General features: G+C 38.1%; 3 protein-coding genes across 5 annotated transcripts in view; 1 reads left to right on the forward strand and 2 right to left on the reverse strand.

The window, feature by feature from the left end:
* Positions 1-5,405: 5,405 nt before the first annotated feature.
* LOC120514861 (nmrA-like family domain-containing protein 1) lies at positions 5,406-22,047 on the reverse strand. The gene is made up of 6 exons (XM_039735473.1): positions 21,986-22,047; positions 16,995-17,119; positions 14,118-14,381; positions 10,334-10,583; positions 7,522-7,715; positions 5,406-6,107 (listed from the first exon to the last, which is right to left on the reverse strand). The coding sequence occupies exons 3-6, from the start codon at positions 14,376-14,378 to the stop codon at positions 5,898-5,900; spliced, it is 915 nt and encodes a 304-aa protein (XP_039591407.1). The 5' UTR covers positions 14,379-14,381; positions 16,995-17,119; positions 21,986-22,047; the 3' UTR covers positions 5,406-5,897.
* Positions 20,563-55,325, forward strand: ncf2 (neutrophil cytosolic factor 2). 2 transcript variants are annotated; one of them, XM_039735472.1, is made up of 15 exons: positions 20,563-21,237; positions 25,537-25,619; positions 26,797-26,905; positions 29,978-30,112; positions 32,706-32,813; positions 35,956-36,015; positions 38,791-38,834; positions 42,276-42,417; positions 43,584-43,649; positions 43,987-44,050; positions 47,159-47,196; positions 48,096-48,244; positions 48,833-48,944; positions 49,531-49,645; positions 54,742-55,325. In XM_039735472.1, exons 1-15 carry the CDS (start codon positions 21,064-21,066, stop codon positions 54,852-54,854), a joined length of 1,512 nt encoding a protein of 503 aa, XP_039591406.1. In that variant the 5' UTR covers positions 20,563-21,063; the 3' UTR covers positions 54,855-55,325. The 2 variants fall into 2 exon arrangements, with proteins under 2 accessions (XP_039591406.1, XP_039591405.1); XM_039735471.1 differs by having other exon boundaries at positions 20,564-21,237; positions 48,093-48,244.
* Positions 55,326-60,917: 5,592 nt separating this feature from the next.
* smg7 (SMG7 nonsense mediated mRNA decay factor) overlaps positions 60,918-72,089 on the reverse strand; it is a 112,837-nt gene continuing 101,665 nt past the window's right edge. For both annotated transcript variants that reach the window (XM_039735853.1, XM_039735854.1), the window contains 5 exons: positions 66,142-66,228; positions 65,095-65,254; positions 64,393-64,563; positions 63,938-64,086; positions 60,918-63,385 (listed from right to left, as the gene is read on the reverse strand). In XM_039735853.1, coding sequence (XP_039591787.1) covers positions 63,272-63,385; positions 63,938-64,086; positions 64,393-64,563; positions 65,095-65,254; positions 66,142-66,228 — 681 coding nt within the window. In that variant the 3' untranslated portion in view covers positions 60,918-63,271. The remainder of the gene's footprint in view (positions 63,386-63,937; positions 64,087-64,392; positions 64,564-65,094; positions 65,255-66,141; positions 66,229-72,089) is intronic.

Here is a 72,089-nt window from a genome sequence, read left to right on the forward strand (position 1 = left end):
TAAGGGTTCCGGCCACCTGCCACAATATATAGCAGTTTTAAAGATGTTAAGAGGCTGCCTGAAGATTTGTTAATTTTATTATGGGATGCCAGAAACACACCCAGCCTTGACCCAGTATGCACACATTCACACAAAGAGACATCTACTTTATAAAGAGGCTCAATGAACTGATAATAGTATATATTAAACAAAAAATGAAGGCAAAAAAACTAAATATTATTATACAAACAACATGTATACAAAAGTCCCCTCCAATTCCTGATGGTGGTAATAATTTACAAACACTGCACAAATGAACACTATGAACTATAATAAACAGTCAACACTTACGTCACAGTCCAATACAACAGGTGAGTATGATGGAGAGAATGAAATGAGATACCAAGTGAACAGTTTCTTGAATGTTATGAAAGTTTTGCCCTACTGTGTTCCAAGGGTTGGGAGAAGAATCATAGAAGTTGGGAGTGCTCGCCGAACACAGACGTTTACCAACCCTGATGAAATCTCATAAATGTACAGGCACATAAATCCAGAATGAAACTGAATTCCAATGGTGGTTGTATTCCGCAGGCAGGGTGAGAAGCATAGAAACAAATGAACACAAATGATTGTCATCCTCTTGGCAGCTTTATGGCTCCATTTTTAAAGAGAATGCCTAATTATCTTTCTTCCCAGCAACTCCCAAACCATTCTGAAGCAGCTCAATGGTGTAGTACTACCAGGACTGCTGGGAATTGTAGGCCATATAAGTACCACTAATAAATAAATAAATATAAATATATTTATAATATATATATACAGTATATATATATATATATATAAATATATACATTGGGACACATACTATCTAAACATTATTTAATAATATAACTTAATGTTTCGGTTTATGCATATTGTAAGAGCACTGACAGTGTTCTGACTTTTAGAAATCTGCTTCTGTGAAGTTGCTCACATGTTTCTAGATCTATGGATGGCTTAACAGTAATTTTAATTCCAAAACAACCCAATTTTCCAGAATGCCTTTTCTCTTTTGTAAGTCTAAATCTAGCAATGGCAAAAGGAGCATTATGATTTTTTGTGATGTTCATTAATATGTGAAAATAATAAGTGGTAGAAAGAATGTAATGAATTTATACATTACACCTGTAAATTGCCCTACTCATTAAGAGCTGATCAAATCTGTCAGTTTACAGTAGACATTAATTACTGTTTTACTCTTTTACTATAATGCTAAACTCATTGGGGATGACTTCATACAGAACCAACCACCTTCATACCTTCGACTCAAGTAGATCTCTGATGACAGCCACCAAGCTTATCCCATTTTTACTTCTTTCTTCTGGAAAGCGCTACCAGGTCCTCACCACTTGCTCTACCTGTTTCAAGGACAGATTCTTTCCCCAGGCCATGAGGTCACTTAACTCCCCGTAACCTGATCCTACCTGCCCTGCACTGTGTACAGTACTGTAACCACCTGCTGCTTTACATTTAATTGCACTTAATGTTACTTTTTCCACTCTTGTTTACTGTATTTATTTATACTTTGCTCGCCTACACGTTCAGGACTTCGCTACGTGCCAGCCACTTCGCGTCTCTGCAACTCGGGTTGTGAAGAGGGGGGCTGAACGCACCCCTTGGTGATGCAGTTGCTCCTCTAAAACCCCTCTTAAATGGTAATACATTGGGAAATAAATACAGTTTGCTTTTTTTTATCTCCTCTTTGCTCGATCAGCTGCTGTATTGCTGCTGCTTCCGCTGCCGCTGCCATGCCACGTGATCTGCATGTTACGTGGCGTAAGTCTGTACAGCAGCTGTCCTTTTTGCCTCACTGCCTTGTGTCTCTTCTCCCCCAGACATCCTCTGCTCCATTTGGGGGACCCACTACCGAGGCGTGCCCCAGTAAAGAGGAAGATTTTCTATTTTTTTTAATTGAGAGATGGAACTGTCCCCTCCGACTACACACAGAGCTCGATTCACTCCTGAAAGAGACTTATGTTTGTTTGAAGTGTCTGAATAACGTTTCTTTCTCTAAAATCTCCTGTGTATCTGTGCAACTCTGTGATGCAAGCGTGACAGCGTATGTGGATTTCACTTTCACCAAAGAACAAATCCTTTAATTCTTGCGGATACGCTTCTTCATTGGGAAGAAACACTACTTTCCCTGATAGCAACATGAATTAGATGATCTACAAGTCTCCAACTTAAAGTTTAAATCCGAACAATATATTCAATCTCTTTTCACTGTTCTGTTATTTCACCGAGTAATAATTTCTGTTTGTTTGCACTAATGTGATTTTTACTATCATTTTTTGGAGACTTTTGAATTTTCGTATTTCCATTATATCTAACCTGCTCTACATGTGTATCATGCCAACGTTTTTGAATTCTTTACGATGTTCTACTTTGTCATCTACTCTTTGTCTCGCGGGATGTGAAAGTGTCTCTCTGAGAAAGTCTCATCTCATCCCAAGATTTTTTTATATAATAGATAGATATTTATCTCCTGCTACTCTTATGTATTTACTGTATTTATTTATACATCGCCAGAACAGTGGCACTAGAATTTCACTATGCTCATGTAGCTTAAATGACAATAATGATAATCAATCTATAATCTAATCTCTAAATTGGTGTCTTATTTTCACTGCTTTTTTTATTGATTATACTGAAAGAGATATGATACTATCTACTTCACAGACCCTTTGTTTTTTAAAATAAATTTACTTATTTATTTAAATATATGCATTCAGGGATTCTCACACAGGCCTGTTGAGCCCAAGTCCAGAGGTCCAAAGGTTATGATTATCTGTCATGAAAATTAAACAAACTAAAATTGAAAGTAACTATATATATTTGAAGTTATTCTCTGTAATGGCCATAGACGGGTAACTGATGAATAACTTGAGCTTTGATTGCATTGTTAATGAATTTGAGAGTCAAAAATGAAGGCAGAAGCTTCCTTGGGGTAGGCCAACTGATCAATGAATTGTCATTCTACATTTCTTGTTTTCTACTGTAGTTAGAGCTGGTGATAGGAGTTGGCTTATAGTTGTAGGATGAGTTAGGATATTAAATGAAGATGAAGGTTATAACATTATTGTTTAACAGCCGTCCCCCGCGGCTCCACCCACGTAGTAGTGAAAAAGAACAGCAAGGAGGGCCCTGCCCGGCTCCCCACTCCTGACGTCATGCTTGCCCCTCTCTTTGGCCTGCAACCTTTGTCTCAAATTAGCACGAATATATCGCTCCTGGAAGCAAACTATGATTCTTAGCATGATAAAAAGACTCGCAAAATCAACTGGAATGCTCAAACAAATTATGGAAAAAAAAACAGATCTAAATCCTTGAAGAAGTTCTCTCATGAAAAGCAGACATACAGGCAGACAGGCAGATGTTGCATTTTATATATAAAGATAGCTCAACAGAATCACTCAGGTACACCTCACTAGATGTTTAGAGCACAGCTTATGAGCGTCAGAAAAGTCCAATGCTTCTCCATTTATTTAACTTTATCAATTCCTGTCTCAGTCCAAGTGAACTATTGACTGTGGTTTTACTGACCACTTGTGGGGAAGGAAGGCACCAAACAACAATCACGTTATTCCCCAATAGGTGCTGTCACTGGATTTTACCATATTTGGGGTTTATTACTAAATGTAAAGTATGTAGAAGTTATTGTGTTATTCACCAGTTTCCAGCTCTTTATGTTAAATACGTTAATCTCAACACAAATTATTGCTGTGTAAATTATGCAATATGTGCTATCTACTCAGCAAATACAGTAATCCCTCCTCGATCGCGGGGGTTGTGTTCCAGAACCCCCTGCGATAGATGAAAATCCACGAAGTAGAAACCATATGTTTGTATGGTTATTTTTATATATTTTAAGCCCTTATAAACTCTCCCTCACTGTTAACATTATTAGAGCCCTCTAGACATGAAATAACACCCTTTAGTCAAAAGTTTAAACTGTGATCCACGACAAGACAGAGATGACAGTTCCTTCTCACAATTAAAAGAATGCAAACATATCTTCTCTTCAAAGGAATGTGTGTCAGGAGCAGAGAATGTCAGAGAGAGAGAGAGCGAGAAAAGCAAACAATCAAAAAAACAATACGTGCTGTTGGGCTTTTAAGTATGGGATAAAGCGGCGCAAAGAAGGGAGCAATGTGAAGGTAGTCTTTCAGCATTTTTTACAGGAGCATCCATATCCTCTAGGCAAACAGCCTCTGTGCAAACAGCCCCTCTGCTCACACCCCCTCCGTCAGGTGCAGAGAATGTCAGAGAGGGTGAGATAGAGGCAGAGACAAGAAAACAATCAAGCACCGAGCGGGAAACATATCTTATATCATTGAGGAGTTTTAGTTAATATGTAATACGTGCTCTGATTGGGTAGCTTCTAAGCCATCCGCCAATAGCGTCCCTTGTATGAAATCAACTGGGCAAACCAACTGAGGAAGCATGTACCATAAATTAAAAGACCCATTGTCCGCAGAAATCCACGAACCAGCGAAAAATCTGTGATATATATTTAGATATGCTTACATTTAAAATCCGCGATAGAGTGAATCCGCGAAAGTCGAAACGCGATATAGCGAGGGATCACTGTACAGTAATTAGACTGAGTACAGTGAGTTTGATTCCCTATAAATACAAAATAAACATCGACATTTGTTTGAATAGTGGAAAAAAATTAACAAACAGAATAAAGTCTGGGTGACATTGTGGCGTAGTGGGTAGCACTGCTGCCTTGCAGTAAGGCAACCTGGTTTCGCTTCCTGGGTACTCCCTGTGTGGAGTTTGCATGTTCTCCCCGTGTCTGTACTCTGGTTTCCTCCCACAGTCCAAAGACATGCAGGTTAGGTGCATTGGTGATCCTAAATTGTCCCTAGTGTGTGTGTGCGTGCCCCATGGTGGGCTGGCACCCTGCCCAGGGTTTGTTTCCTGCTTTGTGCCCTGTGTTGGCTGAGATTGGCTCCAAAAGACCCCTGTGACCCTGTAGTTAGGATATAGCAGGTTGGATAATGGATGGATGGAGAATAAAGTCTGAAACAATTCAAATGAAAACATAATGTGTTACAATTATTTTCTTCATTATTTCTTACATTTATATTTCTCAATAGAGTCTTTCCTTTAAAACAAATGCAGTTGTTCAGGTGCATTTTAGTTACAAAATATTTGAATGGCAATTTTCTGTAACATGAACCATTGAGTAATTTTAGAATTTACCTGCAAGTCTATTAAAAGATGAGTGCAACAAACAGTATATCAAAAGAAAGAAGGCAAGATAAAATGATGTAAAAATAATATAAAACAATGAACTGACAATAAGTTACATTTATAACCCTAATACACAATACAAAATGAAGACTTGAGTGTTTATTTGTAGTATTTTCTTACTCAAGTGTGACAAATATAAGTTGTTTTTGGTGTTTAATGTTGAATAATTAACATTAACGTCGCCAATACACTGTAACGCACATCTTAGTCTGAATACAACAGAGAAATGACAGACGCCCACCTTTTCTGGCTCAGTTAACTCTACTGAGCTGCTGACATTCATGTAAACATTATTTCTTATTTTTATAGTTTTTCAAAAGAGATGGCTCAGAGTGTATATGCTGTATTTTTTACTGTTTGATTTATTAAAATTATCTTAAAGACGACTTTAGTTTTAGTGCAGAAAGCAATTGTGCAAAAGAAAGGCAAACAGTTTCAAAGTCTTCAGCCTCAAGTTAGAGACCCCTTTATAACCAGATGGTTTCTTAAGTGGACTTAAATTGGGAAAAATAAAATCCTGTCCTTCTGAGTATAAATCTATAATTTTAGTGAAAAACGGGAGGTTCCTCACCCACCAACAAGGATACATGTTAAAGTCAACACAAAATGCTGGATTTCTACCACATAGTGGACTTTGTTTCCAAGGATGAAATGATTGATTCTTTGTTTTCTGAGACCCATTGATTAAACGTTTTTATCTCTGGGCAGAGGGTTGCTGTCATTGCTATATTCATTTTTTGAGATCCCTTTTTCCAGAACTGAAACATATTTCCAAGGTCCTGACTCCCGGGAATTGTAGAAGAATCCACAAAGGTTTTTACGGAAATCTGTAGGCAGAATAGAGGAGTACAGTTGAAAGAGGATGACGCCTCTTGTCTGTTCACCTTTACATTTAGTTGACTAATATATGCTAACTATATCTGTAAATTTGAAAGGAACAGCATTAGTAATTATATAAATGTAATTATTATGAAAAACAATTCATACATGCAATAACCAACTTTGATTCAGTTGAGGAGACTGCACATACTGTATCTAGCTATCTGAATGACTGACTTAGTAAGATTATTATAAGAACATAATAATAAAATGCAGCTTTAACCCAGGATACCCCAATGCCAAATTTGAATGTCACTGAATATCTGCATAGTCCTGCAGAGTGGTCTTCTCAAGGAGTGTGGTCAGCACACAACACAATAGTTTCTAGCTTAAGGGAAAGGAAAAATCTTGCTAGACTGCAGACTGAGAAAACTAAGGAAAAGGATGGGAAGTCCTTGTGAATTATGCTGAGCAGCAGGATGCCACCATTTAGAATTTATGTGCAAATCAATTAAAAGATGAGTGCAACATGCCATATCAAAAGTGTCAATTCACCTCAGGGTAGTGAAAGCATCCTCAATATGTGGCCTCACATGCCTACCATCAGGGGTTGGGAGTCTAATCTGTGCTCTTGACTTCATTGCTTCAGACTTGATGAGCATGTTGCCAGCTTTCAGATAGATCCAATGCAGACTGACAGGTAATAAGGATGAAATTACAGTAAAGGAGGAAGCTACTTAGGCTCTAGTGTGTTTTGGCAAAGGCAGCTTGTCCATTTATCAGACCTGGACACCTGGCCCTTTCAGAAAATATCTGGGTCGTGATTTCTGTAAAAGAAGATGCTTCCAGAGAACACTGACTGTAACCTTGTGGTCCTATAAGTCTGAAAAGCTGCCCATCACCCGGAGATGACTGTATAAAGAACAAGTGCAGCTCATATTTTATAGGAAGAGGATGACAGAACTATATACAAAGGAAAAAAGGGCATAAGGGAAAAGCACAAGGAAGTTAGGAGACAAAGAGCACAGCAGAGCAATTGAACCAGCTGCCTCTCACTTTAAGCAGGATTAACTCAAGTTTAGGTAGGTCCATGTTGAATCCCTGTTGCTGTGCTTTCTCCAGTTTAAAAAATAAACTTATACCTCGCATTCTTACATTTACCAATGTCTCTTAATCCATATGGGATTCTCTTGATAAGGCTAGGCCAGCCCCTGTTATAACAGAATGAAATCCCTAAGTAAACCAGAGAAATATACTCTTAGATTTCGAAAACTCATATTTTATATTGTTGATTGCATACTATCCAAAGTCATATATTACCCTACAAACAATGAGAAAGAACTTATACTTTATAACACATATTAACTAGGCTCACAGTATATGTTTTATTTTGAAAAAAATGTTATCTTTATATTTCTTTACCCTGGCATCCTTGAATTGTTTGGGATAGAGAAACTGTGTTAAGATGCAGGCATATTCTTCAATTGTCAGTCTCTCTGCGGAGACAGGACAGCTCTTTCCAATCCAGGTTTGGGAATTCTGAAACAAGGACGCCACAATGGATCCAACTTGTTTGACACTCATACTGTCCATGGATGTTTCTCCCATTGGAATTGCTGCAAGAAAGATGTAAAAACTTTAAAAGAAATATTCAGTTTTTAGTGTAACTTCAGTTTGACTGCAGTATGAGGACTGTTCCAGTGAAACATGCTAGCGAGCTACTTTAGAGCTCTACATAGTGAACCATGGAGAAAGCAGTTGAGCTGAAGGGAAACAGCAAAAGCTGAACAATTGGCTGTTCGGGTTGATGAAAACTTGAACATTATATATTATTCAATATTCCAAAATTGGTGATACTTGGAGGAAGTGAATATAGTAATGTACTGTTACTGTACAAGTCAGAAATTAAATTCCTAGTGGATTTTAAGAGTATGCTACTTTACAGACCATCATTTGAGAAGCACTTAACCATTTCTCAGTTGTTCTTTATTGACTGTACAATACCTTTGTCATATATTCTGTTTTCACTGTACAATTCCATCCATCCATCCCGCTATATCCTAACTACAGGGTCACGGAGGTCTGCTGGAGCCAGTCCCAGCCAACACAGGGCGCAAGGCAAGAAACAAACCCTGGGCAGGGTGCCAGCCCACCACAGGGCACATGCACACACACACACGGGACAATTTAGAATCACCAATCCACCTAACCTGCATGTCTTTGGACTGTGGGAGGAAACCCACGCAGACACGAGGAGAACATGGAAACTCCAGACAGGAAGCGAACCTGTGTCTCCTAAGTGCGAGGCAGCAGCGCTACCACTGCGCCACCGTGCTGCCCTCTGTACAATTCATATAACACAATTTCTCAGTTTTAACAATATATGATATGTTGTGTTTGTACTATTTATACATGATTTGTAAATCATTGCATTCTGTTTTTAATTACATTTTACACAGCATCCCAAATTTTTTGGAAACAGGGTTGTACATTATAGAGCAGGGTACCGATATATGAAGGAAAGAACAAAAGTAAAGAATCAAGGAAATTATAACTATAGTCAAACCAATTATTTTGAGAAACTAATATCTTTTCTAATATAAAGAATCAAATGAAGGAAATACATTTCACAAGACAAAAAGTATACAACACAAACATTTTTTGAACAATTGTATTGTCCATCCATCCATTTTCCAACCTGTCATACCTGAACACAGGGGTCTGCTGGAGCCAATCCAGGGCAGGAACCAACCCACTACAGGACAATTTAGGATTGCCAATGCACCTAAACTGCATGTCTTTGGACTGTGGGAGGAAACCCACGCAGGCACGGGGAGAACATGCAAACTCCAGACAGGAAGCGAACCTGTGTCTCCTAACTGCGAGGCAGCAGCGCTACCACTGCACCACCGTGCCGCCCCAATTGCATTGTAATGGAAGTAAAATATAAAATGAAAGAAGACAATGAAGAGAAGATAACTTTATAGATGATTCTAGAACATTTTTTAGATTTTGGTATTTGATAAATCTATCTTCACTTTCTTATTTCACCTTTACAATTCATTCAAAATGATTTTTGTGTTGTAAAATGTATTTCCTTGATATGATTCTTTACATTAGAAAAGATAATGGTAATTTTTCAAAATAATTTCTTTGACTATAGTCATAACCTCTTCAGTTATTTTCTTTTTTTTTTCCTTTCCTTCACATATCAGCAAACCCTTCTAGAATATAAATAATAAACATAAGGCCTTATTTAATTTCTGTTTAGATTTTTACCTTTAAACTTTGGACAGTGGTGTAGCATAGCATAGCAGCATTTTAAAAAAATTAAGATCTCAGATATCCCCATTTCACACACAATATGTGCTTGTGGCTCAGCTTGACTGTGAACAAGTCAGATTGTGCTGAAAGGCCATGAATGTTTCTGTTTGTCAGTGCGTCAAAGCTCAGCTCTCATTTAAATAAACTTCTTGTGCTCATTCGGCAGCATCACCTGCCATGAGTAAAAACGTCTTCACCACATTTCCAGGAATCCGGGATTCATGCTACTCTGTGAAACAGTTTGGTTCAACCAAACCATGCTATCAAAATACACATCCAACTGATTGCTGCTGCTAAAACCCCAACACTGAAGCCTTTCCCTATATAACTGTCTTGCGCTCTCCTCAGAACTTTTGTGATTGGTGCTCCTGTAAAACTAACTGCACCTCTTGAAATAACAGAGATCATAACGAGAGAGAAAAGCTGTGCAGCCTTAAATGGTGGCAAAGGTATTGAAGACATAACAATGGTTCAATTAACGAGAACGCTCAGAGCTAGTGATGTGCACTGGAATGGGAGGTGTGCTTTGAGAATGGTATGGTGTTGACCACAAACCAGGCCTACATATAACAAATTGCATGGCCGGCTGCATCACTTGTCCTGTCATCCTACCTGTTCATTACATAAAAGACAGAGACACTGCACAAAAGACCTGATGGCTAACAATCGTGTGGTGGACCCAGCTGTGACTCTGAATCTCACTGGTAGGAGCCATTTCAACTTACACATACCGGCTATCAAAGACCGAAGGATCTATGACTCTTGTTGGGCCTTTCCCTTAATTACAAAAAATTTAAGATGCTTTCAGACCTTACATAAGATGGCCAACATGGCATCACATGGTGTGCACCTGTGCCTTAGCATCTCTACTTAAGCAACAGTTCAGCCAGGTCTTGACAGCTTGTCTTACCGATCTTATAGCAGTTTGAGCCAGTTGGCTGAATGGCTGTGAGGAGGTTTTCATAATAGTATGGTGTGATGATCTCTGTTTTGGGTAAGCCCAGCTCGTTCATATAGTCATTAATGCAGGCTTTGGCATCCAAATGTCTGGCTGGTAGTCCGAACCTCCTGTGCACATGGTGACTTCCATGAAATACCACATGCTTTATATTGTTCTCTTTACAAGCATTTGCAATCCGATATCCATACTGGATTTCTTTCTGAAAAGCATACAAAAACAGTCAGTTTTTCTGTACATGCAAAATGACTTGAAAATACATGTACATACAATCTCTTTTTAATTCACACTGGCACTGTTAAGCAATCATATGAGCTGTTAAAAGAATCTTACAGTAATAAAATTACCTTCTTTTAGAAACTGCTAATGATTTTAAAAACATATGATAGCAAATTTACATTCAGTTCCTGACTGACTTTAAGATCATTGGAGTGTCAATAAATCTGTTTGAAACTGAGTCAGTAAGCATGTATGAAAGAATAAGAATGTGTTGATTACATGGCATTATAAAAGTAAGGAGCATAAGGCTGATGCTCATTATGAAAGGCTCTCTACAAATGCTAAACATGCTAATCTCTTATATATATTTCTCTTCTGGTTCGTCCTGCTTCCTCTTCAAACCCAGTCCCCCCACACGCAGCCCACACGGCATTTCTCGATTCCTATTCGTCCTCTTCCAAACCCTTCCCCAGGTAGCCTGTGGCCTCCCATAGAGCCCCACGCCACTTTTCTTGAGTCCTATTCCTCCTTTGGACTACTGCATTCCCCGTTCCTCTCTTATGACCCCATTGGTGTCACATCACCGTCCGATATCTAGCCTGACCGCGTGAACTTTCACTTTGGCCATGTCTGTACCTGGGAGTCTTTTCCGTAGCCTGCTACAGGAAGGTACTCTCTCAACCATTGCCATTGGTTTCACTCCTTGCTATTTTTGTTATACTGCCATGTTTGTTTCCAAAGCCTTTGTTATAAAAAGAACACTAGTATCTTTTCCGTCGACGGGTTTTTGTACAACGTCATCCGTATTCCGGGATCCGGCAACTGCCTGTTCCTATCAATGGGTTATTTCTTGACACAAATAGTTGACGAAGGCAATGCATTCTCACTATGACATAGGACAGTAGATTTTGTTGCTTCACATTGGGACAGATTTGGAGACGTTCTTCCTATTATTCTTTCCAACGCACGTCGAGTTATCACAACAAGTCAAGAGTACTATCAATACATGGCAACTTCTATTTTCCGAGATTAGATCTTTCAACTCATTATCTAGGGCGGCACGGTGGCGCAGTGGTAGCACTGCTGCCTTGCAGTTAGGAGACCCGGGTTCGCTTCCCGGGTCCTCCCTGTGTGCAGTTTGCCTGTTCTCCCCATGTCTGCGTGGGTTTCCTCTGGGTGTTCTGGTTTCCTCCCAAAGACATGCAGGTTAGGTGGATTGGCGATTCTAAATTGGCCTTGGGGTGTGTGTCCTGCCCTGTGTTGGCTGAGATTGGCTCCTGTGACCCTGTGTTTGGATTCAGCGGGTTGGAAAATGGATGGATGGACTATGGATTATCTTTCATCTCCAGCAAAACACCTATTCACAACTACGTCTTTCAAGAATTATTTCTTTCTTCTTGATTTCTGAATTCCTTTCTTACCATTTTACGTTCCTATTCTTATACCGCCGGTGGGTGTCCACTAGTATACCTTAAACTTGCTTTTTTAAAAAAAAACTGTTGTGATGTAGCAGCAAACAAAATTGGCAATGGTGTGAAATCTCTAAAATTGAGCCTCAAAGCAGGCTAGAATCCTAAGTGTCAGTAGATCTGTTTGAAACTGAGTCAGTAAGCGTGAGTGAAAGATAAGAATGTGTCGATAACACTGGATTAGAAAAGTAAGGAGCATAAGGCTGGTGCTCATCATGAAAGGCTTTCTACAAATAAAGACAAGTTAATATACCTTCAACTTTCTTTTCTTAAAAATTGTTGTGATTCAGCAGCAAACAAAAACGTTAATGGTGTAAAATACCTAAAACCGAGCCAAACAGGTGCTTGTTGCTGCCTCTTCTTTTACGCAGAGGCTCTCAGCACCAATAAGTTAGCAATATCTGAAAGTGAAGTGCACTGCAGTGGTCCGTTTATTTTTATTTTTTGTTCCGACTGACTGCCAAAATGGAAGATTAAGACTTCTAAAACTAAAAGAAAATAAGTAGGTCTTTTACAATAAGGTGATGGAGATTTTCATGGTGAAGGACAGGAGCATGGACTTCATTTACAAATAAAGGTAAGACCATAAATGGTTTTCAATTTTATAAAAAAATGGGATCAGACTAAGAAAAAAACAATCCAATACCTGTATTTAAAAACTAAATTTTGACCTCAAATAAACTATTCTTTTGTTTTTCTTGTTATCCTTTTATTGACAAGTCTGTATTAAAATTGATGAAAGCATCAGAATTAAAAACTTTTAAAAACAACTAAATAATCCAATAAAGGTTAAAATCAAAATCCATTTTTTTTTGTATACCACTCTATACTTTCATTTGTATTGAGTCAGTATGAATTGTGGAATTGCAAATGTGCTTTCTGTCTCGCTGCTATAAATGTAACGTTCTTTCTTAGCCAAATATGTACCTTACCAGTCTATGTGTGTGTAAAGAGTGCTGATGAGATATGAAACATAACCAGTAGTCAATGTGCATGCTGCCAGTTGAATAACGATTAAGCTACTCTTTTGTCTCTATGAAAAGTTATGGTTTTTACAAGTCATTCCATTTAAAAATGATGGAGGTCACTGTTCTATTGGGAATGTTTTGTAGCTTTCCTCAGATGTGCCTTGACACAATCTTGTCTCTAAACTCTGCAAGCAATTCCTTCAACCTCATGGCTGGATTGTTGCCCCGATACACGTTGTTAACTGTGGGACAGTCAATAGTCAGCTGTGTGCCTTTCCTAATCCTTTCAAATCAATTCAACTGACCACTGGTGGTCTCCAAACAAGGTGTATTACCATCTCAATGATGACCATAGGAATAGGATGCACCTGAGCTAGACTTGAAAGTGTCACAGCAAAGGGTCTGAATACTTGTGCTAATATTAGATTTTGGTTTTTTTTATATTTAACAAATTTGCAAAAAATGTCTAATATCCTATTTTCACTTTGGTTGTCATTCTGGGGTATTTAGTGCTGTTTTAAAAATGAATGTAATCAATTTTAGCATTAGGCTTATATGTAGAAAAGTGTGAAAGAAGTGAAGGGGTCCGAGTACTTTCTGAAGGCACTTTAAATATACTGTACTCTGCGTGTTAAATAACTTTTTTATACAGACAGGAGATAAGCCAAGTACTTTGGTTATTCGTTTAAAAATAAGCATTTAAATAATTCATTTAAGAATATATATATAAATAGAAAGAAATTGGTAACACAGCTTTCAAATAACTGTTTATAACAAAATCCACTAAGCCTGATTAACATTTCCTAAAATTATTTGAAGATATCTGTATATCAATAAAAATGTATTTAAATCAATTTTCAGAAAATATCTTAATTTGATTTACATATACCTTAATTACTTACAAAGATATCTTTAAACAGATTTAGAGACATCTTTAAAAATGGCAATTTATCTTTTTTTATAATTTGGCTCTCCATAGCCCTATAGAAGTCAGAGTCTTGATTAACTGATATCTTAAAAGTGTCAAAATAGATTGATTACATTAGGGACCTGCAAATTAAGATTCAGGGTAACAAATACCTGTAAGGGGTCCCTCGCTGTGAAGTCAGTAATGGTTCCTGCATAGCATCTGCTAGCTCCTTTCAGTGCCTCCTGGATGCTTGAGGGACTGTCCAAGTCCACGGTTACTATTTCAGTGCCCATTGCTTGTAGCTTTTGTGCTAGGTAGCTGTTAGGGTCTGTCACTAAAGGGCGCACCTTGAAAGTGCCCATCTGGAGAAGCCTCAAGGCAACACTGTGCCCCTCAGGACCATCGGCACCAAACACGGTTACTATCTCCATTGCCTGAAAGGTAAACAACCTAATAAATGTATTTAATTTTTCACACACACACACACAGATATATATATATATAGAGAGAGAGAGTGCCTTGACATAGAGAGAGAGAGAGAGAGGGAGACCAGCTAGAGAATTATAATTACATGAAAGTAGCAGCAGAGTAGCATTTTGGAAACTTCTAATTTTATCTTAACATTTTGCCCATATTAAATCACTAGGAATTGATGAGCTATGATGGACTAAATGGTCGGGACCCAACTAAACCTTAAATATTCTTCTTATGAAAGTAAGCCATACAAAACAGGACGATGATGATGATAAACATTAACGAATACAGTTCATAAAGTTCAACAAGTGAACCAATTGCCAGAAAATGGTAGTGGTGAAGTTTAGCCACTAGGTGGCACCAAACCACCGACTACTTTACTTTAGCACTGTCACACGCTCGAGTTCATTCATTCGGTATCAACAGCAGCCACTTAATCCAATTGCGTGGAGACGAGGAAAAACTTTTAAAAAATCAATAGTTACCTTTTTATCAATTTATTATATTGTTATATCAGGAAAAGCAGTTACTAGAAAGTCAGAAAACATGTTAACAAACAATAAACCTCTACGCAAGGCAAAATATTTTATGAATAATTGTCCGTTGTAATGGGGTAATTAATCTGTGTTACTTAAAAGAATGTTTAAAATGACTACATAATAGATATAGGTCTGACAGATTTAAATGAAATTGAGCTTATAGTCATAATGGATACAGAACTAACTCCTTCAAATAAAATGTATTTTATTGTTACAGTTCCATATATGAAGTAGATTCAACATCTATACACAACATGTACAGTATATAGAACTGTTCAAAAGTCTTACTTTAGCGTTTATTCTAATGTTACAGTATAAGGTGTTCTAATGAGAAATTAAACATATAGAGCCTAGATAAATAACATTTAAAAATATTTTCTTAGGTGGCCTAATATTGTTCCACAGTACTGCAGTATATGTACACTTCTAACCTGCTTAATCCAAGTAGCCATCCAATCTTAGGAGCATCAGATGTGATGTAGAAGACAACCCTTGACAGGACAACAACCCACCACTGGTCACATTTACGCTCACAGTGACCAATTTGAAGATGCCAGTACAATTAACACACATGACTTTGGGATATGGGAGGAAAGCTAGAGTGTGTGTTTATGGTACGTATACACACACACACACACATAGATATACAGTATGTCTGAAATGCTGTGCACTTGTGTTCACAAGTTTCACTGTGGAGTCATTTTCATGATGAATAATTGTAATGTATGTGGTTACACATATTAAAGAGTGTCTGGAACATTTCTAAATAATCATGTTAGGATTTGAGGAGGTTTTTTAACCTGCATGGAACCACCTGCTTTTATTTTCCGGGCAAACATATTTTAATCTTAATATTATTCTAAACTTGTACTCAGTTCTGATATTCAAATGCGCATTGATTGACCGATTTAAAGGTTAAAATTAAACATTTAGATTCCAGACATAGGGATGTGTGCTTGACGAATGATGCTTTTTCAAAATTTTTATTACTCATTCAAACATCCTCTTTAAAATTCACTAAATCCAGTCCAGGCAAGGAGCCGGAGGCTGTCCTGTTAATTGTGTCAATCTAGGCTAATCAGCATTAGCCTTATAAAATATATGTATATTATCCATCCATCCATTTTCCAACCCGTTGAATCTGAACACAGGGTCACAGGGGTCTGCTGGAGCCAATCCCAGCCATCACAGGGCGCAAGGCAGGAACCAATCCCGGGCAGGGCGCCAACCCACCGCAGGACACACACACACACACTACGGAAAATTTAGAATCGCCAATCCACCTAACCTGCATGTCTTTGGACTGTGGGAGGAAACCGGAGTACCCGGAGGAAACCCACGCAGACACGGAGAACATGCAAACTTCACGCAGGGAGGACCTGGGAAGCGAACCCGGGTCTCCTAACTGCGAGGCAGCAGTGCTACCACTGCGCCACCGTGCCGCCCTATGTATATTATATATTAACTTATATATATATACATACATACACAGGTGATGTGAAAATGTGACGTGTTTTATGCTTCCGCCTCACACCTTCTGAAGAGTCAGTTCAAATCAAGACCTGCTCACCGTGGGCAGTGAGCATGCATGGGATTTTTCTCTGAGTCCTCCATTGCTCGTCACACATTAGGTTATTTGGTGAGTCTAATTAGGTCCAGTACGATGTGTGTAAAAGTGGTTGTTTCCTGCCTTACATTAAGTACTCACCACCCTGAGGCTGTAGTTGCATTAAGTGTGATAGAAAATAGATGTCTTTTTTTTTTTTTAAATGACTAAAATATTACCAGGAAAACAAATAAAATCCAGGCTTTCATTTCCTTAACTTGCCAGCAGCATCTTACATTAGTAATTTACTCACAACTTGACTCACTGCCAGTTACATTAATGAGCTGGCAAAGAACCAAAAAGTTCTCCTTTCCATTACCAAAAATGGAAAAATAGTAAACGGCTTAAAAACATTTTATCATTAGCTTTTGTTGTCACTAAATACTTCATAAGTCATTTGATTAGTTTCTCTTCAGATAGTTACTTACTGTTCTGATAAAGGTAGCCGGCTTCCTGTAGCATGCAGTTGTGTTTGCTGGCCTCTCAAAAGTAAAATGCTGCCTCTTCTGTTTTCACTCTGCTTCTATGGTAACTTGTATGGCAGGGCTACCTCCTGTTGACAATTGAAACAAAAGTAGTCTAACATCTCAAACAATAGGCTTAGGGAGTTCCTGTCCAAGATCTACTCAAGTCAGTGATGGGTCTGCCCTCATGGGTGTGCCTGGTCAGCCTGACTCCCTGGAGGCACCACAAGGACAGCAGGTGCCTAACCAGATCTCCACTGAGCACACAGACAGAGGCACAGAATTGTACTTATTTTGTTCAACTGAAGAAGTTGAGGATTCAACACATTATATACAGAACTTTTTTTTTGGTTTAGTTTACTTTTAAAAGAAATTCCTAATATTTGAAGTGAATTTTACCAAATGAAAAACATCATTTCAAATTAACTAAGCAGCTAACTGTGAACTCAAATTCTACTATTGCCTCACTGTTGTGAATCTGATCAAGATGGACATACAGTAGTTTAACACATGCATTCTTTATTATATTTATGGTGCAGGTGGTACTGGCACACCTGGAGGGTATAGATATTGTCACACACATGCGATTAGGAGAGGGCTCAGTGGACCAAGTAGAGGTAATTACCCACCAGGCCAGAGGGTGGCGGGGTGCTCTAAACCTATTTCTGTTATCTCTGCAGACCAAATACGGGGAAACCTACCTGATTTAACGTCACTTCCGGCGCCCAGAAAGATGGCACTTATGGTTCCAGCACCCAGGAAGACGTCACTTCTGGGCTCCGGATCCCAATATGATGTCACTTCCGGTTCCGGCCAGATGACATCACTTCTGGTTGCCAACCTATAAAGTCTCCACATGCTAAAACCTGATCAGTTCAGTCTTGGAACTCAAACCAACCACATTTCTCTTTTGTTTTCAATATCCTTTTGCTGCCAGGGACAATATACGGGTGGCTGCCCCAAACCTTTTTTTGTGCGTTGAGACTACTTCTTTTACAATATGTATGTGCAGATGCTATTCTTAGACTTAAGCTCTAGATTTAATACAATTATCCCTCATCACCTCATAGAGAAGTTTGCTCTAATTGACCTGGAAAACCCCTCTGCAGTTTGATACTAGTCTTACACACAGACAGACAGACAGACCCCATTGGAAACGATACATGAAATACAATCTCTCTGAGCACTGGTGTCCCCCAAGGCTGCATCCTGAGTCCTCTACTTTGATGGCCATTGACTGTTTCACCAGGTACAGCACAAGCCATATCATTAAGTTCACATATAGACCTCATCAGCGGTGATAACAAGATGGCTTACAGAGACGAGGTCTATTGGTGTGAGAACAATAACATGACCCTGAATGTCGATTAAACAAAGGATACCATTGTTATCTCCAGGAAGAACCATGCCACTCACATTTCTCTCTCTATCAACGGCTCCATTGTGGAGTCAGTCAGGAGCACAATGTTCCAGACAGTGGAGTTAGCAAATGATCTCACCTTTACCCAACACACCTTCTCCCTGGCCAAGAGAGGAAATGAAACAACTGCACTTCCTGTGGCACATAAGAAGAACTTGTCTTCCCCCTACCATAAAGAGTGGACTGACCACCTGCACCTCTGTCTGGTATGATGACTATACAGCCTTAAGACTGGATTTTCCAGCAGAGAGTAACGACAGCTGCTGATGAAATCATTGGGACATCTCTCCCTCCCACACAGAAACTCTACCACAAACGCTGCCAAAACAGGGCCACCGACAATATCAGAGACCACACTCACCGTTTTTGTTTGCCCATCCTTCCTCGAGCCAGTGGTACCAAAACATATGCTGCAGAACTACCAGATTTTATAAATGTTATGTCCCACAAGCCATTAGACTGTTAAATAATGGCCAGTCTGTTAATGCAGCACATTATATAGCTCATCTGTGCAATATGTTGGTGATTCTCTGTTGTTTAACCTTGTTATTCTAGTTGTTACTCTTGTTTACTTTTGTTGTCTATTCTCGTACATAATCGGGTTGGGTGAAATTTGTTCTGCTGCAACGCTAACAAAGTTAACCTTAAAACCTAACCATGAAAATATAGTATATTGATCTTTCTGAATAACTCTATGCCTACGTATTTATGGACTTGTGCTTTTTGCATTAAATTACATTTAGCATTGTGTTTTACAAGCTTGTAAATCTAAGTCTGCTGTTTAAAATCAAATCAAACGCAATATAACTGAGACAGCAGTGACACTTTTCGATCTTTATTCATTCATTTTTTTCACAGGCGCCCTAGTAGCACATAGTGTTATAACAATGTCTTCCCACCTAGATCTATGTTTTTCTGTTTCTGTCTACGTTTATGTTTATGTCTCCTGATTCTATGTTTTTTCATCACAATCACGTATTTCTTATAGCACAATTCTTGAACTACAGTTTTTTACATATATTTATTTTTTCTTACATCTTAACAAAAACTTATCAACTCTGCGTATCTCTACAATGTAATTACCAGTCTGGACATAACCAAATTAACTTGGTGATTGTGATTGGTGCCATGTTCCTTGACGTCACATCCCGCATAGTGCACGTTCCCTAACGCTGATAGTACAAGAGGTCATTAAATACCAACTGCTACACTTGGAAGTCACCAAAATCTGTCATTGAGGACACTGAAGAAGGTCAGTGCCATAAACGATGTTGTGAGAAGCTGAAAAAGTACAAACAGTAAAATTTAAAAGTTAAAGTTGTTGATTTGAATCAGGACGAGTCTTGTTTAATGTTCTGCTCCCAAGCTTGAATTTGACATTTCCTGCTCATCAGGAATATGGTATAGTTTTTTTGACACTTAGATTTGTTTGGCAGACGTTCTGTTATTGTTATTTAATTAGAAAATTCCTTGTATACAGTATTAAACTGTCCTGTTCCACTGACAGACTGAGGAGATCGTTCCTTCCCCACACTATGCGACTCTTCAGTTCCACCCGGGGGTTAAACGTTAATATTATACAAAGTTATTGTCTGTCTGTTATACCTTCATTGTTATCACTCTCTAATTTAATATTGTTCTTAATCAGTAGCTGCTGCTGGAGTATGTGAATTTCCCCTTCGGATTAATAAAGTATCTATCTATCTATCTATCTATCTATCTATCTATCTATCTATCTATCTAAACATGTCCATGTTTTTCTGTGTTTATTTGATTACACGGTCTGATTTTTTTTTTTTTTTTTAAAGTTAGAGTGGCAACACCGGTGGCATATTTTCAATTTACTGTGTGAGGTGTGTACACCATAGCACCGCTCCGGACACGGCTAACGCTCTAACCCAGCACTAACCTGCTCAGGGTTCTAACGTGCAGGCAGTTGCCTAAGCCATTGCGCCATCATGTCAGGCCACTTATGACATAAGAGGGTGCCATGTGGTTACTCTTACGCAGCCGTGCAGTTTCAATACTAAAATCAACCTGTCAAGCCACTTTTGGAATTTTGACCGCTAATTGCTGAAAGCGGAAGGCCGCCAACTTCGCGTTGCGGATGCTGACAGCTGATCAGTAAAAATAGGAGGCACAGATGTTTAGCTAGACTCAAGCGTCTTGGCGGAAATGAAACCGTTTGAAGGATATAAATTCTACAGCAATTTCATTGTGATATGCATCGGCATACAGTTCGTGGTGTTTTCGTTTGTTTAGAGAGCTACAGTATTAAACTAGAGTTCTGGAAAAACGGAATTGTGGCACAGCTCCATCAGTGGGGTCGAACTCCAAGACGGGTAAAGAGTTCAACGCAGACGTTCCCGTATGAGGAATTGAGGAACAAGCAGCAGTCCTCGTGGTGTTTACCGTTAATAGTCGTTCTTCGCTCTTGTCTCACTTCCTGAATGTGACAGCGTCACCCGAGCCAAGCTACTTTGTCAAAGGGTTACTTCATAACACCTGGGCTTCGGAAAGTGCTACTTAAACGAGGTTCCCATTGAGTCGTCTCAGCGCTTTGCTAGCACAACCTCTGAAGAGCACCTAAGCTTCTCACAGTTAACCTTTGCCATGGCACTGGTGGAGATTATCAGGCTCTGGGATGAAGCAGTGGCCGTAGCTGAGAAAGAAGACTGGATGGGAGCCCTTCGGCTGCTTGGTGATGTTCAGGAGCCAAACTCCAAAATTCACTTTAATATCGGCTGCCTTTGCCTGAGTAATGGGAACTTTCAAGCTGCTGAGACGGTGAGGACGCGTTTATTTTCAACAAGTGCGTGATGTTCGCGTCAAAGATGCGTAGAAAGTGAGCCCCATGCTGAGATTTAACGCTTGTAGCTTACTAATGCACTCGGGCAGTCAGCCGCACCAGACAAGGCAAGTGCTTGCGAACTAAATGAGAAGAGGCTGGCATTGCCATTTCAACGCGGCGTATACACAGCTCGTGACAGTACTCACGTTGGAAATCTACAAAGACCGTTTTATTAAAATAGTACGCTTTGCAGTTTTAATACGGATGTCTAGCACGCTGTCAAAATAAAAGTTAAATTAACAAGAAAAAGGTCATAAGTAAGATAAAGCATTTAAAATAAAGGGTTATGACGAGTATGTATGCCATTTATTTGAAGTATATGCTAGATAACATACAGATTGATGAACTAAATGGCATTTGTTAAATGTGTGTAGACCAAATAAGGACTAGTTAAAATTGTATTGCATTAAAATGTGGCAATACTTTAGAAATGCAACTTACGGTTTGCTGTGCTGCTGTAATAATCTATGAGTGAATTCTTGTGTAACACTAATGTTTTTGTACTGCAGTAACTGACTAGAATACACACAGTTACCGTACTTCACGTGTCTATAGCCTCTAAAGTGTCAACGAAAAATGACTTCAGAATTTTATGATACCATCAACCTCAGACTTCTCAGCTTTTCTACAACACAGCCATCTGCAAAAACATCAGTTAGTAAATTTATATAAAATCGTACTTACGAATAAGAGCAGCTAAGCACTAATGTCTCACAGCTCCTGCAGACTGGGATTGAACCCTGGCCTGTCACTGCCTATGTGGAGTTTGCATAGTCTTCTTGTGTCTGCGTTGGTTTCCTCTCACTTAATAATAATAATAATAATAATGGTGATGATGATGATAACGTACACTTTAGGTTAAGTGGCATCAATAAGATGACCCATGTGAGTGAGTACAAATTTCTTCCTAAAATGTGACGGTCTGACATTCAGGTCAAGGTTTGCTCCTTCGTTCTGCCTGATGCTATGAGAGTATAGGCACTAGCTTCCATCAGCCTGAAATTGTTCAATGGTGTATAGATTAAGATATGATCAAAATGAGATTATACTCTTTATTAATGTAAAACTTTAAATGGGGAATTGGATGGAATAAAGATATTTAGTTCAACTGCACATGTAAATCATTACAGATTATTTAAAAATTTCACCTACTATCATTTAGAGATTTTAACAGTATGAAAGGACCAGAACAGATTAAAGACTGATTCTAGAAAATGATATACTGATATATATATATATATATATATATATATATATATATATATATATATATATATATATATATGTTTGTGTGAGTGTAGTTTATTCTTCAATGTCATTTAAATTTAAATAATTACCAAGTCACTAAAGAGGCACAGATAAATGTTGCAATATTCAGGATGCTTTTTTGTGTTCTATGAATTTAAAATGGTGACATTACAGAAAAAGGAAGTTAAATCACTCACAGCCTCTTGCATGTCTTTTGAAATCTCTGCCACAAGTATAGTTTTTTGGTTTGATAGGACGTTAAGCTATTGAAATATAGTAGAAAATAAGCAGCTATGGATCTTTTTCATTTCAGTTCCGGTGTCAGTGGTGCAACATGTAGATCTGGTTGAAGTTTTTCGACTTTTTCCCAGCCTGACAGGCTCAATACGATTCACTAAGTTGCATGTTTTTTACTTTAATACTACTAGTGCATGGATGTGGTCTTCTGTCAGATCCCATCTGAGTGGTCAGACAGAGTGTGGCTTTATCCAGACCTCTCTCAGAAGATGGAGGACAAGCCATATATTATTTTGGCTGCAGCAACACAAGATCGGCATTGACTGGAGGTCTCCGAACTCAATGGTGGTCGAGATGACTTCACCACAGTTTCTGCGACAGGCTCAATCCATATTAGATGGCATAGGCTCCAGCTCCCCCCACAAAGCTGCTCAGGATGAAGCAGGGTCGAAGATGGGTGGATAATGTTTAGTACATGTACAGTTTTATAGAGTCCTTTATGGTATTACAACAAGCCGAAACTATTGTATCAAAATTGGTGTGGTTAATATTATGACTGGAACATGTACTTGCATTATTCTGATTAGAATAACACTCAGGTGATTGGAATAAATAAGATAAAAAGACAAGGCAATATTATGGACTGTAAGAGGAACTGACGTTTCAAGTACAGTGTGTTTCATTTATTTTATTTTGATACTTTGTTTTACATTGTGTAGGGCTGATATCTCCCAACTCCAGGGGCCTAGGTTTGATTGCCAAGCCCATTTATAAAATGTTTATTTGTATTTTGTGGCCATGTGGATATTTGTCAGGTTTCCATCTGCACCTTAAAGACACAAGTGAAACAGTAGATTATCTAAAAGCAGAAAAAGAGAATGTGTTCTGTGTTGTTTGCATGTGAGCATGCCCTGTGATTGTCATGTATCCTCTCCATTGTTGGTTCCTGCCTTGTGGTTCAGTTCCACCGTGATAATTAAATGAAACTGACCTGGTGTACGTGACTAATGTTGTGTTTGTGTGTGCCATCCCATGGATTTCTGTCCAGTTCAATGGTCTTGTCCTTCTTTGCACCTGATCCGGCCTGAACAGGCTGCACCTCCCTCAAGTCCAGTGAGGGAAAAAACAAGTGAAGAAAACGAATGAGTGTTTCGTAGTCATTTAACAAGTGATGTACATTAAATGAGAAACTGCTTTAATATCTTATCTGCCACGTTTTACATTTGGCACACGGAAAATATTACAAAGCAGCAGGCTATCTGGATAACAGACAAGATAACAAAAATACCAATATAGAGAAAAGCCAAGCAAAATGACACCTTTTATTGGCTAACTAAAAAGATTACAGTATGCAAGCTTTCGAGGCAACTCAGGCCCCTTCTTCAGGCAAGATGTAATCAACCCCTGAAGAAGGGGCCCGAGTTGCCTCGAAAGCTTGCATACTGTAATCTTTTTAGTTAGCCAATAAAAGGTGTCATTTTGCTTGGCTTTTCTCTACATTCATAATTGCTAACACGGTACAACAACCTAGTACTACAAAAATACCAATACAAATGGACAGAGGATGTAAAAAGAGAGAAGCAAGACATTCTGTGAAGAAATGAACACAAGTGAATTCCCCCACTATGTTTTGAAGGAAGATGAGTCAGTCTGTGATTTTTATGTTAAAACTAGAAAATAGTGTGAAATAGTATCTTAAAAATAATTTTAAAATGTTTATTATTAGAGACATGTTAGTGTGAAGCCAGTCATTGTTTGTGATTTTCTTGTATAATAATGTATAGTCCATGCTCAATGGCCACTGTAAAACAAAAAAGAGCAGGTTCAGAAAACAGATGGACGTTCGATGTCCATCGAGACAGTGGGTGATTTCACCTTCAAAGACTAGTGAAGAATATATTAAACCAAGCTGATCAGAGGGCCAGCATGGTGGTTAAGGCATCATCAGTATGGACTTTACGTGTTCTTCCTGAACTTTTAAAAATATCAGTTCTTTAATGGCATTTTACTGGGATGTGTCATTCCTTGCAGAACCATTGCTGACAAAGACGTATTTCATTCTATAAATGGTTCTTTACACATGAAATCTGTAAAGTATAGTAGGCTGACTGTACATGATACTACCAGATCAAGAAAACCTGAACCTAGCCTGTCTTACAGTATGCTGTGAGAGTCCTGTTAAAATCAGTAATCCACTGGTATTTCACAAATCTCTTATTATCTGTTCAGTGCTATCTATGGAGCATGTTATGAATCTTGATAAAGTTTTTTTCTGGAACCTTCATGTGAATGGTTGCCCTAAGACATTGTTCAAACGAACACTTTAGCTCCTCTGTTCTTAAGAATGTATGTCTTTTTCTTTTTCTCCAGTACTCTAGTGTTCCCTCCATATCCCAAAGATATGTGAATTTAATGAATTACTGGCACTAAACTGGCCTGGTAAGAGTGAGCTCGCCTAGTGCTGTGTCTGTCTGGGTGCCTGGTAGTGTATGGAGATGGTGGCTCCCACATGACAGGGCATTGGAATAAGCAGACTGAATAAATGGATTAAAAGATAGGTGGGTGTAACTGATTAAAGGCATCAGTGTGTGTTGTGTCTAACAAAAGCTTGTCTTGTTAGAGATCATTGTGGAGTAAATATGCTACATTACACAAAAACAATACTTTACACATAAACGTTTGGTGAAATTGTTATTTTTTCAATTTTTCTACCAAGACTAACTTATTATGTCTTACTTGTCCTTTCATAGGCATTTGACAGCAGTATTGCCAAGGATGAACATTTGGCTGTAGCCTTTTTCCAAAGAGGTGTAACATTTTATAAAAATGAAAAGTAAGTGTGATATCAAACTAATACTTGCATATTATTATATATATTATATATAGTTATATATTAGTTAGTCAATATACACAGCATATTTTCCTTCATCTGTTCTTTAAATTCATGTTTCTCCGATCATGGTCACAAGGAGCTAGAGTATATTTATGCAGAAGTAGTCATATGAAATGATGCCAGGCATGTTCTGTGCAGAGCACATGGCAGGATTAAAACATGTCCACGTTTGACAGTTACTGCAGACTACTGTATGTGCCCATGTTTAACAGCTCGTGGTGTGATTCCTCTATGTGCCTGTGCTCCAACTGTACAAAATAAATGCTACCAGATGTACAAAACGTTTTGTTTTATGTGATATTTATAAAGTTTCTTCCCTCTGTGTAAAGACATTTAGGTTAGATGAATTGCTGTTGCTATATTAACCCTAATGTCTGGGTGTGTGTGTTTGTGTGTGCTCTTCCTGTGATGCACGGGCACCCTGTCCAGATGTTGTTCTGCCTTGTGCCCGACGATTACTGGCATAGGCTCCAGCTGTCCCACTTCCTGGCTCTGGACAAGCAAGTTAGGAAAGTGGATAGATGGATATTTATAAATTACTGAATCAAATGACATATGGCAAAAAAGTAACGCATCTCATTTCACAACTTAAAAACTTAAAAGCATTCTAACGTGCGGGTCATCAAGGGAGTGGTTCATTTGTTTTATATTTGCTTCATGCTCCTTGGGATAATATCTGGACTGCGATAAAGAAATAAAATGGCTGAAATAATGCTAGATCTATGGGTGGCTGGAAATATATAAAATAAAAGCAAACTCCACCAATCATATATTTGTTAATTTGTTTTTTTTCAATTTTCAATACATTGTTGTATTAAAAACACACAATGAATTAGTTACCGATTGCCAATGAAAACTAATCACAATGAAAATGTTTGTCACTAAAGGAATTTGAGGAATGCTTTATTTTGTGGTAGTAGTGAAATATTCCTGTAATCTTTTTTAATATGCTGTTCTTTTCTATCCATTCATATTTAGTTTCTTTATCAAAGCCCACTTAATCAAAATTCTGAGATTCTTTTCCTCCACACAGTTTCTCATTTTTATATGTTTATTTAGTCATATGTGGGGCTTCTTGAATACAGAATTATTGATCCATTTTTCCAACTTATTACAGATATGAAGAAGCATTATGGGATTTTCAAAAAGCTTTCTTCGAATTACGTGGAAACCAGCTGATTGATTACAAATTACTTGGCCTGAGGTACAAACTGTATGCTTGTGAGGTAGGTGAAAAAGAGAGACTAAATGCTTAATTTCAGGTTGAAGAAGTGCTGTGTTCCTCACAAAGTATTTTGCGGCTGGCCTTAGTGTTTTGCAACACTTCTGATTCATTGCACACTCGCCTATTTAGTAGCTTTTAAAGTTCTGTGTAAATCCCAGCTTGAGAAAGTCGGACAAGAGTACACATTGATAGTATCCCACATATTTATCAACTGTTGAATCAGGATGGATAGAGAGATAGTTAATATTTCTGAAATAATATTTCAAACATAGGATTTGTGTAGCCCATACTGCTTTAGTGGATATTTACATCCACACATGTTCCCTTTTCACAACTTTTAATGTATCATTCTCAAAGCTCTCTATGGGACCATGAGATGATGATGATGCCTTTTTAATGGCTTAAGAAGCATGTGATTAACTATTTCAAACTAAACAGTCATTATTTATTTATTTACAGTATTCTTAGTCTTGCGTCAAGCTGATCATAAGTGTAACACAAATATCCCCTGGCTGGATTGAGTAAATCTTTTTATTTCTTATATCAGGCGACACGGCCTACTCAGTTCAGGATTTCAACTGTCTACAGTGAGGCTGCAGTTTCAGTCCTCACCATTTCTCGAGTATGTGACCGAGTCACTTGAACAGCTTAAATATGTCTGTTGTAAAAATCTTGTTGAAGTGTTTTAGATAAGGCTTACTATGAAAGATACTTTTTTACTATGTCTTGGAGATCATTTAATATGTAGGAGATAATGTAGCAGCCAGTTCACATAAAAGCATTTGCAGAAGTATTTGAAAAACCCTCCACTCCAGAATATTTCAGACATGGTCTTTTGCTGTTGTTGTCGTCATTAACACAGATTTCCATCACTGAACCCACTTAATTCCAGAACAGTGTCACAGGGACCAAAGTCTATGGCAGATGCAGTGAGACCATGGCAGGAACCAAGCCTGGATGGAATGGAGTTCAAAACATACTCGATCACAAGCACTGGTCCGTTTTAGAATTGGCATTTAACCAATCTTTGGGATAGAAACCAGAGAAAACCATCTACAGTGAGAAGGTCCAAATTACACATAGACAGTTACTAGCTAGGATTCAAACCCAGTCTATAGGAACTGCAAGGTAGCAACTCTAAGCTCCTTGTCCACTCCTTTTACTATCCAAAAGATCTGTGGGCTTTCTGAATATAAAATGAGTAATGGTGAAGGCACACTGCAATTTTAGACTGTCCCAGTGTTCAGAAAATAGAATGTTGAGAAATGTACAGGAAGGGCAAAAAGAGGTACTGAAACTAACATGTAAGTGAGTATTGTTTACCAGTTAATTAGTCTGGGCAAAGTACCACCATAGAAGCAGAATGATAAAGCGATAAAAAAAGAAAAAGGTGGAAAATATGATTTTCTAGCAGCTGGAAAGTGTGATTTTTGTAGGCATTTGTATCTATTGTCGGAGCACAGAGATCTGAAACAGGCCGCAGTCTGTCAGATGAATGTTGACTCAGTCACAGCTGTTAGGAGTAAGTAGAATCATACATTTATTATTATGAACTTAAAAATAGGAAAACCCCTGCAAGCCTTTTGTTCACTTCACGTTTGACATCATACCTGACAATAAAATAAGAAGTTATTAGTGGTAACATGTAGCAGTGACACTGCATATGCCTTATATCGCAACACAATGCAGCAGACTAAACTAAGCAGGACCAATAAAGTAATCAATAAATATGAAAAAGTATTAAGAAACCTTTCAATACCAGGGTTAGCAGGATAGACGGATGGATTACATGCCAGGTACAGGTTTACACAATATGTACTAAAGAGTTCCAGTAGCTGTTATTGTGCCTGTGATCTGATTGACTTCATGTTGCTTTATTGGATTTTAAATTTGGACAAACATTGCCAGGTGGTCCTCCCTGCATGGAGTTTGCATATTCTCCCCATGTCTGAGTGAGTTTCCTCCCACTGTTCAAAGACATGCGGGTTAGGTAAGTTGTCAGCGCTTAATTGGCCCTAGTGTGTGTTTGGTGTATGGGTTTGTGTGTGTGGGTTAGTCTGCGATAGACTGGCACCCTGTCTAGGGTTCATTCCAGCCTTGTGCCCTATGCTAGATGACATAGGCTTCAGCTCCTAACCCTGTGACCCAGGCATGGATTAAGCGGGTAAGAAAATGACATGACATATACATTGGAAAATGAGTTGAACAATTTCAGAATAAAATGAGTCCCAGTGGATCTGTGAGTGTAGTGTGTATGGTTAACTTTGGGTACTCTGTTTGTCATCCCAGATATTGAAAGATATACTGTTTAGGTTAGTTATCAATTCTAAATTTGCCCCGTGTGAATATGTGTGTGCATGAGTGCGATGGAATGGTATCCATCCAGGTCTTTTTCCTATCTTGCGCCAATACTGCTGGCTTAGGCTTTGGCTCCTCATTTCCCTGAGTTGTATTAAATGGGCTTGAAGATGTTATTTTATAAATCACAGTGGTTATCAAAACAACAAGCCTGTCTTTGATAAAAACTCAGGTGTGGAAAGAAAAAATGTCTGTCTTAGAGTTGTTGACACTTTTTTGGCAGAAAGCTCATTATAAAGATGTCTTAAAATGAGCAGAGATGGTCACGATGTAGATATTAAGGTGTCACCAGCAGCAGTAATACTCATGGTTTAGTAATGTGTATGTCAGCCATGACTGGAGAACTGAACAACGTGACATGTGCTCTTATGAAGCCCTCATCATGGTGATTAAGCAGCCTATCTGTTTCACTTCATTCATGTTTTATGCCTAATTAAGGTGGTCTGCTTTGCTCAGATGCTTTGATTTTTAATGTTGTGTCAGCACATACCAGTAAGAAAGCCGCAAAGCACTTTATAAGAAAGAAATAATAAAAGTAAAATGAAAAAGAAAACTATGTTATCAGTGAAGCTGGGCAGCGTCTGTCTACTGTAGGCTAGCAATTTGTTAAGTTCTTTATTTAAGAACTAAAAGTAATTCCTTAACCACTTCTGCCTTTGAGAATGCATACTTCATGACAAAGATCTCTATTGTGTATTTCATTTCATGTGACCAGGTTCTTCATAATGTTGCATTGGCTCATGCACAGCTCAGTGAATGGGAGAAGGCTGAGGAGAACCTGTTAAAGGCCTTGAACCTCAAAACAGAGGCAAAACACAAGCATATCGACCGGGCCTTGGAGTCCATCTTGGTAGGTACATTTACATTAAATCAATTTACTATAAAAAAGCTAAAGACTAGAATATGTATGGTAAAATTAGAAGTTTGTAATGACTTATTTGATACCTAATTTAAATATTTGTCCATCAGTAAGAAGAGTTTAGTATTCTGATTACTTTCCTGGACTTCTAGTGAAGATCTGGAATTGTTAGGTTGAAGCCATATGGTGTGTGCAGTTGGAGAGTGTAAGGTGTTAGAATTCAGAGAAAGGACAGATGGTGGGTTAAAACACAGCAGAAAACATGGTTAGCATATTAGTCCTGGCAGTGATTAGGATTATAGGTTATGTGTTCATAAAAATTACTTGAAAATGGTTTGAAATCGCTTCGTTTTTTTTTTTGTCTGGCGACTCCTGATTGACCAGTACGAGAGAACCCCCCCATATGATATACCATTCAATTTGTCTTGATGTCTGGTTATATAAGTCGTTGAGATTTTAGCGATTCCCCTCTATTTTTGGCCCTCTAGAATTCCTGAAAAACACCCATTTTTAGGCCATTTTTGGACTATATTCTGTACATGAAATTGTACCCTTATGATAAAGAGTAAACCAATAGATGTCTTCAGCAAAATGATCAGGACTTGAACTTGTGCATGCCACATCAAACAATCCCAGGGGTTCATCCCTTAATAGGATCATGTGAAGTTACTCCTTTTCACAAAATTTAAAAAAATATAGATCAGTAAAATAGGCATTTTATGATATTTTGAGGCTGTTGACCATAAATGTAATAACACTCTTGATATTTGATTCTTTAGCAGTGGTTTTGGCCCTCAAATAGACACTCCCTGAAGTTCAAATTTCAAACACAAGCATTTGGGGTATCAATTGAGACTATTTCAAGATAAGTGATTACGCATATACGAGTGAGTACCCAAAAATAACCGGAACTGAAAAAAAAAAAAGTTTTAATAATTTTTAGTCTCCTTCAAAATACTCTCCATGTGAATGAATGCACTTGTCCCAACGGTTTTCCCACTGGTGGAAACGTTTTTGGAATTGCTGAAGAGGAACGTTGTCTAATACACGCAGCAATTTTTCTTTGACTTCCTCCAAGGTACAAAAACACTTTCGTTTGAGTTCTTTTTTCATATGCGGGAAAAATAAAAAGTGGCATGATTAGGTGAGTAGGAAAGGTGGCAAGAACTCCAAGACACACAAGTCAATTCAGAAATCTCTTCAACATTCCGATGACGATCTCCGTAAGTTGCATTGCAAACTTTTTCCAAATTTTCGTCATTCCTAATTGTGCAGGGTCGGCCAGATCTTGGTTGGTCTTCAAGTGACATTTCCCATCGTTTGAAAAGCGTCAACCACTCGCTCGTACATCTTTGTTTAACTTAAAGCTTCCTCTTTAAAAATAGTTTCAATCATCTTTATAGTTTCAGCAGCTGTTTTCCCTAAGAGAAAACAAAATTTAACGCGGTCTCGCTGTTCCTTATGATCACCCATCACAAAAATCGCAGAACACGTTTAATAAGCACCAAGAAAAACCGACACGGAATGCCATACGAACAATACAGAACAACGCCACTTGGCAGACTGCCACAGAATACTGTAAGTATGCTACACCTAGCGCCGAAATTCACAGCTAAGTCTAGATTGTGCGCCAGATACAGATTCCGGTTATTTTTGGGTACCCCCTCATAAAGCTATTTTTGATTTTTGATCATTTACTGTCTGTCTAGCTCTCTATGAACCTCTAACAGAGCTTGAAAAATTATAGATTTCTGTTACAGTCGAGAATATTTACACTTTAAATTGAAGTATAAATTTTAGTATTTCAAATATCTGATGCAGCCGTTCTTATTTACAGTATTATGTACTTCTTCCTTATGAAATAAATCATTACATTTCTTATGAACACAACCCGGATTAGGGCAGCTCGTACTAATTGACTTTTTTTTAACTCTGTATAGAAATTTGACGTGTTATATCAAAAGCTATACAGTATATATCAAAAGCAAAAGTTAAATTTTGAAAAAAAATAAGTATGAATAAAGAAATTGGGATATTTTTTTTTAAACCCACACAAACAAATTCACTGTTTGGTGGGTATCGGAGACAAACTCAGCAGTACTTCGGATAGTCTCCATGTAAAAAATATCTGGACAGTCCCCTGCAATGTCCATTCATGCAGACCCCCCAAAACATACACTTAAACAGGGGTCTCTTTGGAATCACTTGTAACTTAACCTGCATTACCTTTGATATGAAGACCCGAGTACCTGAAGGAAAACCAAACAAACACGTGGTTTACTGGTGCTATGGAGAGCAGAAACTACTTTAACCTAAAAAATAGTTGCCATTTGTGAGGAAGTAATAATGAAGTCAGAACTTAGTTAAAGAAGAAGGAGATTTTAAAGAGAAGAAATGTTTCTTCCTTCTACAATTTACAGCAGTAGAGCTGCTAAAGTTGCAGCAGCAGCATTGCTTAATAATAACCCAGGCAGCGTGCCACTCTCATTCCTTTGAAGCCTTTGTTTATAACATTTTTCATTTCCTTTTTACCACTTATATTTACATTTCTTTATAATTACATGTGCCACTGTTTCCCCAACAGAAACAGAAGCTTTTTAATCTTGTTGAACTGCCACCTGGAGTGCTGTTCAAACCAAACAGGCGTTACGTTGCTCAGCTGGAGACAAAGGACTATCTAGGAAAGGCAAAGGTAAGATGCAAGTGCGGTGTATGGGCTGTGATTGTCTTCTCCATACTTTGGATGGATGATCAGCAAGGCAGAATCAATCCATCAGCCTTCATTTTATTGAACTCATTTACAAGTAAAGTGCATCTTAGTTAAATATCCAAACCAGAGTCACAGGAGAACGTAATACACTCGGGTTTTTACAGTGAGCTCGTAAATAACATCCACTTGACCAATATGACGAGAATTAATCCTTTTTGTTCATATGTATGTATGTTTACATAGAGTTTGTGAAAAACTGTGTAAATGGGCAACTTCAAAAGGAAAACAAGTTAGAAATTGTACTCATGGTGCAACATTCTGGTGCATTTGTGGGCATAGTTTTGAAAATGTGAACGTTTTTCATTTTAATTTACGTCATATCACATTTTTGTTTTTTAAATATTTTGCAGCAATAAGTCATATTCAAAAATAACAATGATAATATCATGTAGAAACCTGTTGTAAAGGCCAACCCTGACACAGATAGGCATAAGACACAAGTTCAAGCAGACGTGAGTTTTTATTTTCTTTTTTACCTTGTGGGTAATGCCTTCCCCGTTCCTACAAGCTCAACACAGCCCCAAGCACAACACAATACTCTCTCCTTCTTTTCCTTTTCTCCTCCACTCCTCCCGGCAAGTTTGGCTCCCTCCTCCTCCCGACTCTTGCTTCCAGAGTAACGACTGCTGAGTCCTTTTATAATGCCCCGGGAAGTGCTCCAGGTGCTTATTGACCTACTTCCAGCAGCACTTCTGGATGTGGTGGAAAAACCGTCCAAGAGGGCTCAGCAGCTGTTGCAGCACCCCTGATCCCAACAGGACTGTATCCAACTCCAACTCCTATTTTATACTTTTTTACTGTTAACTTACTCCAAGTAGCAGGAGAAGCGAGTTGGTGTGACAGAAGTTCATGCAAGCCACTTCTATAGCTAATACAGACAGCATCAGGCAGAAACTGTCACTGCCACATGCCCTGGGGATCTGTTTGCCATCAGGAGTGGCTATCGGATAAGTAAAAGAGACAAATATACAAGTTTAGATAACTTCTCTCTAGATACATTTAAAGTTGTAAAGTAATCTGTACAGCAATTGAAACCACACAGAATATTTCTCTGTTTTGATATTACCATTCATGAAAAATTGAAAATGCTTTTCAGTGCTAATTTTTAGTACTAGGATTTTTTTACTGTGTTAGCCATTATGGATGTGGTGAGAAGTTAAGCAAAATGACGCCTATTATTGGGTAACTAGAAAGATTACAATATGGAAGCTTTCGAAGCGACTCAGGCCCCTTCTTCAGGCAAGATGTAATCACAATATGCAAGCTTTCAAGGCATTTGATTCCATCTTGCCTGAAGAAGGGGCCTGTGTTGCCTTGAAAGCTTGCATATTGTAATCTTTTTAGTTAGCCAATAAAAAGTTTCATTCTTAACTTCTCACCACAGTGCTAGTTTTTAAAATTTCAAACATTTGTATAGTGCATCCTGTTTGGGATATCACAATGCAAATTGAAAAAGTTCCACAAAGAATAAACAATTTCAACAAAAAAGTAAACCCGCTGGCAGCCACTTTGTTTCAGCAAAGAAGGTTAGAGACACAACAGTTTGCCTTTATCTATGTCTGCATACAGTTTTTGCCGACAAAAAACATTTTTTTCTTCTGTATATTTGTATATACTCCCAATCTTACTCTCAGATTTTCTGTGTCTCCATAAGACTTTCAGTGCTATGAAGAGCTAGATTCTATCCCAAGAGAACTAGGTGTAGGGTAAGGCATTTCCCCATCAATTTCTAAACTAAAAAGCAAACAATAAATACAGCTTGGACATATTTAGGTTCAGTCGTGAAAACTGGAGTGCCTAGAGAAGGTGCACAAAACACTTTCCGATAGTGACCAGGCCGGGATTCAGACTCATCCTCCTGGAGTTATGAGGCAGAACTTCCTGGTTCATAAAAACCAATAAATAAATATATGCCGTACACCTTACCATAAGCATAGGTTCTTGTGGACACAAATGTGTCAGGATGTTTGCTGCACTGATTATACCAGCTGTGTTAAACTCCGGTCATGCAGAGACAGAGTAGCAGACATATACAAATTCAGCCATCTAAGAAATCTCATGTATTTACACTTCCTCATTTAGTGGTCAACCTCCTGTCTGGTGGAAGCATACACATATTTGAGTCCATAAATTGTCTTCCAAGCGCACATGTGTGACAATGTGCATTTACAAAACATTTTGCATTTTCTTAAATGTTGAGTATTGTTAAAAATATAGCACCCCTTACAACCTGGTTGGATTTATAAGGGACTAAATACTGAAACTTAGCAGAAAGTAAACATTCCATCATAATCTTTATTAGAGAATATGTCTGCGCAACAAGGTGGATATTATTTAGGACGACTTAAGAATTAATGAATAATTAAACTGTAATGTAAAACGGAATGTAATAGAAAAGACATGGGTTCAAAACTATAAAGAGTTGAAGAATCAGGAGACAACCCTGTTTAATGAGGGTATGAAGAAAAAGACCCAAAGTAAATAGCATGTGAGGGTGCAGAAACATGGCCACAACTGTATGAGAAGAAAGATGAGAGGTCCTAGTGCACAGAATGGTCCTCTGTTCCACAATGAACAGCAACTTCTGGTGGTGTGGCTCCCTTTATGATGGAAGGCAGGAAGAGGTGGGGTCTAGAGAAGGAAGAAGCAAAAGTGACGTCAGTGCTCCTCAGGTCTAGAAGCCTCTGGACTGTGGATGAAGAGGGAAAGAGTATTAACAATAGTGCTCTCTGCCTGCTTGCTTGCCTGCCTTATGTTTTTATAGCTCTGAAGATGCTATCCAAGTGCTCTTGCATGATAACGGAAACACATTTTCTGGTTTTCATAGTTTTCAGTGCTTCAGGATCACTCCTTCAAGTCTGAGTTCTTTATACGAGTTTATTCTATTGAATGGAGAACTAACATCAGTAATAGGAGTAATGACATTCTGGCTGCTCTTTCCGTTAATTTGTTTAAGATACTCCATGCATTCTCTAGTAAAGTCCAACATTAAAAATATAAATAAACACATTCAGCCCATTCATGTTCTCAGATTTGTTACTGATATCTTCTTTCTTTCTTCAAGGTAGTAGCCTCAGTTGTTCACCAAGATGAATTTTCTGGATTTGCTCCACTTCAGCCTCAGGTAAAGGGCAATTCTTATTTTTCTTCATTTTCTTGTCTCCTTTATTCAATTTCTGCTTAATAGTCTTGAGACTATTTGATACTTGAGTAGTTGTAAGGTGCTGGTTAGATAGCTGCTATCCTTCATTCCTGTGCTTTTCAAAATGTACTTTATACAGGGTGGTCCAGATCTAATTATGCAGATCCAGATCGTCTGGATGACTTTGATTTATACAGGGGCGATTCCAGTTCAGCTCGAAGACGATTCTTCATGTCGTCAGTTCGCACACTTCTCGATGGTCCGGGATTTTTTGGGTGATTTTCAATGTAATAAACTTAATAAGTTATAGTGTAATGAAAATTGCATAATTAGATCAGGACCACCCTATACACGTGGTATTGCCTCATTGTTCTTGACCACCTATTTTTTTTTTCAGTTGAATGCAGTAATTGGTTATTAGTTAATGATGAAAATGTGCAGGGAAAATAGATTAAGAGGGGACTGTTTGAGACTGCAGAAGTGTTTCTAAATCAAATGTCTCCAAGGGCCTCATGTATAAACAGAGCGTACGCACAAAAATGTTGCATATAAACGTTTCCAAGTTCAAATCGCGATGTATAAAACCTAAACTTGGCGTAAAGCCACGCACATTTTCAAGGTAGCTCCAACCCTGGCTTACGCAAGTTCTCCACTCGGTTTTGCAAACTGGCGGCACCCAGCATCAAAGCAGTGCTACTGTTCCAGTGTGGTTTCCCATTTTTTTTTTAGATCAACATCCCTGATGCGGCTTTATAAGTACACTGAAATTAACTGCATACAGTTTATTAGTTTAATGCATATGATTGTAATTAACCTGTAACAATATAATGGTCCACAGAATGGTCAAATTATTCTAAATATCATAGCTGCTTTAGCGTTGTTACTCTCGCTGCACCTTTTTCTTCTTCTTCCAGCTGCTCCCATTAGGGGTTGCCACAGCAGATCATCTTTTTCCATATTACTCTCACTGCACCACTTAGAGTATTTATATCACTGTATCTGAGTGGGGAATCACAGATCTACATCAGCTGATCGGAAAGAGAATTATCGGTATACAGCATCAAGAACATGCTGCCTCAGCCATGCTGTCTATTGAACTGCTCTCATACGGCAAACGCTTCAGAGCCTTTCCTATATGGACCTCGCGGTTCAGAAGCAGTTTCGTCCCAAGAACTATAAACGCATTCAATCAGTCCATCAATTGCTCCTTGTAGAACACTTTGTCATTATAAATACAATCACCTCACTGTAAACTTGCGATAGTTATAATGTTGCACAACCTGAGCCACTTTATAAAGCGCGTATTTACACATGATGACGATATCACTTTTAAGATGAAATGCAGCAAAATATGTTTATTATATTATACAGATAAAAGTTTAACTTCATTTAAATAATCTATATTGTTAATAATTAAACATGTGAGGACATGGTGCCACAGCGCTAGTGAGGAGCTGGCACTCTGTTCACGGATTGTTCCTGCCTCGCGCTGTATTCTTGCTGGGGCTGGCACGACAAGGGAAGGATAGATGGATAGAATAATTAAACATGTACTATGAAGATATTTCAATGTTCCTTAAAAGTTTTGAAGAATCGGCGTTCTAAACTTACAGATGGCTTAACATCTATTACAGTGCTGATTGTGTGGCGATTGGTTACTTGGAGAAAGAAAAGGAAGGACAGGAATTGGGGGTTAGTACATTTGAAAGAGACAGTACTGCTACAATAAAGTATTTCATCGAAGTATACATCTCAGTATTTTAATTATTCAGAGAGCTGTAATATCACGAATGTAATGGATTCTGTGTCCTGTCGGAGGAAGAGAAAGCCCGTTTAAGAAGCACATAGTGATTCACACACATAGAGCACATAGAAGATCAAATATGATATGATAGAACATATGATACTGTGAGCTTGGATGGTTGTTCGCCATTAGGATTTCACATCCGGGAACAGCTTCTTTATATGAAACATTACAGCACTCACGCTGCATTCATATGGCAGACCCCTAGCATAACACTATTTTCAGTTTTTAAAGGACATTAATATTCACATATCGTAAACCATATATCTTGCTACTATAACTTAATAATTTGTACTGAACTTTCAAATGTGCTCAGTTCTAAAAATTTTGAGGAGTTTGTTATCAAGAACTGTGAAATAAAAATAAAAAATACTACAAGTTTTAAGCATCTAGCATTAATGCTGATGAGCTTAGGAGCACGCACTGATACAATGCATTGCCGCCACATGACAAACTAACTCAGGATCCCAGATTAGGACCCGAGTACAACCTCAGCACTACAGTAGTTCAGACAGAATTGAGGGCCTACATGCAGGACTGGATGCAGATTAATGTCATACCCAGGATGGAGCAATTGCAGGTTAAGGGCAGTGCTCAAGGGCCCAACGAAGTAGAGTCACTTATGGCTTTTACGAGATTCGAACCAGCAACCCTCTAATTGCCTGTGCAGACCACTAGCCTCAGAGCCACCACTCCGCCAATGCTGATGGCTAGGTAATAAGTAAATAAACGGGCCTCAGCCCCTTGCTTGTCTGAACTACAAAGTACATTAAGTGAATGAATAGTGAAAATTAAAAAAAACATAGTCGCCAGCATCTGTGTGTGTATGAAATATGGAGCTTTGATTTTAATTTTTCAAATAGCCAACTCTTGTTCTTAGTCCATTGTATCTGAACAACTCATGTCTGCTGCAATATTGAGATTCAAATAATTATTTTCTTTCTTGAAAACAGGTGCAGGTAGTTCCTTCCAGACCGAAAACTCCTGAAATTCTAAGGTGATTATTTTCAAAGGGACTTGGCATTTCTTAATTTGGGTAACTTCATGTATGATTATTTAATCAATCTTGAGAAGAAAAATACACACAATGTACAGTGTTTATATAACGCTTAATCTTCACAGTCTAACACCAAGTCAATTAAGCTTCAGGGATATCAGTTTGACCAGTTAGGAAGCAAAAGCGATTGTGAATCAACTTCACCTGCTTTGGTGCAAATGAAATTGACAATAGGTACACTGGAGATGCAAGACATCCCCCAAAAAGAGAATGGTTCTGCAGGTGGTGGCCACAGATATTACTCTCTCCTTATCCTTCCTGACTGATTCATCTCTAGTTTTGCATTTTGCTAGTGTCCTTCTCACTACTGATAGCATCAGGTGGTACCTGTAGTAGATTCTGGTTACACAGGTAGTTCAGCTTTTCCAGGATGACACAGTTATATGTGCCGTCACAATTGAGGTCTACATTGATTACTTAGATGTTAAACCACCTCAGACGGGTAGTATAGCTAGTGTGTATATATTGTGGCAGAGGGCCAGGGCCCTTACCTGGACAGGACGCCTTAATAATGGAAGGACCGGGGGAAAAAATCGGCACATGGTATTAGCCTCTCGTGGAGCGATAAGCGGCAGCACCATGGATTCCCACAGTGCATGCTGGGACTTGAGGTTTGTGGGCTCAACCCTGTTGGGCTCCGGAGGGGTGTGTGTGTGTGTGTATATATATATATATATATATACAGAGTTAAAGATATGTGACGAGGATGGATAGGATTAGAAATGAGTACATTAGTCAGCTCAAATTAGATGCTTAGGAGACAAAGTCAGAAAGGCGAGATTGCGTTAGTTTGGACATGTGCAGAGGAGAGATACTGAGTATATTGGGAGAAGGATGCTAAGGATAGAGCTGCCAGGGAAGAGGAATAGAGGAAGGCCTAAACGAAGGCTTATGGATGTGGTGAGAGAAGACATGCAGGTGATGGGTGTAACAAACAAGATGCAGAGGACAAGAAGATATGGAAGAAGATGATCTGCTGTGGCAACCCCTAACGGGAGCAGCTGAAAGAAGAAGTGTTGTTAACAACCCTTTGAGAATGTATGTATTATATATGAGGGCAAGTGAATAGTTATTTAACAAAGTCAAAATTAAGTTAATATTTATAAATGGGAAACATGTGAAATAAACCACGATTCTGACAAAGCAAAAAGGAAAAGTAACCAAGCATCAGTACACCCTTAGCCCATAAAAAGCCGATTACTGCTTTCTGCTCTTCTTTGGAGCAGAGCAGAGTGTCCATGTTTACTCCATAGATACAACAAGAGCAACAGAATAATTTATTGGTGAAACTTCATCACTGTGGCCACAGACACACCATGTTTCCACATGCGCATGGGAAACTATATATACCAAACCGAATCAAAATTATCACAAAAGTGTGGAAAATTTGTAACTTACCCTTCTACGTAGTATAGCACTCTCCATCCTGTTTAAATGAATTTCAGGGTCACAGAGGGCTGGAGCCTACCTCAGTAGGAGAGGGTGCAATTCAGTTAACAGCCCTTTTTGGAGCCAACTTAGAGCTGAGTCACAGATTCCAAATCCACGGTTTGATTCCCACACCTGGTTATTGTTAATGTCACATTTGCATGTACTCCCTGTGTAACTGTGTGTTTTCTTCCAGGTACTTCAGTGAATGTGAGTGTGTGCATGTCTGAGTTGGCTTGGCAATGGACATCCTTCTTGCACAGGACTGTTTTTTTTCCTTGCACTCCACACAGAAGGGAGAGGTTGTTGTCTTCTGTGGCCCTGAATTGGATTACATGGGTTTGAAAATCGGGGCAAAAGAATAAATGATGTATGATATAGATCTATATTTTTATCTTAATTTCAACAAGTCAATTTACACATATAATAAGGTCTTTATAAACCATGTTTGCCTCTTTGCCAAAGCTTAACTACATCAATACTTCTCACAAATTCAAATTGGAAATTTTATAGATTCTTCCCGAAGAGTACTTGCACATGCCTTGTATATGAAGGCACACTAGTGAAGATTGTGGTTGTGAACATTGATAATCAGCCAGTCCATAGGATCGCGATTGCCAGAGTCTATCTGGGTCCAGCAAAGAACTTGGCCAGAACCAGCCCTACATTTAGCGCCAATCCTTTGCCCACACCTATGCTCACTTTGTACTTAAAGTCTTCAGTTATATAGAAGAAACACATTTTAGGCAGTACTAGTAATTAGAAGAAAGTAAATAATAATAACATTTATATAGCGCTTTTCTCACTACCCAAAACACTCTCCATGCACTGAGGACATGGGGCGTGAACCCATCATCTCTTTAGCAGTCATGTATTTAAATTCTTGTTTTTTTTTCTTTCATCTCTCACAGAAAATAAAGTTACTTTAGTTTACCTTTATTGTGCACAAGTGGAAATTAGCTTTGATCTAATCGGCAATATACAAAGCACATTCCTACATATAAGGCATGCAGTAAAATACAAATTAATGACATAAAAATATACATAAAAAACAGAATTTTAGAATAGTTGCTTATTTTAACAAAATTAAATTTTCCCTATTTAATAGTTTTATTACCAACTGTATAAAAAAAACGGTTACTACTTTGATTTGTTGACATTTTGGTAGAACGTATTATCTCCCAGAAGGTAAAATATGGAAACAGCTATTTCAGTAGTGTGTCTGGTCCTTTGCAGTCTTATATGCTTTTCTTTTTGCTCTTTTGTTGTACAATTCTTGAAGCCCTGTTTGCTCTTGTCCACAGAGTGTTGACCCCTATTGGATTATTTTCCTAAATGTATTTTTATTAGTCACAGACAGCCTCCTGAGCCAGTACATTCTCAATATGACATATATATTAGTTATTTGAAATGTTTATTTTCCCCAGCCTTCTTTATAAATAGCTGTGCTGTTGGCATTTTCATAAATATATTTTGTGTCTTCATTACAGTTCAAGCTGTTATCCATTATGGTTCCCAAGTACTGAAAGTAACTGTCTCTCTCAACCTGTTCTCCATTGAGGAGCCATGGTTATACTGGTTCAGCATTCTTCCTAAAATCAACAAGGAGCTCATTTGTCTTCCTCACATTTCGTTGGAGTTTATGCTCCTAACGCCACCTCTGGATCCTCTTGGCCACTTCCTCAAAATGTGCCACATTGCTAGAGATGGCAATCCAAGCTGTGTCATCTGCAAACTTGAAATCTAAACAACTGCGGTCAGATCCTCTCCACCTATTAGAACAGAATACAATGTAACAATTCTTGTTGCTACAATAAGTCCAACTAGGGCTTAAAGGAATTCAGTTGAGAGTTTTTTGAAATTCCAATTTACTGATTAAATGTCAGTTGTTGAGAATTACATGTGATCATTAAGCAAAAAATGAAACTGTAGTCTTTTTGTTTTAAATCTAAGGGCTTTAGAGGGTGAACCTCACCGTGTTCAATATGAATTCCTGTCCGAAACACCAGAAGAATTGTCAGTGTTACCGGGAAACATCGTTTTTGTCTTGGAAAAGGCAGCTGATAACTGGGCAACTGTCATATTCAATGGAAAAGTAAGTCCTCAAGTATCTGGTCTTAGCAAGGACAGCCAATCACTTTCCAAATCCTCTTCTCTAACTTCAACAATCTTAGAGAGACCTATTATTGTTCTCATACCAACCATTGAACCCATATCTTCCTTAACCACCAGCTTGACTTCATCTCCTCTTTAGCCATTTGGACCATTCCTTTTTAAGGTGTTTTAATGTAACGTGGAGATGCCCATTCCTGGTCCAAACTATTCTAGTTGTAATTCAGGGGATTGGCAGTTTTATTTATACCCAAGCTGCTATTGATAAAAGGTAGATTTCTGGTTAACTTGTACCTTAGTGATTGCTATTATTCTGTGTCAAGCTAAACTTTTACTGCTCTGTGTTTTCTTGAACATAAATTGAAGATTTTAGAACAGATAAATGGCCTGTTGTCCACAAACAGTCAGGTCAGGTCAGGTCAGGGGGGCATGCACTGGTACAGTGCGTTGCCACACCCACCACTCGACGAAACAGCTCGGGATCCCGGTTGGCAACCTCCCAGGCAGACACGCGGTCCAGTCCCACCCTTCAGTAAGGACCCTCTATATGCCATAGCCAGGTGTTACGTGAGCGTCTCCTTGGCCTGGTCCAGCCATTCCGGTCCTCAGCAATGAGAATCGTGGGAGCCGGAACGCCATCGGAGAATCACAACACATAGCTGTAGTGCCGTAAGTGATGCTCCCTTACAATGCAGGTAATGTGCCTTATTCAGGATTCCATGAGCAACTGCTCATTCGACACAAAGTCAAACCAGCAGTAAACAATGACTGTCGGAAGACAAAGTACCATACAGTAAGACTATCTTTTATTTTGTGTCACGTTTCAGATTGTCGGCTCTGAAAATGTTATGTTAGAGGAATATGTTAATAGAGGCAGACAAAAAAGACCCCGCAATGTCATAGATCTTCGAACTAGAAGCAAGTAACACACAGCTAGATGGATCCACATCACTTCCCTTATAATATTTAAAGAATTACTACCTGACTATTGCCTTTATTAAAGTCAACTTATAAATACACGAAGATTATCAAATATATCACAATCTGTTTTTTTGCAATCACTGTTTATTATGTCTGCTGAAATGTTCAATCCATATGCTGCAGTAGTAGTTACTCTTCTTCATCCATATTTTTCTTTCTTTTTACTAGAAAGGACTGGTCCCTTATAACTTTCTGGAACCTGTGGAGCTTATTAAAGGTGTCAAGCAGGATGCAGTAAGAAACATTATGTAAAATTCTTGATATAGTCATTATGTGAAGTATTTTATAAAAAATATGTATGGATATAATGGTAAATGTAATTTTATTTCCTGAAAGATCATGTGTTACATGTAATAAACAGGACTTTGGGGGTTTGGGGGGAGAAGTAGTTCTCAAGAACAATCTGCGTTATCCATGAACAGGTCATTAAGTTATTTATTAAAATTGAAATAAAAATTTATGAATCAATAAAATGATAAAAAAAAATACATCAATAACAATGAAAACTCTCCTCATGCCCAGTTTGTGACACTTTCAGCTAACTGAAAGTTTTTTTTGTTCTTTTGCACAGGAAGGCGATACAATCCCAGCACCACCAATATCAGATCCACCAGACGTGCCAAAGAGGAAGTCAGGTGCTGTGCCATAATAGATTTCATGCCAAGCAAATTGTTGGGTGATATGTGCCGTCTATGCCTAGATAGAATCTTTATTTTAATGTGTCTTCACACTCTTATTGGAGGGTTTTTCCTGACAAACGAGACACCATTACTGCCTAATATGCTAAAAAAAACCTGACATCTTACACTAGGATGTGAGGGAAACCAAAAGTAAAGGCAACTTAAAAATTACTCAATAAACACAATGGGCAGAAGTTGACACAATACAACATGTTTGCAATGGCCTGTGGATAAATCAGACACATACATTGTAGCATTCTGTTGTTAGTCTAGTTGAAATCAAGGTGAAAAAAAAAAACATGGATGCTACACTGCAGGATGACACTATTGTTGAATAACGTACTGTAGTGAGATTTTGGACAGAGAGAAATTCACCAAAGGCTGTTGGCTTGTGCTGCAGATCTGTAAGCCATTTGTGTACAAATCTAGTGCAGATGTTACAGTACCCCAAGTCATTGTGCACTATGGCACATGCAGATCCATAGCTGAAATCCAAACTTGCAGCAACAGCAGACAATGTAATGCATCTGTCTTCTCTGATGAAGGCATTTCCCATGTCGATATGGACTTGTGTGCACAATGTTGATGGTCGACCAGATTGAGATTCTTTGGTAACATTTGTTCTTCCCACTTTAAACCTTACTACCCATTCATAAACTTTTCATTCACTTGTATACTGAACCAAAATCGTTCGGTGAATTTCATCTGGTTTCACACAGTCTGCTTAAAGAATTCTCACCATGGTGCATTGTGCAACAATGCTGCAATCCTGCAGCGGAGTGTCCATGTTCATTTGACCTTAACTTCAACTAGACTAAAGGAGCCTTCAAGAGTTTGTATGGTTACCGCTAAAAAAAATAATGTAAGCAAAGGGGACCAATGAAGAGCAATTAAAAAATGTAACTCCCATGGTGACTTAAAATAGATGCAAGCAACCCCAACCCTAAACTGGGATACCATATCTCAACCCTGAAAGCAGGCCTGATAACCTGGAGACCCATGTAGAGTAGTCTGGCACACACCATAAAGCCGCAGGAGCTGCCACGTAGGGTCACCATACACTAGATAAATGTAGAAAGCCATGAACTGGACAGATCCAGCCATGCTGTAGTCTTACAGGACCAGACATACAATATACAGTATATATGGCCGGATGCAACACAGTATCACATTTCTAAAACCATCTTACGCCTCATGAAGGCAGAGTTCAAAGTAGTTGCAGTGATTTTGAATCACAAGGAGCAAAAATGTTCTTGTTAATGTTATCTGATAGTGAGCAGGCATCTGATTATGATAAACTGTCTCCTAAAAGCACCGTCTTTAAACATACTGTATGTTGTGTGTGCAGAGAGGACACTGCATGTGTTACAAATAAACATAACCTTTTGAAAGAGGAAAATCTTTCTGTAAAACCAGATTATATATTAACATTTGAAGACATTGATAGACTAGTAGTAAAAGTGAACAATATGTTTTCACAGGTGCTATGTGCCAGCGTTTCTCAAACTTTAAGTATTTACGACCCAAGTTTTCATAACAGTTTTAATCGCGCCCCCCTAACATTTTTTTGAAAGGAGCCCACTAATGCCAATTTGTTCTTTTTTTAATTAATGATATATCACAGATGCATATTTTATTATACTGTACCTACTTAACTTTTATCGACATTTATCTAACTCTATATTTATTTTTCTAGTATCAGAATGTACTTTAAGTTAATTTGTTTTGGTTTCAATAGATGTATTTTTCATATTTTTGATTCTTGTTTTATTTTTTTCACATCTTCGCGCCCCCCTAGGGGGGTCCGCCCCACAGTTTGAGAACCACTGCTGTGTGCACTCTCTGTTGTTCAGTCACGATGACAGTACAGGAGTCAATGTAAGGTTAAGAGAACTGGCAGCTATGTTTGTGAAAATACAAATTGCAAAATATGTATTCAAGATAACTGGTGTGTCACACTCCGTCAAAAGGAGGTGAAAGTGAGTGTGACTAAGAGAGTAAATAACAAAGGGCCATAGATAATGCAGATTCCGGGAACCAAAAACCAGTTATCAATAAATTTGACTAACGACACGCACATAACTTCATCAAAACTATGAATTATGCTGTACAGCACCCAACATCTCAATGCACATATAAACAAATAACTAAAGTAAGTTAACATTACTGTCTAATTGGAAATGCCAACATCCCAGGCTAGATATGGCCGCAGCATTTTAACACACTGTACATGCATAGACCACGGTGCTTATCTAAACTCTGTTTGCAGTGGTTATGTCATATAGGGATGCATTAATGACAGATATTGTAGTAGACAGAAGCACTTCACAGGTGTGTCAGGCCAAGTACCTGCAGTGGTCTGTGTGTGTATGTTTCTGTCATTACAATGTACAAATGAACAATTAAGCTTCCATTGCTTTGTACTACTCAGCTTCTCAACTGATAACAACAATTTTAGGCACTTAATTTCACTCATTGTTAAATGTTTTGTTCAGTTTCTAAAACCTCACTGGTTTAAAGTGCACAGACTGGAGGAATTGAGGGCGGGCGATTTAGGAAGAAGCCCTGTGGGAGGAGTCTTGGAAACAATTGACTTCTCGGCTATTCACTACAAACTTTTTAACAAGCTGTCCCCAGATGTGTATATTCGAATCATGTCTGGCCCCATGAGAATGGGCATACTGTGCCCTCAACACAGCAGTATGAATTCAGACGTTTGACATTGACAAAAGCCATGCAGATTCAACAGGATTAATTTGTAATATGAATTCATTTTTAACTTCTTGGTTTACAGAGCCTACCTTAAACTTAGGTGTATTAGGGTCTATAGTTTACGTCTGTGAGGTTTAGGATCGCTAGAGATTTATTTAAATTTGTTAAAAATGCATGGTGCTGCCAGTTTTATTTTCTTTACTGTATTAAACAAGAAGTGTATGTGCGGTAGATACAAGACAAGAATGGACATTTGGAAGACATTATCAAACAATTTTGCTTCTTTAGAAAATTTCATATACAGTTCATTATTATTGTATGTATGTATTTATTTATTTATTTTTGTTGCAGTGAGACACCCAGATAAAATGAAGCCTTCAAACATTCAGGTACATAAGATTTTTTATGGGTTGATAAAATTTGGACTAATCCATTAAATACAAAAATAAAGCATAATAATTTTGTAATTTTATTAATTGAAATAGTAATTTTCATTAAATGCCAGCTAAGGGAAATTACTCTTTGAAGACCTATTTCTGACTGTGCCAGTGCATAGTAACGGGAGCCTATTGAATGATGAATAATTATAAAATGTTACATTTGATTTTAGGCAACAGAAAGTGCAATGATGCTGTTTTAATAAAGTGCAGGGCAGCACCGCAGCGGTTTTTGTTGTTGTTTCCTGCTCGATTCCTTGGCTTAGATTCCTTCTCTGTTGGATTTTTTTTTTTTTATGTTTCCCTGTAATTTGGTCAGTTTTTTCTCGAAGACATGCTGCTAGTGTCGTAGATGCTTCTCATTTGGACTAGTATAAATCAGTATGCTGCAAGATGAAATGGCATTTAATCTACAAACCTTGGATGGAATAAGCAGCTTTCAATTACAAATGAAATAAGAACAAACTCGATGAAACATGTGCTACTTGATTGTATGGGAATGGAAAAGCTCACCATTTTAATTATGAAGGATCAGTTAATCATGCATACTTCTATTTTCTGAAACTTCTGATCAAATGAAAGGGTTGTTAGTGTCTTTCCTGGCCTCATCGAGAGCAAGGAAAGAATCAGCTTTGCATGGTGGTCTTGTTGTGCAGGGCACAATCACATAAAAATTCACACTCACCCATACTTGGTCGATTTAGAGTTCCCAGTCAACATATTGATCACTGGAATGAAACCAGAGTATTGTCAGAAAAAGAACACCCAGACAGGGATTGAGCCAAGGTCTCCTAGAGCTGTGCCACAGTGAAAGGCTAACTGTGATGGGATGCTCATCTTTCTTCTAGCAGGATGAAGAGGAAGAAGTGAAACTGTGCACAGTGAAAATACACTTCACGTACACTGTGGCAATTCGAGTGAAGGTGGGTCTCGCTTACAGTGCCCTTCTTGAGAAAGTCAGCAAGAAATTGGAACAACCACCATCAACAATAGTGCTGAGGTACGGAAAAATATCAGTATAATCAGGTAAGGTCATGACAAAGATGAATGTGGAAACAGGGGAACGATTCTGTGTGTGCTTAAGTTATGGTGGTTTTAGCTTTTTTGTTCAAATACGTATTAAATTAATCCACTGTTAAAGACAGTGTATAATTTTTATATTTCATGTTAAGTTATAACATGTTATGATTGGAGAAGGACTGGAGTTGTGTCCAGGGTGGGCTCCTGTCTTACACTTGATGCTGCCAGGATCATGTTCAACTGTTTTACCCGATTACCCATGTATCATATTCTAATATAGTTTCTGCACACATACTATAAAAAAAATTAGCCAATATGCTGTCTATTTGTAAAAGAAAATATTGCTCCCTTTTCTTTATATGTAATTGTGCAAAATATACTAAAATATTCATAATCAAGATTTGTGAAAGCTGTTATACCCAGTAGCTCAAGTTTCATACAGCCATGGGCTGAAACCCTGGTAGGTCATTGAAATGCTAGTAATCCAAACTCATAGTAACCACTCTATAATTTTAAGTATGAGAACCGTCACTCATGAAAGGTGAAATATTTGTACTTTGGTTAACAGGTACAAGAATACTGGTAGTAATGAGAAACTGACCGTGGACCATTCCGAAATGTGCACTTTATGGAACCAAGTGCAGAATGGACGCCTTGTTCTTTGGTGTGAGCGGACAGAGGTATGCTGCGTGATGAGTCTATTAAATAAACATAATGCATTGTGGGCCTGCTGTTCACTGAATTATTCAATAAGTAAATGCACAAATGTAGAGGTTTAGATTTTGGAACTTTTGATCTCTCATATTGAGAAGCATCCAGCGCAAGGTAGTAGAAGAGCAGTTGAATGTCAGCCATGACTAAGCTTACACAGGCCAGAGATCTCAGTACAAGGAGGACCTTTGCCATGCCATCCAGGAAAACAATGGCATGAAGACAGCTACCATACTATCCATAAATGCTACAACTAGCAGAATGGTATAGCAGGTGCTTTGTCATGGAAGAGTGAATTAAAAAAGAAGCCTAAACTCTACTTCAATAAATATATTTTGGTAGCTTATCATCAATTGTTTCTACATGTATTAAAGGGTTGTCATCCCTAAAGTTGTAGGAATGTGGGAACTGATGAATGTGCACAGCTATCAGCTTCTGATTTATCATAAATGTTTTAAACTTGTTTAGCCAGCTATTGAGGGGCAGTACAGAAGATTTGATGCATTATCACTAATTACCACCTTATCGTTCTCCTTCTCCCTTCCTGTTTTTAAGAACAAAGAAAATGAGCTAAAAAATAATCAGTTTGTAGCTCTTTATCGCTATGAAGCAGTACAACCAGAAGATCTAGAATTTCAGGCTGGAGACATCATCAACGTTCTTTCAAAAGGTATGGCTATTGTGAAGGAAATTATTTTTGATGTATTACTATTGTGATTCAGTGTGGGATGACAAACTAGAGAGAATAACACGATTTTCACCATTTAATTCTCGTAAGCCTTTTCTTTTAAACTCAAAATAAACACTTGCGTTATGGTATAGATGCAAAACAAACAAGAAGCAGGTAACCTCTTACAGCTCAAGCGAAGTGTTCCTTTAAATGTAAAAAAAAACAGTTTTATACATATGTATTCTCATATACAGTATATTGCTATTATAGAACAAAGGCTTTCTTCCTGGTTCACCTAAAACGATGGCGTAGGTTTGACCATGTGATAAGTTGTTTACCTTGAGTTTCCTGTTCAATCAATAGGATGATTTACTATTTTTTTGTGCTCTCTCCTTATCCACGTCTATATAAGCCTAGGACTGCCTTTTGTCTAGTCAGAGTGGCTCAAGCAGAATGAGGGTTCACTAGATCTATTGAATTAATATACACTTTATATATGTTTTATCTATCTATCCATCCATCCTGAACCCACAGGTTTTTCCACAGCACTACTGGTATGCAGAATACTGTAAATAATTGTGACAAGTGTGCTGATAAAGACATTCATACACTCATTTCACATTGAATGATTATATATATATATATATATATATATATATATACACACATACAGTGTATCCGGAAAATATTCACAGCACATCACTTTTTCCACATTTTGTTATGTTACAGCCTTATTCCAAAATGGATTAAATTCATTTTTTTCCTCAGAATTCTACACACAACACCCCATAATGACAATGTGAAAAAGGTTTACTTGAGGTTTTTGCAAATTTATTAAAAATAAAAAATTTGAGAAAGCACATGTACATAATTATTCACAGCCTTTACCATGAAGCTCAAAATTGAGCTCAGATGCATCCTGTTTCCCCTGATCATCCTTGAGATGTTTCTGCAGCTTAATTGGAGTCCACCTGTGGTAAATTCAGTTGATTGGACATGATGTGGAAAGGCACACACCTGTGTCTATATAAGGTTCTACAGTTGACAGCTCATGTCAGAGCACAAACCAAGCATGAAGTCAAAGGAATTAATTGTCTGTAGACCTCCGAGACAGGATTGTCTCGAGGCACAAATCTGGGGAAGGTTACAGAAAAAATTCTGCTGCTTTGAAGGTCCCAATGAGCACAGTGGCCTCCATCATCAGTAAGTGGAGGAAGTTCGAAACCACCAGGACTCTTCTTAGAGCTGGCAGAACATCTAAACTGAGTGATCGGGGGAGAAGGGCCTTAGTCAGGGAGGTGACCAAGAACCCAATGGTCACTCTGTCAGAGCTCCAGAGGTCCTCTGTGGAGAGAGTAGAACCTTTCAGGAGGACAGCCATCTCTGTAGCAATCCACCAATCAGGCCTGTATGGTAGAGTGGCCAAACGGAAGCCACTCCTTAATAAAAGGCACATGGCAGCCTGTCTGGAGTTTGCCAAAAGGCACCTGAAGGACTCTCAGACCATGAGAAACAAAATTCTCTGGACTGATGAGACAAAGATTGAACTCTTTGGTGTGAATACCAGGTGTCACGTTTGGAGGAAACCAGGCACCACTCATCACCAGGCCAATACCATCCCTACAGTGAAGCATCGTGGTGGCAGCATCATGCTGTGGGGATGTATTTCAGCGGCAGGGACAGGGAGACTAGTCAGGATAAAGGGAAAGATGACTGCAGCAATGTACAGAGACATCCTGGATGAAAACCTGCTCCAGAGCGCTCTTGACCTCAGAATGGGGCGACGGTTCATCTTTCAGCAGGACAACGACCCTAAGCACACAGCCAAGATATCAAAGGAGTGACTTCAGGACAACTCTGTGAATGTCCTTGAGTGGCCCAGCCAGAGCCCAGACTTGAATCCGATTGAACATCTCTGGAGAGATCTTAAAATGGCTGTGCACCGACACTTCCCATCCAACCTGATGGAGCTTGAGAGGTGCTGCAAAGAGGAATGGGCAAAACTGGCCAAGGATAGGTGTGCCAAGCTTGTGGCATCATATTCAAAAAGATTTGAGGCTGTAATTGCTGCCAAAGGTCCATCGAAAAAGTATTGAGCAAAGGCTGTGAATACTTATGCACATGTGATTTGTCAGTTTTTTTATTTTTAATAAATTTGCAAAAATTTCAAGTAAACTTTTTTCACGTTGTCATTATGGGGTGTTGTGTGTAGAATTCTGAGGAAAAAAATGAATTTAATCCATTTTGGAATAAGGCTGTAACATAACAAAATGTGGAAAAAGTGATGCTCTGTGAATACTTTCCAGATGCACTGTATATACCGTGGGTACAGAAAGTATTCAGACCCCCTTCAATTTTTCACTCTTTGTTATATTGCAGCCATTTGCTAAAATCATTTAAATTAATTTTTTTCGTCATTAATGTACACACAGCACCCCATATTGACAGACAAAAAAAACACCTTTGGGGTGTTTTTCAGCTGCAGGGACAGGACAACTGGTTGCAATCGAGGGAAAGATGAATGCGGCCAAGTACAGGGATATCCTGGACAAAAACCTTCTCCAAGTGCTAAGGACCTCAGACTGGGCCGAAGGTTTACCTTCCAACAAGACAATGACCCTAAGCACACAGCTAAAATAACGAAGAAGTGGCTTCACAACAACTCTGTGACTGTTCATGAATGGCCCAGCCAGAGCCCTGACTTAAACCCAATTGAGCATCTCTGGAGAGACCTAAAAATGGCTGTCCACCAACGTTTATCATCCAACCTGACAGAACTGGAGAGGATCTGCAAGGAGGAATGGCAGAGGATCCCCAAATCCAGGTGTGAAAAACTTGTTGCATCTTTCCCAAGAAGACTCATGGCTGTATTAGCTCAAAAGGGTGCTTCTACTAAATACTGAGCAAAGGGTCTGAATACTTAGGACCATGTGATATTTCAGTTTTTCTTTTTTAATAAATCGGCAAAATTCTGAAAAATTTTTTTTTTGTCTGTCAATATGGGGTGCTGTGTGTACATTAATGAGGAAAAAAAAATAATTTAAATGATTTTAGCAAATGGCTGCAATATAACAAAGAGTGAAAAATTGAAGGGGGTCTGAATACTTTCCGTACCCACTATACACTCACTGGTACACCAATTTACTGTGTCTTAATGAAAATATCTAATCAGCCAATGACACGTCAGCAACTCAATGCAATTAGTTATGTAGATATTGTCAAGATAATCTGCTGAAGTTCAAACAGAGGACCAGAATGGGGAAGAAAGGTGATTTAAGTGACTTTAAACGTGGCATGGTTGTTGGTGCTAGATGGCTACTCTGAGGATTTCAGAAACTGCTGATATACTAGAATTTTCATGCACAACCATCCAAGAGGGGAAAATATTCAGTGAGTGGTAGTTGTCTGGACAAAAATGCCTTGTTGATGCCAGAGGAGAATGGCTAGACTGGTTTGAGCGGATAGAAAGGCAACAGTAACTCAGAAAACCACTCTTTACAACCGAGGTATGCAGAAGAGCATCTCTGAATGCACACAATGTTGAAAGTTGAAACAGATGGGCTACAGCAGCAGGAGACCACACTGTGTGTCATTCCTGTCCGCTAAGAACAGGCAACTGAGGCTGCAATTCGCATGGGCTAAACAAAATTGGATAATATAAGATTGGAAAAACATTACCTGGTCTGATGGGTCTCAATTTCTTCTGCAGTATTTGGATAGTTTGTTTAGAATGTGGCTTCTACAACATTGAAAGCATGGATCCATCTCACCTTGCATAAAAGGTTCAGGCTGGTGGTAGTGGTGTAATGATTTGGGGGATATTTTCTTGGCTTACTTTGGTTCCCTTAGTACCAATTCAGCATCATTTAAATGCCACAGCCTTCCTGAGTATTGTTGCTGACCATGTCCATCACTTTATGACTGCCGTGTTCCCATGTTCTGATGGCTTCTTCCATTAGGATAACACGTCATGTCACAAAGCTCAAATCATCTCAAACTGATCTCTTAAACATGACAATGAGTTCACTATACTTGCATGGCCTCCACAGTCACCAGATCTCAATCCAGTAGAGCACCTTTGGGGTGTGGTGTCATGGGAGATTCATATCATGGATGTACAGCAGACAAATCTGCAGCAACTGTACAAAATCTACCATGTCAATATAGACCTAAATCTCTGAAGAATGTCTCCAGTACCTTGTTGAATCTAGGCCATGAAGAATTACAGCAGTTCTGAAGGCAAAAGTGGGTCCAGCCCGGTACTAGCAAGGTGTACCTAATAAAGTGGCCAGTGAGTGAGGGTGTGTGTACACAGATACATATACACAATGATCTCTAGCTGAAAACCACACAGAATGTACCTGGAAATTCCATTATGTTAAATCGTGAAAATCGAATTACATATACTTGTAATTCATTTTTTAATAGATTTATTTTTCAGTTAGTATAAAGTATAACACACACACACACACTGCTATATTAAAAAAAAAAAACAAATGGCAATCAAAAATACAACCAATGCATTAAATTATAGAAAATGTAAAGATTTCAAAAATCTTAAATGTTGTTTAACAATGACCCAGTGAAGAGCTGATTAATCACAAAAAGCCCCTTATGCTAGAATTCTTAAAACAACAGGAGTTAAGCAGAAAAGTGAAATCAGACATTTTGAAATATAATTTCAAGTTGTCTCTCATTTGCATTCTCACTAATGAATAAAGAACTAAAGGTATCTGAGGCAGGAATTCGAATGATACATGAAATGTTTACCCAGCTTATCACAGAGGGGACCACCTGTTTGTCGATCTTCAAGCCTGCTAAGCTCAATGTGGAGCTGTGGGGTCTGGGACCTCCTCCAGCAGTATCAGGCGCACATCAGCAGCCAACTATGATGTGAAGTGTATTGTGTATATTATTTTTTTATTTATTAATACCATATCTGTTACAACACATTTTTCTACCCTAAAACCGAAGGCTACAGGACTGAGTCTGCAAGAAGGGTGAAATGCAGAGACTCACAGAGTTTAAGTTGGAAAAGGTTCTTCATTTTTGTTCACTTTATTTACACATGTATATTTTTTTTCACCCCCCTACAGTCAACGAAGACTGGTATGAAGGAGAGTGCAACGGAAAAGTGGGAATATTTCCTGCTGGGTTTGTTAAAGAATATTTTGTACACAATCAACATTTTATTCTGAACACAAGTTAGTATTTTAAAAGAATGTTAAATGTTATTCCTACACATGTGGTACCTTCACACGAAGGCGTCGTTTGTTCTCCTAATATCCGATAAAAATATTTATAGAGTCAACTGTATTCTGTAAGTGTGACAATATTACTACTACCATTACATTTTAACAAATTACAATGTACATGTTTCAAAGGATTTTAATTTTGTCAGTCTAAATATTAAAATAAACTACAACTTACTGATTTCATAGACAGGCAGATATTCATATCATTTAATTACAGTTAAGTGAATTCCAGTAGACTTTTCTCTTGTAAATTTGTAATTGGACTGTTGCTTTATATCTATATAATGTATAGAAATTGGTGAGCATATGTGTCATTTATACGGATTAATTTGTTTGTAAATATTTCAGTTGTATCATTAGTTTGAGAACTGAATACTGTATATTCCAAACAAGTGTTCAAATTAAAATGACTTTTTATAGTTGACTAACTGAATGAAGGCAAATTAGTGTTTCTCTAAATAATTAAAAAGCCAAGGCCTTGCATTTGCACATCAAAGAGCCATTCGACTGCTTCTACCCAGCAACCCATCTGTCAGGTTCCTCAAGTTTAAGGTCATATACTGTCTGCTGTTAAAGTATGTCAGTTTTTTAAGGTATTCACTAAAACAAATCCATTACATGATAATCTTTTTGTAATGCATGGAGTTCAATTTAAATTCCAACATAAAATAGTGGTGCAAGATCAAAATGGCCTCTTCCTGTCTGGTGAGGTCTATGCCAAGCAGCTCCTTCAACAGGTCGCCCTGCCCTTCCCACATACTCAAGTGACCAGTGAATGGCAACATCACGTGAGCAGACACCACCACTTAAAACAGGTAGGTAAATGTCAATGGACTCAGAGAGTGTGTGTGTGTGTGTGTGTGTGTGCACTCAACCTGGAGGGAGAACAGGCAAAGGCAAACAGGGTTTGATAGAAAGCACCAGGGTCTGTGGCACAAGTGCATCATGACAACCATGGGTGGTTTCTATGGCATTATTAATAAACATACAGTAGGACACCATATAAAATCATGCAGCTAGCAGTGTCAGAGAATGCTAAGGTCAGGTAGAAGCTCATCCCAGGTATGATGGCCATACAAGTCTCTGAGCTACAAGAGCAATCCAGCTAGCAAGTGGTTAGAAAATGTATGCATGGCATAACATTCAGGTGCACTCTGGGGCTTAGTTAGCTGATGTGACAGTTATTGCATTTTACAGTGTCTAGTTGCTTCAAAAGAGAGTAATTTAATACATTTGCTTTAATGTATTATGCTATGTATGTATGCTTTTTGTAGCATATAATGCATTCAGCTACATGAATTATTAGGCTCCATTAAATACATACTTACTATATCATGTACTTACTAGTGTAGTCCAAATATGCTTGTGGTGGAGTGTAGCTTTCATAGACAGCAGAGTTCAATCCCAGTGACGCAAGAATGGCATCGATTGATAGTCTATTAGGAGTAGTGGAGGGTCTGTTAAAATTTGGTACAACATAGCATTTTTCAAAGACGTTACTCGGTAGAGAGTTAAAATCTCTGTTGAAGTCTCACAGTAAAATTGGTAGCCGTTTCAGACCGTGATGGAGACCAGGGGTCTGTCTTATTTAATAAAATATGGAGTGGATTCCGGTGTGAAAGATTAAAGTTTAGGATTTATAAAAGCTGATGTATGCACATTTCTACACAATTTACCCTTTATAGATGACAATCATCTTGTACATGTGTGTATGTGAATGTGCCTTAAACCCCGCCCAGTTGCCATCTTGAAACAACTTTGCACATATGCAGTCACGATGCTGCAGCTCTTCATAGGCTGGTAACGCATCAAGACACCACCACAGGCCTCAATGGTGCATTTAGCACAGTACTGAAGTGCAGGGTCAGGGAAAGACATGAGGCACCAACGTCTGAACAGGTAGTCGCTATTACCTGGCACACGTTATGACGGCATTGCTGTTACAATGAATAGCACAGGCCATATAAAAACTTGAGGGTTCAGCCAGTTACTTTACCAACAAGCCAGCCATGTACAGCACCATCACTTCTGCTAGAGCAACTTTGGGTTGAACAGACCGCGGGTTGCATGATTTTTTTATATCCACTGTAGCGCCTTGTCATTTGGTTAATGGCCTCCAGCTCAGCAGAGATGACGGAGTGAAGCTTGGCTGAGATATTCGTCACCTGACAGCCGCTTTCCTGAGAAGCAACAACAAGCAGCCAATACAAACCGACGAAAAAACAAAAAAGTTCCCCAGAGCAAATACGCAGAATTGGCCCTCTTAAAAGGAAACTAAAATTTAGGGGCATCATGTTCATCACTTTTGAGGCTTTACACGTTTGTCATATCAATGCATATTATAATAGCGGCTTAGTGATATGAATTATCATACCCACAAATCGTCATTATCTGGATTTCTCTACTTGACCAAGATGATGTCATTTCCCAGAATGTAGCATATGGATGGAGTTGCTGTAAATTCATGAATGTTTCCCCAGTCAAGTTTTCTTTTAGAAATCCTGACATTTGGGTAGAAAGCTGCATTTTTTTATTTTTTTGAGTTTTATGAATTTGAAACTTGGCCCTGGAGCTTTATAGTGTCAGAGTAATCCATCCATCTCCATAAAACCCATTTATCTGGGAGATGGAGCCTATCCCCGCAATCACTGTGCTCAATCTCTGGATGGGGTATCTGTCTATCACAGGGTGAACACACACAGGCCAACTTACCAAAACTAAATAACCTAAGCTGTATGTCTTTGCACTGTGGGAGAATTCCACATGGACACGGAGAGAACATGCAAACTCCATGCCCCGTCATCAGGCCGAGTGGTTCTTTTAAGCCACCTGCCGTTAGCAAAGGAAAAAGTGCAAAGTGTTTGGTTAAGTTTGTGCATGCCTTAGTATGTGAAGGGGAACCCCAAGAAAAGTAACCTGCTTTAATAGAACGTTAACCGGCTCGTTCGACAGGAGCACGTTGGGCTGCACGCGCGGCTGCCAGCCTATTTAAAACAGGTCTATGCTGAATGCGCCTGCGCCTGCCCCTATAGGTTGAGGAGAGCTGCGCATTAGAGGATTGGGTGGAGATTTGTTTGGAGAGTATAAGAGGTACTTCCTGCCTCTTGGAGTTTGTCTTTTGATTCAGTAGTGTACTAGTACAGCTCATTCCTGTGTATACTGAACAGCGGCGTGTGCCTTATTTTGTAAATATTTTCTTGTATATAAATAGATATCACCTAGTTGTAGTATAGTTTTTGGTGGATGTACTTCTGTAGATTTGGGGTTTGTGCTGCACTTTGTTTTTCCTGTATATACCCTGTTTTTTTCCTCAGGAAACTGTTTTGTGTAGCTTCGCCCTGAGCACATTTTTCTTCAACAACAACAGCATTATACAGCACATTTTCATACAACAAAATGTATCTCAAAGTGCTTTACAAAATAAATAGAAAAATAAAAGACCCAGTAAGGAAACAAAATAGGTCAACATTAATTAACATAGAATAAGTAAGGTCTGATGGCCAGGGTGGACAGAAAAAAAAAAAAACTCCAGACGGCTGGAGACTACAATTTTGTGTATATACTTTTGTCTTTATTTTTCATTTTTGGGACGGACAGCTTCAATGCAAGTATAATTCACCGATTGGGACATTTGTGTTTTTTTGAACACCTGTAAATAAAACCTACTTTTGTTTTGAAAGAACACCTTTTTGTGTGCGTGTCCACATGTCTGATTCCAGTCGGTCCCGAACTACAAGATGCCCACCGTGTAAGTCTGGTGCCACACCATACAGGTGCTGGTCATAAAATTAGAATATCATGACAAAGTTGATTTCAGTAATTCCATTCAAAAAGTGAAACTTGTATATTAGATTCATTCATTACACCTAGACTGATGTACTTCAAATGTTTATTTCTTTTAATTTTGATGATTATAACTGACAACTAATGAAAGTCCCAAATTCAGTATCTCGGAAAATTTGAATATTGTGAAAAGGTTCAATATTGAAGACACCTGGTGCCACACTCTAATCAGCTAAATAACTCAAAACACCTGCAAAAGCCTTTAAATGGTCTCTCAGTCTAGTTCTGTAGGCTACACAATCATGGGGAAGACTGCTGACTTGACAGTTGTCCAAAAGATGACCATTGACACCTTGCACAAGGAGGGCAAGACACAAAAGGTCATTGCTAAAGAGGCTGGCTGTTCATAGAGCTCTGTGTCCAAGCACATTAATAGAGAGGCGAAGGGAAGGACAAGATGTGGTAGAAAAAAAGTGTACAAGCAATAGGGATAACTGCACCCTGGAGAGGATTGTGAAACAAAACCCATTCAAAACTGTGGGGGAGATTCACAAAGAGTGGACTGCAGCTGGAGTCAGTGCTTCAAGAACCACCACGCACAGACGTATGCAAGACATGGGTTTCAGCTGTCGCATTCCTTGTGTCAAGCCACTCTTGAACAAGAGACAGCATCAGAAGCGTCTCGCCTAGGCTAAAGACAAAACTGCTGCTGAGTGGTCCAAAGTTATGTTCTCTGATGAAAGTAAATTTTGCATTTCCTTTGGAAATCAAGGTCCCAGAATCTGGAGGAAGAGAGGAGGGGCACAGAATCCATGTTGCTTGAGGTCCCGTGTAAAGTTTCCACAGTCAGTGATGGTTTGGGGTGCCATGTCATCTGCTGGTGTTGGTCCATTGTGTTTTCTGAGGTCCAAGGTCAACGCAGCCGTCTACCAGGAAGTTTTAGAGCACTTCATGCTTCCTGCTGCTGACGAACTTTATGGAGATGCAGATTTCATTTTCCAACAGGACCTGGCACCTGCATACAGTGCTAAAACTACCAGTACCTGGTTTAAGGACCATGGTATCCCTGTTCTTGATTGGCCAGCAAACTCGCCTGACCTTAACCCCATAGAAAATCTATGGGGTATTGTGAAGAGGAAGATGTAATACGCCAGACCCAACAATTCAGAAGAGCAACATGGGCTCTCAAAACACCTGAGCAGTGCCACAGACTGATCGACTCCATGCCACGCCGCATTGCTGCAGTAATCTAGGCCAAAGGAGCCCCAACTAAATATCGAGTGCTGTACATGCTCATACTTTTCATGTTCATACCGTTCAGTTGGCCAACATTTCTAAAAATCCTTTTTTTTCATTGGTCTTAATTGATATTCTAATTTTCCGAGATACTGAATTTGGGACTTTCATTAGCTGTCAGTTATAATCATCAAAATTAAAAGAAATAAACATTTGAAGTACATCAGTCTAGGTGTAATGAATGAATCTAATATACAAGTTTCACTTTTTGAATGGAATTACTGAAATAAATCAACTTTGTCATGATATTCTAATTTTATGACCAGCACCTGTATATCTTGACATGATCAATCCATTCTAAAGGCAAAGGAAGGATTTAACTCACCATTAGGTAGGCTGTCTTCATAAAGTGGCTAACAAAAAATAAGTTTTGTCTGAATTTTATACAAACAAATTTTATACATTTAATAACACGAGTATATTAAATGCAAACTTTAAACCTACAGTATTTTCAATGCCGTTGTCCTATAGAAAGAAGCAAAAATTTGACAGAACAACATTGTTGTACATTCATAGTACTAAAACTATGAAACATACTGTTAGGACTAAATTGCCCAATTTGAGGGCATGTAACTGCTAATTTTAATAAAATGTGTTTGTACAACATCATAAGACTAAATGTGAAAAGACCATACCTCACAAATGAATGGTTGTCATTTTGTATTCTCCCTAATGTAGCATTACACCTGAAAGTTACAGCATAATAGTACTGAAATGCCAGTACAGCAAGAACTTCAATTCAAAACGTATCATTTTTGAAAGGATACCGAAAAGATACAATATTGCATACGACCTTATCACAACTTAACTTGCACGTTTTGAGTGACAGAAAAGAGACCTTTTACCATATTTGAAATTCTTCAAAGTAGAATTGTCAGAAAATTTGAAAAAGATTTCGATTTAGCAACAATGCAGAAACAAAGAAAGAAACAACAGTGTTTGGGGAGAACATGGTTTACTTTATTAAAGGCATAGCTGATTCCAGCAATTGCTGCAAAATGTCTTGCACAGAAAGACAGAAAACACAAAAAGCTTGTAACACAAACCAGATTCTGACAATTCACCTGTAATTTGACAGGGTGTTCTTTCCCATAAAACATTTAACATTCCAAAACACCATATTCTCATGCAGTTTTTTTTTTTGTTTTTTTTTTTTCAAAGTGATTATCTCCTTGTAACTTACGTAGAAGAAGGTAACTGGGACACTATGAAGGAGATTGTGCCAAATATAGTTGGTGTATGCAATGCTGCTGAACACTAGAATGTAATAGCTGCCCCAATGCAGAACCGTACCTGCATGTAACCACGTCGGATGTTGTGTCAAGATCTTACACAAATGACAAATGTTCAGAAACTGATGACAATTCTCTAACAGTGAATGCAGCAGAGTGACTTGCCAACTGTCTTGTGATCAGTAAGCACAGGCAGTTCTAGGCTTTAGGTCCGATGTTCACACTCTAGCACATACTCCGTTCAAACTGGCTCATTTTTAGGAGATGGACAGATTTGAGCAATACAGAAGGATTTTACATAATGGCATAAACTGCACAGAATCTGCTTAATGGAAAGTTACAAAATAGTTCTTTATTCAAAGAACAGGCATTTTTCTGGTTTGTGGCAAAAGACTAATGGTATGCAGTTGCTGCACATCTGTGTAGAGTACTTTGGCCCCTTATTACTGAAAACACATACTCGCTTTTCTACCCGACATGTCCCAGTACCCGATATTTTTCATTACATTTGAATGCAACAAGTAAAGCACAAATCACACAGCAAGTAGACATTTCATTTTAAAGTTTTTTCTTTTTTAATAAAACTCTGCTTTCCTACATGAAAATAAAAAGAAATGCTAGTTTTATCTTCCCTCATACACAGATATGATACTTCCTTTGCCTTTTAAATACCAATAAAAAAAAAAACCTTCTTTTACTTCCTAGACAAAAAATAACCATCATATATATATTTTCTTAACCCTGTACATCTATAACCCGTAGGTTTTTATCCTTTGATAACATTAAGGGATATTTCCATTCTTTTGTCTTTTACCGCTAAACCAGCTTTTTCTGTGTAAGGGGAGCTGAAAGAGATGTGTGACTGTCAACTTCCTTGTTGTTTTTGTTTTGTTTAACTTTCACTTCAATCTCCCATATTGCTGAACCGGCAGCTGTGCTGGACCCATTTACTTGCCTTGCTTTTAAAATACACTGCTGACCATGATATAAAACTAATCAGGCACACAGAAAGCCATCTAACATTACAAATAAGCTACCAAAAAAAAAAACAAAACAAAACAAAACAAAAAAAAAAAACACCGGGAAAGGTCAAAGTTGGTACTGTCTAAAGAGTCAACTAATCTGCTGATAAGCTACAGTAAAAAATATAATTAAAGTGGAAAGGGGCAACACAAAAAAGACAAAAAAAGGGGGATGAAGACAAAAAAATTCAAACCCTGTTAGCTGAGCTGTGCATTACACAGGATTGTTTTCAGATAGAATGGTTACAGAACAAATCACAAATACAATACTTAATAAATGTGGTCTCTACTGCAGCTACTGACATTAACATCTAGACCTAGTCCTCAGCTAATGGTGCAGTGAGTTGTGAAGAATCTTCTCTCGTTTCACAAAAATTCTTTCTTGCAAGCAAGACTGAGAGAAGCTCCATTTAATTAAATACATTTACAAAAGCATCTCTCAGTGTCCTTCAAATGGTTGACAGGACATTAAAAGAGAATGGATCCACCATTTCTGCATTCAAATCAAAAACCTTCTGTGTTTAACAGAAATAAAAGAATTACTTCTATTGGTATGAAAATTAAATTATGACTTTCCATCATACTTTCTTAGCCAGCAAAGCATTTATTAGTTACTTTTAAAATCAAATCAAACCCAACAGCATTGTTAACATAACCAGCCTGCCTGCTTATCTCTTCCACCTTCTTCATTCCTACATAGAGTGATACCCAATACCGTGTAGGGAGGATTGCTGGAGGATCTGTGGATGAGTGGTTTTTAGGTAACTGAGCGAGACTATGATGGTCCTTCCCCTTGAGGTTGTCAGGAAGCATGATAGTGTTCAGATTTTTATTTCCAAAGTAAAAATCCGTTTGTTGCTCAACAGCAGCTTCGTGCACACTCAGTGGCTTGGTGGCGCACTTACACCCTCTTGTCACAGACACTCAGAGAGAGGAGGACTGCCACCCGCATTGGGGGACCGTGTGGGTAGTTTACACCTAACCACATGCCATTAATTCAGTGGAGCTTGATTTCACAAGTTGTGCTCATCCAACCCTTCAATGTGGTGGGTTCATTGTGCCATGCCCCCTTTGCTGCTTTTGTTTTTGCTGCATCAACAGCTGCTCCAGTGCTGAAGGCCCAGGATGCATCATAGAGCTCGACCAAATTGACTAATTATAAAGGGAGGAGAAAAAATAAACATTACAAAGTAGGCAAATATATCTGAAGGAGAAAATAAAATATGGAAACAAACTATTCTAAATGTTAATTACATGAATGCACACTGAAAAATTGATGATATCAAGCAAGCAATATCCCCCCAAAAAATCACCATAATATAAAAACTACCTTGTAGGGATTTAATTAAAAGGGGTCAGGTAGCCAGATTTTCACAGAATGCCAGTTCAGATATATTACAAAAACAAATGCAGTTAATTATAATTTCCTAGGGAAATGTACATTTCCATTAAAGGTAACTCTCTCAATTTAGTCATGTCTTTGCACAGATTTCATCATCTCTATATAGCTGCATGTTTGTTTTCTCTGCTGTGAAGGTGTATGGAAATCTCAAATAACCACAAAAAAACTGAAAACAGAAATAGTATATCAAATAGAAAACAAATAAATGTTCACTAATGAAAGAACACATGAACTTAGCATGAGGTATCCAAGGAAAACAAATCTGGTTCTAGTAACAATAATTAAGGATATAGTGTTTATACCTTTAGACTATCCAGTAGGACAGGGGAGTCATCCATTGGAGATTCTTGTGCAGCCCAAGTATTGCAGGGAGCTGCAGTTTGATGCCAGCTGTTTTCCACCACAGATGAAGATGTAGAGGGCAAATAGTCAAGCCCAAACACACCCATGGCTGAAAAACATTAAAACCAATGCCCAAACAAAATGTAAGCATGTTCAAAATGTATTCAGATCTTTAATATACATACAAACTGAAGTTTTGAAATATATCTCCTACACAATACTACTTTTTAAAAAAATTGATTACTCCACAAAATTTAGTACAGTACTTGATTACACGGAGAAACTAGTGCTTTTGTAGAAGAAGGTCAAAAACAACTAAAAGAACAAACTTAAAAATTGTCTGTGCAAAAATCCTGATTATTAAACTTACAGTCAAAAGACAGGTTAACGAAAGTTATTATTAAGCTAAACATACCAGATTTTTCCAGTTTCCAACGGTCATTCACCCTCCTGTCCCTATTGTCCGGAGTCCCTATGGGTCCAAAATTAGAGAAAGGGACGGAGTTGTGGCTGTGAGTAGGTGGGGAAGACGGCAGACTGCTGGGATTTGAGGAGTGTGGAGATTGGCTTGCTGGTGTTGAGTGATCTACAGACGGGCGGAAAAAAAAAGGAGGCTGCAACTGATCATCGACACTGATTTAAAAAAACAATACTTATAAGAGCAGACAAAAAACTAACAGAACAAAACAAAGATCTACAGTGCATGCAAATATTTGACAAACCAATAAATGTTAGAAGGAAAGGTAACAATTAAAAAGACCTAAGGGTTCAAATGTCTTGCAGAATTGCAAGTTTTTTTTTTTAAAATAATGGGAGCATCATTTTAAAAGCACTAGAAACTATTAAGGTATGCACTTCTGATATTAGATAATTCTTTTTTTGTAAAAACTTGATTGCTATGTATTGATTGTAATAAAATTAATAAATAAAAATTAAAAAAAAAAAGATAATAATGTGACAGAATTTGGCGTACACAAAATGGCAACGAAGTCAAAAGTACACATTGTAGAACTGTCTAAAGTATTCATTGATACACAAATTGATCTTATTTTGTGTATGTAACTTTAAATAGTGTAAGTGTAACCCAATGTCAACTTATGTCAGTGTGTAATTGTACCTGAACTAGCAGGAAGAGAAGGTGACCACGGTGTCCCTTCAAACAAGGAATAGAGGGAAGGTTCCTGATGAGACACAGATGATGTACCCTCAGGCTTTGTGCTCGCAGTTATATTTTTACCATATGCCTCACTGAAAATGCTGTTTGGGTAAGAATTTTCCTGAATCAAACAAAAAAGGTACAGAAAGAAAGAGTTAAATTTGATAAAAACACACATTTGACATGTCATAAACAAGTTTACTGTATTTTCTTGACAACCCTAATGGATAAAAAAAAAAATATATATATATATATATATATATATATATATATATATATATATATATATATATATATATATATATATATATACACACACACACACACACACATACACATATATACATATATACACACACACACACACGATTATAAAATACACAGAAAAGATGATTTTCCCAAATTTTCCTCATCACAAAAAACTCAATTATAAATCAAAGCTTTGAAAAATTACAAACATGACCTTTTGAAATTTATAAATAAAAATGCAAAGGAAAATGACACCTTATTTCATAATTTATATCCTCTACTACGTTAGGAGATGTCCATCATGATCAAGAAGAATTATGTTTTTGATATGGAGTTGAGATCAGAACATAATGGTAGAACATGACGCACAGCTATACAATTACATTCAGAAACTGATAAACCTACACTTTAATGACCATACAATTGAAAAGCAAAGAAGAAATTAATTTAGAACCTTTAAACACAATGTCATCAAAAGGTAAGGCTAAACACAGTCCAGTGAAGGTAAACAACAATGACAAACGAAGTCTAGAAGGCAGCGTCTAACAACATGGTCTGCATAGACAAACATTCAATTTTAACCAGATGTGTTACTCAAATGTATGTGTTTTTATACATATCTTAAAATAATTGGTTATTACTACTCATGACTAGCTCTGAAGGGATTTTACAAATCAAACTGAACACAACTGTTCTATTTCTAAAATGAGTATTATACAAATATATTAATGAGTAGTGGATTTCAAAATGTTTTGTTACCTGCATTGAAAATCCTGACAGTGAGAGAATAGAAGGTGGCTGTGAAATCAGCTCAGATGGTCTATCCAGCCTTGACTGATTTGGCAGCTAGACGGGGGGAAAGAGGAAAAAAAAAAAATTATGCTTCAGTTACTGTCTCTATCTATTCATACATAGCAATAACTATATTGCATTGAAACTGAATGCTTTTTACTGCAGGTTTGATAAGCCCCAGAATACAATGGACATTATCTCCAGTCCTCTCCATATACAGATTTATAGGACTCTCCCTCCCACACATTCTCCCACTCAATCTGCATTAAATATCTCTGAAGAGGATGTGTGTTGGCTCTTCAAAGGACAAAACACTAAGAAAGCAACAGGTCTGGATGGGGTCTCATCCTCCAGCATAAAAATCGGTGCTGATCAACTGGCCTGTCTTCACTCGATTTTTAAATAAATCATTAGTACTGAGTCAAGATCCCTTATGCTTCAAACAAGCCACAATCATACCAGTCCCCAAAAAATCCAGTATAACAGAATTGAATGACTACAAGGCTGTTACTCTCACATCTGTGGTAATGAAGGCATCCTGCAACAATTTGACAACCCAGGGACATATGCAAGGATTCTCTTCGAGGACTTTAACTCTGCTTTCAAAACAATAATCCTGGATCTCCTCTACTCAAAACACACCCAGCTTTTCATCTGTGCCTCCACCTGGATCACCAAAATCCTGACCATTAGGAAACAGCAGGTGAAACATCAACACAGGCGCCCTCCAGGGATGTGTACTCTCCCCACTGCTCTTCTCCCTCTACACTACTGACTGCACCTCTAAGGACCCCTCTGTCAAACTTATCTAATATGCTGAATGAGACAACCATCATTGGGCTCATCAGAAATGGTGACAAGTTTGCATACAGACAGGAGGTTGAGCAGCTGGCCCTTTGGTGTAGTCATAACAATCTGGTGGATTTTAGGAGAGGTCCCACAATATTATCTCCTCTCTCCATACTTAATACTGCTGTCAAAGTTGTGGAAGCCTTCACGTATCTAGGATCCATAATCTCCCAGGACTTGGAATGGAAGACCAATGTAGGAACCATCATAAAAAGGGCACAACAGTGAATGTACTTCCTGTGACAGCTGAGGAAGTTCAACCTTCCAGAGGAGCTGCTGATTCAGTTTAACACAGCAGTCATCGAGTCTGTTCTCAGCTCATCCAAAACAGTGTTGTTTGGATCAGTGACAAAACATGGAAAAAAAACAGGCCTCATCGAACAGTCAGGTCTGCTGAAAATATCATTGGGTCCAGTCTGCCTACCTTACATGACCTGTATTACTCGAGAGTCATGAAACAGCTGGAAAAATCATTACTGACCCCCTCACACCCAGGCCACAACCCTTCCGAACTTCTTCCATCAGCCAGACGTTATAGAATTACACCAAAACAAACAAATATAAGAACAGTTTTTCCCCACAGGCCAGCAAGCTCAAAAATGGTTAGTTTCATCTCCCCAGGCCTTCCAGGGTTTTGCAATATTGTTAATACTTGTTTTTTCTTTTTTCCCCAGTATTTATTTCAACATTTCTTGCACCAAGTTGCACTCTGTACTTTTTATGCATATTATTTATACATGTATATACATGCATACACACACACATTCTGTCTTGTGTTTTTTTTTCCATCTCAGGTGTGTGATTAACTGTTGTGTGTACGTCGATTATATAACTTATAATAGGAGAGTCACCAAGACAAGGGTCAAAATCCATGTATGTATGCATACTTGGCCAATAAATTTGATTCTGATTCTAATAATTCAATAGCTATTCTAACAATTGTCTTGTTTATGTACTCTGACATCCCTAAGTATTGCTCATACTGCTGCCAAATCTGTCACAGACAACAAAGCAACTGAGTGAAGAATTCATTAACAAAACAGTAATTCAAACAGATGACAAAAAAGATATTTCACAAAACACTTCCACTATTGAGTAACTTTACTAAAGAGGAACTATATTATTAACAATAGGAAGAATAAAGCCATGGCAAAAGTCTTGGAACATCAAAAAAGTAAACTGAAAACAATGAATATTTAAAAACTAATAAGGGAGTATGCTCATAGTCCTTACTTTTAATAAAATATTATACTAAAGCAAAGATTTTTTTGTTTAAAATTAAACACAATATATAACTATTTCTAGTACAGAAAAATAAAAAACCTTTAAGATCAAGTTAATATACTTAGTCATTTTTCTAATAAAAAAAAATAATATTAATAATTAGCCATTAAAAATTGTGTTCTTAATTAAAGCAATTTTTATAAATAGGAAAAATTCCATGCCTGTTCCAATGGTTTAAAATGAACAGCAGCCCAAACAAAGCCTTAAAAGCAGCATATATTTTGATTTCAGAAATATGCCTTCCATTCTTCTGAGGTACGTTTATGACAACAAAATTTTTTTTTTTTAAATATATTTATCACAGATTCTTGGCATTTATGTTTTCTGGAGAAAGAATAGATTCCTGTTGACTTTGTCTGTTTTACAATGACTGCCATTAAAGCGGTTGTCTTTTAAATAAAGGAAATAAAACAAGACTGTGTCTTAATTTTGAACCTCATACCCTGTCGTTATCGGTGTAGTGTTGCATGTTTTTTCTCAACAAACCCAAACACATACAATTTGGGTAAAATGACAACTCCAAGTTAGTTGGAGTAGGAGTGTAGATGAGGATGTGTGTGTGTGTGTGACTGAGCATAAAATACGTAGTATTTCCGATTCACAACAAGAAAGTATGACAGATAAACAATAGACTAAAATAGAAACCTGCATTCCAGTGGAAATCCCTGTGTGACCCATCTCTTGATTTTGTGGCATGGGACTAAATTTAACAGTATATGAGCAGAGGTGGGAGAGTAGGCTGTACTCACGGAGTCAGAATGCAGATGAACCTCTCAGAAAACTGGAAAATATGTTACTGTTATGATTTTAATCAATATTCTAATAAGTGCAATTTCATTGTCAAAGCACTTGCAGTAGTATCTTTTTCCTTTTAAATGAGTCTTCAAATCAATTATTACACACACTGTGGTGCAAATGCATAGCAGCTAGTAAAGGCAGCTGCATAATAGTGACTACTGCTTGAAGTACCATTTTTTTCATATGTGTATAAACTTAGCTTTCTGTTTGGCTTGATGTTTTTCTGAAATAGGGTCAGCTTAAATCTTGCCTAGTGTGTATGAGGATGTCATTTAAAATAGCGGTACACTAGTGCAGTAATACCAGTAGCAATGAAAGATGTTTCAAGGCAAAAAAACAAACAAAAAAAAAAGCTTATAGTCAGGTGAGCAAGACAGCACGTTATATGATGCTCTTGTCTGAGGTACAAGGAGGAGCCTCTGTGATAGTGATTACAATTACAAAAGAAATTGCAAGCTGGAGTTACTTCTTGAGCCCCAGCCCCTGACAGTATCAAATAATATAATACAGGTAGAGACTAGTAGGTTGTGTTCTTTCCTACAGCTTACCAAACTTTCCCTTAACATCACATCACTAGGTTATTGACTCCACAAGTGACCAGTGGTGAAAGAAAATAAAATCTGGTGTTTTCTGAAGTTTTAATCAACACTGGTAGTATTCTGACTAGAGCAGGGGTCACCAGTCTGGTCCTGGAGGACCACAGTGGCTGCAGGTTTTCATTCTAACCCTCAATGCCCTGTTTATGCTGCTGATTAACTTCTTGTGAAATCATTTTAATTGAACTGCCTTTTCTAAGATTAGTTCCCCTGAATTGCTTCATTTCTTTCCTTAAATGGCACTCAAAAAGAAATGAAATGTGAAGTAAGTGAGTCGACAGAAGACCAACTAAGTCAGGGACTCCAACTCAAACCAATTTCACTCCAACCAGTTGCTTAATGAGGTGCCAAGTCTTGTTGTTAATTAAAACCTTTCTTTAATTCCATGGCTTGTTGCTGCTTTCGTGGTGCATTAGCAGATATTTGTGAAATTGTTGATTTTCTCTTTCTAAGAGCACTGTTAAAATGTTTTGGGGACCTCAGCAGACCAACATTCCTGAGGCCTTCACCTTTCTTTATTTTCAGATATGGTACTTTGGACACCATTTGTTTTGGCTCATTTTGTATATAATTGTTGTTTGGCTGCTAATTAAGGAAAAAGAAACAATTAAGGGGTCAGAGTTTTCAAGAACAAGTCAATTAAAATTAGTTCAAAAGAAGTTAATTAGCAGCAAAAACAGGTCACTAATTAAGAAAAAGATTATAATGAAAACCTGCAGCCACTGTGGTTCTCCAGGACAGGAGCTGGTGACCCCTAGACTAGACCACATCCACTCCTGAGTAGGCAATGCCATGTCCAGATATGCAGTCACTGAATGAAGTGGAAATCAGCCATAAAAGTAACTAGTTTAACATAAAGAAACTGTCCATAGCCCAGTGAGACGTGTGGGAATCATTTTCACTTATTGTTGACAAAGGAGGAAAGAAATTTCCATTTGATCTTTGTGATAAGTGCTTCAAAGTTTTCCTGTTCAACAGTCATAAGACAGGCACCTCTGGTTTGAGGCAGGATTCACTCATGCCACAATGTATGGAGACAAACAAGAGTTTTACAAAATTCAAAGTAAAAGAGCAGTTCATAAAATAAAATGTTGAAAATCACATTGATTTGTCAAGACATTAAACCATATTGGTTTAATTTATCTAGCTAAGCATTTAGCCGACACAGCAACCAACATGGGAAACTTCAGTGTAAGTGATATACTACAAAACCCAGCAGCAATATCAAGGCAGAGTGAAAAGAGGGCAAAGGATCTACAGGTTAAAGTTGCTGATGAAATCACACCTATCACTTGAAAGTATTGATGTACTATTACTGTGGACATCTGGACAGAAAAAATATCACAGTATGTTCTTTCTCACTGCAACTATTCACTACATTAATGACCAGTTTCAACTGCAGTCAAGGGTTTTTTTTAAGCATCATTTGATATAAGCAGGACCTGGTGATAACATTTGCAATCACTGGCTGAAAAACCTCTAAGTGTTTGGTACTGATGCACTGGCAATGGTTAAAAAGATGGTCACTGCCACAGATCTTGGAGGTAACATTATTTCTGCCCTATGAGGATTAACAAGGCTGAACTACAAAGCACACATACTAAACTGGACACTGTCAAATGCATTTGTGCCTGCCATAATGAAGAGAATCTCAGATCTAGCTAATGTCAAGAAACTCGTCATGTATTTCAAATGCTCGGGGCAGTACGGCAAATTTGAAAAGTCAATCAAGCAATCTGTTGCGACTAGATGGAACTCAAATTATGTGAGGTTGAATTTGGTTTTGGAATAACATGAAGACATCGCCTCTGTCTTGTCTGTAACCAACCAATATGTCAGTTAACAACAATTTGCCATACCCACTTCTCAGACTTTACAGATTGACAACCTTTCTGACACCAAAACAAAGAGGTTTGAAAATAATCAACATATGCGGGTGACAAGAAATGATCTATACTGTCAAGGTGCTGGTCACACATCTACAACTAACACAGATAAAAAGGGATGATCATCCACATTTCAAGAAGCCCCACTGCATGCCATAGTATGTTTTCAGTTTGGTCTTCAGATCTAGGGCATGCATAGATAAAAGTCAGTGGATACCTAGGCTACATTGATTTCAAAATGTGGTGTTCAAGTGGACAAAGACATTTGAAGAAACTTCACAAGATGAAGACAGACAATGCAGTGGAACACCAAATAAGCTACATGCATCTGATGCTTAGTACATAAAGGTCATTTCCTTAAAGGACATGATGAAATCCAGCAAAGTGTTGGCTCAATATCTGCCAACAAGCCTTAACTATACAAATGTATCATAAAAGAAATGATCTTGTGAGGAAAGTGAAAGAAATTATTCCTATGTAAGGGCAACAAGCAGAACAGAAA

The sequence above is a fragment of the Polypterus senegalus genome, chromosome 14 (genome assembly GCF_016835505.1).
Source record: "Polypterus senegalus isolate Bchr_013 chromosome 14, ASM1683550v1, whole genome shotgun sequence".
In the NCBI taxonomy this organism is placed as follows: domain Eukaryota; kingdom Metazoa; phylum Chordata; class Cladistia; order Polypteriformes; family Polypteridae; genus Polypterus; species Polypterus senegalus.

Bases quoted from the DNA above. Each gene is read 5' to 3' on its own strand.
- LOC120514861 (XM_039735473.1), bottom strand. From the start codon at position 14,378: ATGGAGATAGTAACCGTGTTTGGTGCCGATGGTCCTGAGGGGCACAGT. The intron at 10,584-14,117 runs GTATTTGTTACC...TATGCTTTTCAG, and splicing joins CAGCGAGGGACCCCTTACAG to AAAGAAATCCAGTATGGATA. The intron at 6,108-7,521 runs GTAAAGAAATAT...TTCTGCCTACAG, and splicing joins AACAATTCAAGGATGCCAGG to ATTTCCGTAAAAACCTTTGT.
- ncf2 (XM_039735471.1), top strand. From the start codon at position 21,064: ATGGCACTGGTGGAGATTATCAGGCTCTGGGATGAAGCAGTGGCCGTA. The intron at 21,238-25,536 runs GTGAGGACGCGT...GTCCTTTCATAG, and splicing joins ACTTTCAAGCTGCTGAGACG to GCATTTGACAGCAGTATTGC. The intron at 26,906-29,977 runs GTAGGTGAAAAA...TCATGTGACCAG, and splicing joins ACAAACTGTATGCTTGTGAG to GTTCTTCATAATGTTGCATT.